The sequence below is a fragment of the Oryzias melastigma genome, linkage group LG5 (assembly GCF_002922805.2).
Source record: "Oryzias melastigma strain HK-1 linkage group LG5, ASM292280v2, whole genome shotgun sequence".
Taxonomy (NCBI): Eukaryota; Metazoa; Chordata; class Actinopteri; order Beloniformes; family Adrianichthyidae; genus Oryzias; species Oryzias melastigma.
Window position 1 is genome coordinate 27229397 of NC_050516.1, and position 54765 is coordinate 27284161.

The window sequence follows — 54765 nt, forward strand, 5'->3', positions numbered from 1 at the left end:
ATCAATGGGAAGCAACTTGGGAAAAAAATGATAGTTTTAAAGTTAGTGGATTTAAACAGTGTTAGCACGGAAAGTTTACAAAAGTAGGAGTTGCATATTTTTTACCAGAATATTGTAAAAATTGAATGCATGAATCCCTATAGCTCAAGCTGACCAAAACAATATGACGTAAAATATGAGAATATTAAAAATCTGAGCATAATTAACAATAAACCTCAGTTGCCCAGAGAATTCAAATTTTCTTTTTGCAGATTAATTTATGATTACATAGATCTATTCAGAGCCTCAAACTGAACAAAAAAATGAAATGGTTGCTATTGAGATAAAACCTTAAGAAATTCTGTAATTTTATAGGAAGTGTTTTTTTTTTTTTCTTTCAATGAATTTGTTAAAAGCAGCTCTGTTTAGGGTTGCAGGATCAGAGGGGGGGTGTGAGGTGTGTAGTTGCCGCTCAACCAGCGAGGGCGGGTCAGATGGAGGTGGGTCAACTGTGGGTCATACGACGCTGCTCGAAGCTTTAATTTAGTTTAAACTTACTCTGCCTACTTACTCTTTTGCTCTTTCAAGGTACCACCTAACCCAGGGGTCTGCGACCTTAAACAGTAAGACAGCCATTTGGGCTCGATTTCTACTGATCAAAATCAAGAAGGAGCTGCATAGTCTTACTTTAGCTTTTAAGGAATTTTGGATTCGAATTCATGACCTTCTTTTTTAATAATAAATAAGAGTTATATCTATTTTTTGGCACAAACTAAAGAAAACATTTGAAAAGAACCTACCATCTTTCAAAATCCGATTTTTTTAATTTTATTTTTCACATTTAACAGAAACTCAAATAACTTATTTTCTAAATAAAAAATTATCTGTGCCAAACAGGATCGTCTCAGTGCAGTTCTGAGCAGCTAGTAACCAATGTTGTGCAGCATAAGATAATATGTGTTTTTAACTCATAAAATTTCAAACTTTTACCAAAGTTTTTTGCATATAAAATGTGTTTATTCTGGAGGTAGTGTTGAGCAAACAAGACGTCTTCAGGTCAATGGGGATGTAAAAACATACATAGTTCATCATCAATGTGCACCTCAGCCATCAATGTATAAATGTAACTAAGCTAAATTGATCAAATGGCAATTCAGTAATCATTATTATCTGTAGGAAACTAAAGGTAAAAAAGGGTCACACTTTGAAACCGTCAAAAATATATATATATACAAAAAAGTAAAAATTCCCACATTATTTCAAAATATATGCGGCCAGTGCTGAACTTTTTACTTGGACACACTTATTTTGAGAGCTGAAAAATTGTTTTCACTTAAGATATTCACTGTGGTAAATATTTATTTTAAAAGTACCCCCTAAAATACAACAGACATGCATTAAAACAACAACTTAATTTAGCCTTGGACTCAATTAAAATGCGTGCCGACATAAAACAATGTGCATCTTGTGGCTAAGATGATTTTTCACCCGTTTTTATGCTTGATCACACTTAAAAATATGTCTGAATAACATCAATAGAAGCAGAATAATATCTGCTTAAATGAAAGGTTGATATTTTCAATAAAATCTCAAATACTGGAGTATATCATAAATTTGTATTTTGATTTGTGAACGAAAAGTGGAAAAAATATTATAAAATAAATATTGAACACATTTCCACTAAAATGTGTAGGTTATCCTTTATTATTTATGTAAAATTGTGTTAAACAGCGTTGAGTTGTCAGCTTTGCCTGTCTGAACCCGTAAACCGGAAGTCACTTCACACAGTAGCGACGATGTCGCCATCATGTCTCTGTGGAAAAAATCCATTCTTAACCAAACAAGTCAACTTGCTTTGAGAGGCATTCGCCACATTTTTCACTTGAAATCCCAATGAATGTTTTTCAGGACTACGTTCACACATACATCTTGCATAAGGTCTATACTTGCAGCATCACAACTCTGTTTTCAACAAAACGTTTTTTTCTCCAGGAAGTCAGAAGCTCATTTCCCGACTCCGCCATCGCCGCCATAGTGACTGAAGTGACACTGAGCGCCACATTTGACACTTCTCACAGAAACGTCTATATGTGTCAGAAGCAGCCTTGTACCTGTGCACAATGTCGCAGTTTCATTCTTAAGAATCCAACGTCTCATAATGTTGTGTTGGGTGACAAGAAAAAGGGACTTGACTTTGCCTGGGAAGTGCAGTGAGTGCTTGCCAGCCGTTTTGGGTGGCCACACTTCTTATGCAGGGCACTTCCTTTAAGCTTCTAATGACGAGTGACCCTTACGTGAAGAGATTCTTAGAGACTAGGTCAGGCTTTTAGAGTCCACGGAGTTCCGAGGACAACCGTCTATCACGCCTAGAAACCAGGCAATCAATTCCTGTATGAACAAACCCCACAACCTCCCTGTTTAAGCTGAAAGGAAAACAACTGTGTTTTAGGTTATTAGGACTTTATGACAGGCCAATCCTTCATCGTACGTTTCTAAAAGCAGTTCTCAGGCAGGTTTAAAGAAAAGTTTGGGTTATATGTTTGGATTTGGAATGACCTATAAAGACAACAAAGAGGTGAGAGTTGGTATGCTAAGAGCAAAACCACAGGAGCCACTGAATTGAGAAAAGAAATCCAAGCTGCTGACATCCATCCATTAATCAAATGGGGTCACTACTTCTTTGAAGTTTAAGAGATGACTTCCCACAGGACCAAAAAAAAAAACGCTAAAGAACAACCCAAGAAATCAGTTATTTTGCTGCATATGAAGGTATTTAAAGATTTCAACTTAAAAAAGCTTTTAGTCCCATTACAATTATTTTTTAAAGGGGCCCTTCTACTTTTTGAGGTTTTAAATGCATTTTACTGTTCATTCCTCACTATAAAGACCCTCAAAATGGAACTTTGATCCATTCATGCATTTAAGAGTAATCCTCTTAAAAAAAACCTGTGCTGTCTGCAGCAGCCCCTCCCATATCCACGAAAACGAGCGGTTGGAAACGTGCTGACGTAAGATCGATGCCAACAGCTCCCTCCAGGAACAGTCTGTGCTGCAAGCTCCGCCCCCAGACTACAAAGAAAACACACCCACCTTCTCCGAGGAGCTGTGACAGGAGATAACTATACCTTCCTGTACTAGGAACCGCTCCCATTTTTTAAATGTATTCTCGCTTCATTTCCAATCGGATCAAACTTCGGCTCACTCTGAGATTCCTCAGTCTGAATATGAAACTAACCAAGAGCGGAACAACTGAACCTAAATGACCACTGTACCCGACAGTCACATGATGTAAACACAGTAGAAATGAGGTGATCGGTGAGCTGCAGACAAATGTAGAGCATTAATTGTCATGTTATCCAAAACGAAATAATTGTTCCAACCGTTTACTTGTTAGAAGGTTTATTTTAACACCACTGAAAAACGTATAACCTGCTTTTCTGTGTCTCCTATGCGCCGGCTGCTGGCGTGAAAGCTCTAGTGTAGTTACAACAGAACTCTCTTAAAAACAATGTCATAAAATCACAATAATGAGACACGGAAACTCATTAAAATGTGGTCGGATGAATTCGTGCTCAATAAAACAACTTTTAACGTGATCCACGTTGATTCTACCGACGTGTTGCTTAGCGTGTGTCTCCAGTAACCGTCATGTAGGATTTCTCAAACCAGCAGTAAAAGTGTTGGACCTGACCTTCATACAGACTCTCAAAATCCATCAGCAAAATAAAAAGTTTAAAAAGAGAAAAATCCACATAAGATTTTGAATCCATCTTTCTTTTATAGTTTAGTTCACAAATTTTGTTCACACTGAGGAGGCTGGCTCAATGATGACATCGTGAAATGGGCGGGACCGAAAAAGGCGGATTCTCAGAAATCGAGTCGTTTTGCTTCCGGGTATTAAAACGGCCCACAAAAATGATTTTTTTTTTACTTTGAAAGGCTGAAGAAAATCATTTATAAAATCTGTTTATAGGTGTTCCTAGAAATCTTTTAATTAGGAAATTAGTTATTTGGAGACAAAATAAAAAAAAACTTGTGCTGTTTTCTGGGACATAATATCTGCAGAGCGGCTTAAAAAATTTGGAGTTTTGCCTCTGAGTTGTAGGCTGGACCATTATTGCCTTTATTTCCCATCATGCTGTTGTTTACACTCTCCTACTAGCTTCCAGACCTTTACGCCCCCAATTTAACATTACTGGTGCAGCAAAAATGGCGAGCAATATTGGAGCTATCCAGCCCAACAGTTTTGACCCAGATGCGAGTTCAGACGAGGAAAACGAAGACGTACATGGATCTAGTTGTCTACAAGTGCATGCTCTGGAATTGAGCTTCTACATTATAACAAACACGTTTTTCTAACAGTAATTTTTTTTGTCTGCTCCTGATTCACAATAATTTGAATAAGGAAATACTCTAAAAAACTATTTTTTTTGTTTTAATATGTCATCCCTCATGAGAGAAATGCATGTTTAAAACATTTTTTTGGACTGTGTCTCTAACAAATGATTGTCCATTTAGTACATCCTCAATAGAATTCACGTCATTAAATCTTGATAACAAGGAAATTTATCTGGAATCTTGTCTTTTTTCCACTTGTACTCCTCTTTAAATGATAGTATAAAAGTAAAAAAAATAATAATCAAAGACTAAAAGCTTTAAATGAAAAAGTTTTGTTAACTTTTGGATTTAAGATGTACTTTTAACAATGCGGACTTGTCCCTTCCTGACACAACCCTTTATTACTAAGAACCAGCACAGGGAGATCATATTCTAATCCAATTGTTTAGAACTACTAAATAGGTTCATTACTATCTCTTGGGCTTCAAAGGGTTTGATTACATATTTTGTTTAACAATTATTTATCTAAATACTATGGAAATGTTTTTTACAGAGCCTCAGCTTTGCTCTCTTCTGAGTTTGAAACCAATTTTGAATGCCCAAATGTTGTAGTACCCCGAATGACCACTGGGGGAGTTATGTTAAAGGGGACCCAAACACTAAACCAACTTTTTTTGGCTCTTGACCTCTATAAATGGGGCTTTAAAAGTGCTGAGTATTGACAAAGTTTTGACAATTGAGAAAAAATAGGGACAATTCTACAAATAATGGTCTGTGTGCTGCCCCTTGAAGGCTAAAACAATGTATTACATTTGAATTCCGTGATGGTCAAACCATATTAGTCCCATGTCATTCCAGAAGTCCCACGTCATGATCTGCAGATCCAGTAATGATAACAGTCCCGTTCCCCAGCAACACCCCTCTGACTGGATTTTCACATTTTGGTGAGTCAGCCTCCAACTTCCCTGTTTGGTTACCCTTTAAATGGCAAGCAGTTTTCCATTATTAAAAAGTCTAGCTTTGTACCAAAAATTAAAAGCATTTAGAGTCTGGTTTAACCCTTTAAAACCGGAGATGTTGCCAGTCAAACCTAAAACCACACTTTTGACATACCGTAACTCTTTGACCTTTTGCGCGATCAGCGTGAATCAGCTAATTCAGACATGGGAAAAAGTAGCTTTGCATATCAGGTTTGCACCACAATGCAACACATTAGTAACGTAAAGTGCTGCATACCTTTGATAAGGACTGCTTTGCTTTATTTATGATGGTGGGGCATAACAAAGCTCTCTCTCTTTTCCCATTTTTAAGTAAACTCCTGTCAAAACACCAGTTCAGGCTTCATTTTAGTCTTCCAAATCCTTTGGGTGATGTCAAAGATGATTTACTCAGTAAATATTTACCTACAGTTTACATTGACCTACTATGGATGGATGGATGGATGGAAGAATGGAAGGATGGATGGATGGATGGACGTATGGACGGGCGGATAGATGGATGGAAGGATGGATGGATGAATGGAATGGATGGATGGAGGGATGGACGGATGGAAGGATGGATGGATGGAAGGATAGGCGTATGGATGGATGGATGGATCGACGGATGGATGGATGGATGGATGGAAGGATAGGCATATGGATGGATGGATGGATGGATGGATGGATGGATGGATGGATGGATGGATGGATTGATGGATGGATCGACAGATGGGCGGATGGATGAATGGAAAGATGGATGGATGGATGGAAGGATGGGCGGATCGACAGATGGATGGGTGGATGGACGGATCGACAGATGGATGGAGGGATGGACGGATGGATAGAAGGATGGGGGGATGGAGAGATGGAGGGATGGAAGGATGGGCGGATGGATGGAAGGATGGTTGGATCGACAGATGGATAGAAGGATGGGTGGATGGACGTATGGAAGCTAAAATAAAAGCAACTAAGGGCAACAATTTCTTCTTTTTCTTCCCAGAATCTGTTTTTCCTTTTTTTAAAGGAGTTTTTATTTACAGAGGAGAGTCTAAAGACAGGGATCCCCAGCTTAGTTTAGTCTTTTCAATTCACTTTAGCAATCAGCTATTGTTTATATCTTCGCGGTGATTTTATGTGTTTTGGACAGTAACCGGTATGAAGCCGTGTTGTGATATTGGGCTATATGAATAAAATTAAATTTAATTGAACTATTTCAATTGAATCTATAAAGATTAAACAGCTTGGATAGATGATCTAGAAAAAAACGAAGGTGCCAAAAGAACAGAAAAAGACACTGCCAAACAGAAACAAACTAATGAACATTAGTAAATACAAGGAAAGTGTGACTGACAAGCACTTGGGACAAATAGTTGACAAGGATCTGGCATAGATTCAAGGAACACAGGGTGCCCGTCCGTGTGCTGTGAGAGGGATGGATTTAGGAAAAAAAAGACTGTTGGAAATGAAGAACAGAACTCAGCTGTTGCACACCAACAGGAAATAAGGCAAACAGGACAGAACTACAAAATAAGATGCAAATTTAAAACATTAAGATTTACAACCACGAGGAACAAAGATGAGAAAGAACCAAAAATAAACTAACAAATCAAAATAATTTGTCTATGTCAGGGGTCTGCAACCTGAGGCTTTTAAATCAATGCTGACATTACCTGCTACAATATCGGCAGCATGAGCTGAATCTATGTGCCTTTTATTTTGAAAGGAAATCATGTTAACCTCTGTCAAAAGTCATAAACTGTTTCCTGTTTTCTCTTTTTATTTTTTATGTTTTATTCATACAAAAAGAAGTCAATTTTTATTCATCATTGTGGTAGCAAGTAAATACAAATTTGTGTCTTATTTTCTAAAGGAGGCCTTTGTGGCTCCAGCTGGGTTTTGGTCCATGAAAAATTGACCTGAATGTCTGTAAGTGTTGAAGGTTGCAGACCTCTGGTCTATGTCAATTAGGGCTGTGTATTGATTATAATTTCTAGAAACGATTTAATTCGATTCACAAGAGCCTGGATTGATTAGACTCCGATTTTTTAAAATTCTTTCAAATATTCATTTTGAGTTTACACATTTATACTAGAGCTGTCAGGCGATTAAAATTGTTAATTGCGATTAATCACATTTTCTCCAGAGTTAACTCACGATTAATCGCAAATTAATATGTGGCCTTTTTTTAAGGAAAACAATCTGTGCATTAGCCACCCTTTGGAAAATTCCATTAAACGTTAGCATCAAGCTAGCTGACTTTAGCTTTATGTGCGAAAACAATTTTAATTTTTATTTAAAAAACTGAGCTTAGAAAATATAAAACAAATTACTTAGAAAACTGAAAAGTCAGTAAAAGAAAAATATACAAGAAAAACTCACCCCGCCCCTCCCCTTCAGAATAAAAGTACATGTTTGGGTTCTACTTTTTTAGTTATCTTTAGCAAATCAACATTAAAAGTTAATACTAAAGTAGAACATATACGGATATAAGTACATTTATATTTACAGCAAAACATATTTTTGTCAAAACTTTATTGCTTAAATTGATGGAGCAAGTTAAAGTTTTCTTGTTTAATAACCTCCTCGATGTAGATTAACATTTAACTATTATTTATTTCCTATTACCGCCTGTTTCGGAGGGCATCAGCTTTCCCCGCGCTGTGACCGCGCCACCCCGCGCTGGCTCTGCGCGCCCTGGTAACGCAGCGCTGCGTGCAGCGTGGCTCTTATCCAAGTCCAGGCGCTTGAGAGCAGCCCGCTCGCAGAGTGGAGGCGCAGTCGCAGGTTATCCCTCGCCTCGCGCACGCTCAGCACCATCCCTCTGCCACCTTTTCCTTAGAAACAGGTCAACAGGAAGAAAGCTGCAGGTGCAGATCACCTTTTCCTTCACTGATTTTTCTCCCCTGCTCTCTGCTGATCAGACTATAACCACTCTGCGTTTGTGTAAATAAAGGTGGTTGTTCAGGCGGATCATCGCTGGAGGCAAGAAGAGCTTTATTGTTCATTAAAAGAAGAGCGGTGAGTTTGCATACTCAACTTTCTTCATATTAAGTCCTGTTATTTTACCACCTTAAGATTCACCACTTATGTTAATGAAAAAAGAGAATTCTTTCTTTTTACATCATTAATTTGTTTAAATTAAGTTTAAAAATGGCTTATTGTTTTAACTAAAGTACAATGTGTGCATGTATAATGTTTTATTTATGTAAAATAAATGTTTGATTTAATTTATAAATGAATTTAGTACATCAGATAAGGATATGTTATTTTAAGCTAAAATTCAAATTACAACCAGTTATTGGCTTCTTTTAGGTGGTTTTATGCATTTATATTTCACTGAAAAGACATTGTTTTGCCATTTTTTGTGTGTTTTGAACAGTCTTTGAGATTTGAATGTGTCAGGCGAGATACACTCCAGAATCCTCTTTAGGATTTCAGCTTCACCTTTTGTCTGCTGGTTTTTCTCTCTCTCAGCAGGCTGCCTGAGCGTCATGACAGCTGAGAAGAGTGGGCCCGTTATAAACGGAAAACCAGAGGATGGCAGAGACCCGGAAGGGTCCAGCTCCAGTCTGGACAACAGGGAGTACAATGAGAGGGGCCAGTGGAACAACAAGATCGAGTTTTTCCTTTCAGTTGCTGGAGAAATCATCGGGCTGGGAAATGTCTGGAGGTTCCCGTACCTCTGCTACAAGAACGGAGGAGGCGAGTTTTCCTTCGTGTCCAAAAATAAGAGAGCACGTCTTTCAGTTGAAGATTTTTTAATCCAAATTTTAGTTGACAGTGTAAAGAATCTGAAAAATCAGTAATAAAATATCATATAAGCAGGTTTTTATTTCATCAGGCCTCTTAAAGTTGCACAGTGTGGTGCTGACAGTGCAATCAGCCATCATTTTTTTTAATATAATGACCTATTGTGTGTACTGGTCTTTACAAAGGTGCCTTCTTTGTCCCTTACGTCATCTTCTTCGTGTGTTGCGGCATCCCCGTGTTTTTCCTGGAGACGGCCCTGGGTCAGTTCACCACCGAGGGAGGCATCACCTGTTGGAGGAAAGTCTGCCCGCTTTTTGAGGGTGAGACAGAACTTCATAAAACTTTTCTCAAACTGAACTTTTTACGACTTACATTCTGGATTTAGGTTGTCAAAATGAAATAAAAAATAAAAAATTAGGAGTTCCCAAAGAGAGCACACACAAAGTACCATTTAAAAGCTTATCTTTGGGTTTTTTTCAGGCATTGGCTATGCAACGCAGGTGATTGAAGCTCATCTGAACGTGTACTATATAGTGATATTAGCCTGGGCCATTTTTTACCTCTTCAACTGCTTCACCACTGAGCTGCCATGGGCTGGCTGTGGCCATTACTGGAACACAGGTAGGACACTCTTCAATTAGGAAGGAAGGCTTTTATTTTGACATCAAACAGGGAAAATCTACATCCTGTAAGTAACAAACTGTTGTGCATTTATAGAAAACTGCATTGATTATTATGGAGAAAATGCCACCAACATCACAAACCCCAACGCAACGTCTCCAGTCATTGAGTTCTGGGAGTAAGTACACTTTTTAAAATGTTTCTTGTTTTCTATGGAGCTAAATTGGGGCCAGTATTATTTGAAACCCAAATAAAACAACTTGAAAAAAATGTTGGTGTTTGGCCCAAAACATTCAAAATGTTCGAAACATGAAGAAACTGTGTGTTTACTGTGGGTCTTAAACTCACATTTCCTACATGAGAAGAAGTTAAAGTGCGAGCATTATAGCCATTAGGCCACGAGAGACAACAGTAGCTCCAACAGTGTTGTAGACATTTTTTGCAAGCATAAGGACGTTTTCTACGCCTGCATGTAGCACAATAAGATGGCACTTTGTACGGGTTAGAACGGGGACGCGCAGTAAACTCTGCCTTTTACGCCCGTCTTGGGACAACTCTAGACTATGATAATACAGACTAAACAGCCATTTTCTGACCATAATTACCCAAGTTCTTAGAGTCAGTGAATGAACCGGGATTGAAGTTACTACCCTCATCGATTTTGATTGGTCCTCCATGTTAGCTCCGCCCCAATGCGGCACAACAGGGCCAAAAGTTTTGGAACTGAAATTTTCAGATTGAAAACCAAAAAAATAAAAAATTAAATTTAAAAAGGGTTGAAAGTAAAAAAAAAAAAGATTTGAAACTGAACAAAAAGTTTTGAAGTTAAAATTTGGACTTTTCTAACATAAAAAACAGAACATTTGATACCGAAAATTATTAAGTTTAATTTAAAATAGCAAAAAGTTTTGAATATTTAAAAATTTGTTTTTGGCCAAACCCCCACATTTTTTTTAAAGTTGTTTTATTTGGGTTTCAAAGAATTTTGGCCTCAATTTAGCTCCATAGTTTTCCTCCTTGTTTTTAAAATGTCAAACCAAATGACAGAATCAGCTGTAACCATGTCCTTTTGCCACAGTTGAGCTTAACACCCCCCTCCCTGACTTTACCCCAATAATTAGTCATCCCCTTTCATATTTGAGTGTCAGCGGGCCATGTTAGGCCGACTCTCCCAGCTAGAGTCGTGAATGTGGCAGCGGATCAGGCCCAGTCAGTGCGAGATGCTGATCACACTTCCTGTCCTGCTGCCAGCAGCCACATTAACATTGCTGGCTCAGATCTAGTTGTAAAACTATCTCCTTAAAAAACTCATTATTAAAGTCTAGAACTCATAATCTTTTAAAGTTTAGCTGTGTAATGGTTATATAAAAATCCAATCGGGGCCAAAAATATACACTTAACCCTTTTGGAAGATAAAGACAAAATGCCAGCTACCATATGTTAGTGGCAGAAATAGACGCTGACCAACGTTTGTGAGGATTGTGCCAGAGAACGAATTTGGGGACGCTGAGCACCTCTACTTATAGCAAACCTCTATTTTGCTGTATTTGTAGGTATTTAATTTATGCAGTGTAATTTATGGTGATCTAAATTTTTTGAAAAAATGTTAAGCTTGTTTTATATTTAAGGGGTGGCATTGTTTACTGTTAGAGTTGTAACGAGTATCTGATCTCTAGGACAACCGCGATCTGCTCCTGAATATTTGCGACGTTCAAGAACGCTGATTTGCTATCTTTCAAAATATAGTAGAGTGTAGTAAAATATTACTCGGGAACAACACATTTATTGCTCTGAAATACAGAATAATGTTGGATTTTCATTTTATGAACTGAAACAAAGTCAAATGTGCAATGTTACTTTCCCCGGAAGTAAGCAAATCTTCAAAATAAAGTGTCAGTGAAGCTTCCTGTTTTCAAAATAAACTAGCGAGTGCTTTTTTTTTTTTTTTTTTTCATTCAAAAATTGAGACTGTAGTTCCACACGCTGTCATAAGTTCTGAAAAAACAAATTAGAAAATGACATTCTTTTGGTTATGGTAACTCTTTAACAGTTAATTAACATAACTCCAGCAGATTCTGATGCAGAGAAAAGCAGCCTAGTACTGATTTGCAGCTCTGCACAGCTTAAGTGTGGATGTAATCAACGTGAACCAGCTGATTCTGTCGTGGAGAAAAACAACTTTTGATATCAACTTTTCACCAAAATGTAACACTTAGAACATAAGTTGTTGCAGTACTTTGAGGATGGAAAAACTGTAGAGAAAATGTACAGGATTTATTCTCAAATGATAAAAAAAGACCGTAATGTTTTTGTTTTTGATGTTATTTATGTTACTGCTGAGGAAGGAGATTGAGAAAAAAATAAAATAAAATGACAAACATAATTTCTTTCTATCTAAATTGTTGTGTTTTTATCAGTTTTGTTTATTCTGATCTGCTGTTCTAAATACAAGTGTAAATTATGGTGATTTAATACAAATAATTTCAATTTTCATACATCCAGTAAAAAGACACACACATAGCAACAAACATTATATTAAAAAGTAAGACTCTAAGCAACAATCCACAGTCGTATTTACTGTTTTTAGTATGTTTGGACATAATGTACAGACACAACCTGGGCAGATCACTAAAAAGTAATTGATTTTCGTAAAAAAATATATATAATATTACAAGAACTGAATATAAAAACTCAAGAAATTAATATTGATTGTATATACTAATGTTTTGTGTATTCTCATTTTGAATATAGTCAACACAGTCAATCCAGTAGATTCTGGAGAAGAAAAGCGTGAAAAGTTACAGTAAATCAAAGACGATAAAAACTGGAGCCCCAGCTTTAAAGGGTTAAAAATATATATTTATTAACCCAGAAAAAGACAAAAAGTGTGTCTTGCACACACATCTTCCCCTGTTAGCTAACCTGGGTGGAGTAAAGGAGCTGTTTGGACTGAGACTGTGGCCATCCACCAAATACATGTCACAATGGTCAATGGCTGGTCAGGAGCCCTGGAGGTGAACTGCATGTCAGAGACTTGGCTGTGCCATGTGGCTCTGTGGCACAGATTTCTGATTCCCTGCCTCCATTAATGCGGTTGCCTGGTTACACTTCAGTAAACAGGAAATGCGCTCTTGATTCACCATCAGTGTAGGGAACGCTCCTTTAAAAAAGTATAAAATTATAGTTACTAAATGCTTAATTCAAAAAATAATGGACTTAGTAATTGAGTTACTCTTTAATAAAAGTAACTAGTTACCAGGAAAAGGAGCAGTTTGTGTTACCATAGGAAAAGTGGCTTTATGTCAACATTTAGATTACTTTTCTATCAGTTTTACAAAATTGATTGAAATGATTGACCTTAAATATCTGTTGCACATCAATAAAAATAAAAAAAATCTTAAAGGAGCCATATCATGATTTTTTTAAGTCTTTCAGAGTAAATTATATCCATATATATGATCATACATTACCTTTGGAACACTAATAAACCAATTATTTATTAAATATTAGTTATTTTTGCTGTTTCTCTTCATACCTGGAAGTAAAACGACTCGATCTCTGAGGCTCCGCCTTTCGCTCATAGAGCCAGCCTCATCAGCGCGAAAAAAATCATCAAATTAAAAAAAATATTGATATACTTACAGTGCAGCTGGGGCACTAATCCCAAAAATTTGGCGGGAAGCTAGCGGATCACCGCTAGCTCGAGCTGCTAGCTTTAGTGTCAGCTTGGAAGTGGAAGAGACTCTTCCTGGGGGGGGCGGTTCTCATCCTGTGACATCAGCACGTGAGAACCTGCTCATTTTCGTAGGTATAGGAAGGGCTACTGGTGAGAGAGCACTTTTTAGAGTATTACTCAGAAATGCGAGAACGGATCAAAATACCATTTTGGAGTTGTTTATAGTGAGGAATGAACAGTATAAAACAAAGCTCAAAATGTAGCATTTTCATGTTATGGTCTTATTAAGTGCATTTAACCCTATAACTAAGTTCATCAAATGGAAAAGTAAACAACATGAACTTCCAAATATTTTGTTCAGATCACAGAAACTTTGATAGAACATGAAGTGTGTTTTTAACTCTGAAGTCCAATTGAAATACTGTAACTCAAACTTGTAATCTCAGACTTTTATTTCCTTCATAACTAAACTGCTAAACATATGGAATATTCTCGCTGTTACTGTGGCTAATTGAATACTTCAAACTCTCTCAACCTCAATCAATTCATAGTGCTGCACCACTCGAAAAAAGTGTGCACGCTGTTCACCCCCCTAACAAGATGCAATGTCATGTTGCAGATTGACATGAACAGAAGAAAATAATGGAAGGAAATATAAGGCAGTTGGACCAGCAGAAGTAATGGCATTACTATTTATACTGAGAAACTGCACGCATGTATTTATTTTTTATCATCCTCCCTGAGTGTTATAACTTATTCAGCAAAGGTAACCGCTTGGAGACTGATCCCAGAGAGTCCCTGGAAGCTCTGAGCCCAGCTCTGATTCTCCATATTAGCTTTTTACGAAATTTTGATCCTTACAGTCATCGTCCCTAAACCAAATAGTGAATCATTAATCATATCCAAATCTGTGCCAAATCAGACGCAGAGTGCTGAAGATATCAGATGGCATCGAGCACATGGGTGGGATGCGTTGGGAGCTGGCGATGTGCCTGGCTCTGGCTTGGTTCATCTGCTACTTCTGCATCTGGAAAGGACCCAAGTCTACTGGCAAGGTAAGACCGAACATGTATGTTGCTGCTGGATGTGCCTCGATGGGATGGTGGGTGGGTGGGGGGGTTAATGATAGTAAACTTATGCTAGCAAAACATTTTTCTCATCGTATTTATTAAAGTTTCATACGTGGGGGTGAAGGTAGTTTGTATCCTGATTGTTCATTGGAGCGGTTTTAAGAGTTGTCTTGTGTACCAAAATGGCTGGATGCCACAACACTTTCCTCTCTAGTGTTGGTAACAGCTCTCTCCCAGAAAGCCTGTGAATTCCCTTGTACAAACACAGAACAAAAGCGGTGTCTGTACCATCTACTTCTTCTTTCCCTTCCCAGTTTGGTCCTTTGCTTTATACTCCACTGGAAGTCCCGTGAAGGACAGTATGGACCCAACACTTCTCTTTGGTTTCTCACAGAAAACGGCTCATCGACTCACTGAACCAGAAAGACTACAAAAATAGAGACAGAATCTGGAAAAACAGTGGAAGTGGAGGGCTGGGCAAGGAAAATTAATGGGTTCACATTCTATGTGATGGGTAAAAAACCACTAGGCAGCAATGCCTATATCTCCATGAAGTGTCTTTTGTTTGGCCGTGAAGAAAAAAGGGGCAGAATGCTTCTTCACGGCTGAGCTTCAGCAGTCGGTCCAAGATTGATTTCTGTATTCACTGGAGGAAAGTGGCGCGTTCATGAGGAGCATGCAGAGTACATCCACAACTTCCTCCTCTGCCGCTTCTCCCCACTTCTCTTCAGTGATGATAAATTTACTACAGCAAGCTTGTTGTAAGAAAGGCGCTTTCTTTCCTGCAGACCCTACAGCTCATTCAGTCCCAGCTTTGCTAGGCTGTTTACTTTTATTGGCTGGCTGTGCCAGCCATTCTCCACTTTTAAGCCCCGCTGTTAAATTTACGACGAGGCAGGGGCAAGTTGCACTAGGAAATTTGTGGTGGCTAAATGTTTACCAAAAGCAGGCGGAAAAGAGCATGGCGAGCATCAAACGTTCACGCAGAGATTGAATACTATCCCTTTTCATCACCGGGAAAATAAAGTGATTGAAGGGAGGGGGGAGTTAGAATGTGTAGCTGATTTATTTCTTAAATTAAAAGGAGGGATGAGCTGGGCAGGAAACAAGTTTTCCCACACTATCCTAGTTGGCCTCTTTCGGATTAAGAGAGCTTACAGTGGATAGCCACATACTAACTGTTCAGACGACGTCCTAATTAGGATTTTATTTATTTCAAAACTTTTAAAACAAGTTTTAAAGATATTCATGTTATTCACTGAAGCGATTTCTTTGGTTTTTGAATGACTGAGTAAAGCACGGCCCCATGGTGCTCAAGTGACCTGATCTTTTGTGAGCATAGATTAGGAAGTTCACTTCCTCCTGCTTAAAGTCCGAATGAAGAAACCATTCAAGAAAAGGCTTCATGCGGTACAGTTATGAAACCGGCATGCACTGATGTGTGCATTTGTGTATGTTTGTAGTAGGTACAGTCCCACTTCGAAGTTGTGAATGGGTCTGTGTGTGTTCGCTTGTGTGTGTGCACTCATGCACTCCTGTGCGTGCTTCAAAGGGAAGCACATTTTCCCACACTGCCAGCATCCCTCCTCTGGGCTTCTCCTGTTAAAAAAGATGAGGGCCAAAGGAGCACTCTTTTCTTTTCAGGCTCCTGGCCTGCCTCTGCGCTGTCCTGCTCTGTCCTCAATTGGACGTTGACTGTGTGCCAGAAGCCAGTGGATGTATGTTACCCACCTCTGCCTTCCAAGAGTCCAGAGTCTTTGTGCGAAGAATCTTGAGATGTAGATCACAGTTCTGCAAAATCTGAATGGTTCCGTAAAAAAGGGGGGCACATTTGATGCCGCAGGACTGCTTCTTAACATGGTGCCACCAGAGGAATACATCCCTGTGGTTCATACTGTTGCAAAGTCAAACTATTCTTAGTTACTGTTTGCGCTACAACAAGATTGGCTGTCACTGATATTGACAAATTTTATTAGTAGATGTTTTTATGGGCCCCATTTTTTAAGCTTAGTCAATATTTGATGGTATCAGAACATGTTTACTAGTAATAAAGAAAAAAAAACTATGGCTTTGAAGGAGGGCTGGATAGATGTATATTGCAATAGAAATTTTTCTGGACAGAGGAATGAGTCTATCGCAATAGACTTTTATTTTGAAGGGTTCAGAATTGACACTCGCCAGTAACAAACATTTTTTTTCTTTGGTGAATAAAAGTTAGAGAGTTTGTTGCAACATGGTGAATAAATGTTTGCATCCAATTTTGTTTATTGGCTCTTAGTTTGGTAATATTTTTCTACCTCTCCACTTCCTTCGTCTGCGGTAAGGTAAACAAATGCTATACCCCTGCGGCCACTTCTGCTAACCTTCTCTGTGTAAACGTTTAGTTTTGGCTGATGAAGCAGCAGAACATCTGGTGATTTTAACGGGAGCCAGTTAGAACTGGAAGACAAACCGGCTGTACTGAAAGCAGCAACAGGAAGTTTAATCAAAAGTGCTGATTTGGTGACCGCGATGTACCATTAGCATGATGCTAATGCTTTTTTTTTTTTTTTTTAAGTTATTTAAAAAAAAACTAGTTGCCTCATCTTCAGTGCATCTGTTATGTTGATAGTCTGACAAGAAATAAATATTTAAATCTAAACCTTCTACAGATGATTACACATTTCTTTATTGATGTTCAAATCTGAAAAATATATTAATTTGGTTTATATCGTGATACAAATAGTCATCGCATGATATGAAAAAAACTACATTGAGATGTAAATAATTCCACATAGCCCAGCCCTACTTTGAAAGAAATATTGAGTACACAAGCAAAATCAAAACAGCTTGAATTATTTATCTTGTAAAATGTTAATATTAGTTATAGCTCAGTAAAAGTCAGATTTTGATGAAGGGTTTTCTATGAAGTTAGTTTTGCTGCTAAAGTATTGTAAATAATTTTCCTTGTATTTACTCATAGAATCAAATAAATGGGAATCCAATTTTACTCTCTAGATGAGGTTTTACTGAAAAGTTAAAAGTGAAAGTTCAGTTTTGTTTTTTTTTACATATTTCTGTGTTTTCATCTACAGGTTGTGTATGTGACAGCTACCTTTCCATATTTCATGCTGTTAATCCTGCTCATCAGAGGAGTAACGTTGCCTGGAGCCTACGATGGCATCAAGTTCTACCTCTACCCAGACATCTCCAGACTCTCTGACCCTCAGGTAGGCTTGATTTTCCTGCTGATTCTTGGAAAAATCCCCAAGAATTTTATTTAGTAACATGTGGCCAACTTCAGCTTCTGTTTCAGTGTTTTGTTTTGTGTATTCAAGGACTCATTTGTTTCTAAAAGAAAAAAGCTAAATCCAGTCAAATGAATAAACCTGACATCAAATTGTCTTTGCGAGCCTTCAGGGGTTACAGGAAGTAGGGGTTTTGGAAGAAATGTTGGAGGAAGTTTAGCTTCTTATGCAGTGATAATACCTACAGTATATATGAGGTGGCACATTGAGTAAACTGCACTTCTGTTTCAAATCTCATGTTTGAAAACAGAACCAGATTCATACACATTTTTGGATCATAGCACTGAAAACAGCTAGTGATGAGCTGTTTTGATGCAGAGCGGCTCTGAGAACCTGCTGGTTCAATAGATCATGAAAAGTGTTGGCACTCTGTCATGTAGGTCATGCAGATACAGAAACACAATCTGAGATCTGTGATTATCAGCATTTTGGGTTGCTTGGCAACAGAGCAAATGTCACTAAGTGTCATGGAATGATTTGAGGGGGATGACAGGTTTGAGAGAGGAGATCAGAACACAGATGTATGTTTATATACATTAAAATCTTCTTATAGGATCTACTTGTGAACACAAATATTATGCAATGGTTTCTGGGTAAATATAAAAAGTTTAAATTTGACACAAATAAAAGGAGAAGTATGGCTTAAAAAACTCCACAAAACATCCCCTTTTTGCTTAAAAATACAGTGTTCACCTTTTGTAATGAACATTTATTTGTCTTGTTAAAGTTATGAGGGACACCACTAAGAGCAGTGGTCCCCAAACCCCAGGCCGCAGACCGGTACTGCTCCATGGGTCACTTGGTACCGGGCTGCAGACAGAAAAAAATAATATTTGCTTTGACGTAAAATATTTCTGTTTAGTTTATTTTCTGATTCTGAAGGAAGTTTTATTTTGAAATACTCCCAGAATCAGTTTATAACTTCCTTGGTCACGTGACTTAAAGAGGATACCTGTTTGGCTACTTGGACTGCTAAGCTAGTAACCCAAAGCTAACAAAAACCAAACAATGACATTTATTTGGAAAGTTTTTTCAGGGAGAAAAGAGTCAGTGAGGAAACCAAATAAAATAAAAGTAAGAAACAAATGTAGCACCTTTGTGGCATCTAACAGGTCAACAAATGTACTGGTGCAATAGATTTTTTTAATGGGAAACACTATATTAACCACAAGACTTTCATATGATTTTCTTTTGAAATTGTGGAAACAGAATAACTCTATGCATGCATAGAGTGCCATTTATTGAGAGTTTATCCATTTTATAAATTATTTTCAAAAATGCACAAAATACAGTAAAAAAAAAAAAAAAAATTCCATTGGAAGGAAAAAAGTTAACCTACCCAAGTATTTTGGGAAACCTTCGACTCCTTTTAATTAACTTCCATCTTTGCAGCTCATGTAAACAGGCATTTTTCACTCTTCATGGTGGGATAAATGTGATAACAAGGAAAGTTTCACTTCTTCAAATCTGTTGGGTGAACACTTGGATGAGCCAGCCTGTTTCACAGAAGGTGTTGACAATAGGGGTGTTGATGATAACATATGGCTGAACTCCTTGTTGCTAACCCAGATATTTTTGTGCAGTACATTTGTTTCAAATGTAAAACAACAAAAAAAAAAATCTTCAGAAATTTGAAAACATCAGCTGTGGTGTGTGGAAAAAAAAAACCAAATTTCACTTTATTATGTAGGTGTTTTTTTATTATTCTTTTCAGAAAGATGATTTTTTAAGCAATAAGCTCTAAAATGCGGATCACTTGCTAATAAAAAAAATAATAATTTAAGCAGCGAAAAATGAATATAAATGTCAAAAGCTATTGCAGACGAGGCAAAACTACATATTTTATTTAATGTATTTCAACTTAGGTTTTGGCATAGAAAAAATTTAACATTTTACTGGCATTTGTCGTCTATGTCAGACTTTTCAAATTTTTAGGTTTGTTGAATAATTTCAATAACTAGAACAAATAAATAAAAGATGTGACTTTTAAAGAGGGCTGCACGGTGGCGCAAGTGGTTAGCGCTCTCGCCTCACAGCGAGAAGGCCCCGGTTCGAATCCCGGCTGGGACCTTTCTGTGTGGAGTTTGCATGTTCTCCCCGTGCATGCGTGGGTTCTCACCGGGGACTCCGGCTTCCTCCCACCGTCCAAAAACATGCTTCATAGGTTAATTGGTGACTCTAAATTGCCCCTAGGTGTGAATGTGAGAGTGAATGGGTGTGTGATTGAGGCCCTGTGATAGACTGGCGACCTGTCCAGGGTGTACCCCGCCTTCGCCCTTCAGTAGCCAGGATAGGCTCCGGCACCCCCGCGACCCCGAGAGGGACAAAGCGGTCAAGAAGATGGATGGATGGATGGACTTTTAAAGAGATAAACATCAGCCCAGTGCAACAGCAGGAGGAATGGTAGAGTAGCTGCTGCTTGGAAGAGTCCATTACTTGTGAAAAGGGTGTAAATGTAATGTCTCTGGGGACAATTAGGGCTCTGTTCACTAAAGTGTGTGAATGGTGTTTCTGCTGGCTGTTGCCCTCTTTTAGCACCCTGAACTTCATGCTTGATCTGTTTTCCTTTTAAAGGCTGCCCCCTTCCTTTTCTCCTCCAGCCCTCACAGTTCTACAAATATTTTAGAGATCTCACTCCTTCACACTGACTGACCTCCCTACTTGTGATTTTAAAATGTCTTTGTTTATTTATCTAAGATTAAAAGCAGAACTACAAAAATGTCCTTTTTCTCATCTATGTGGGAAATCCAAAAACAAACCTGAATAAAATTTGTTTTTTGTAACAAACATAATCAAGAAAATATGAGATGATTTTCCTGGAGCACTTTCACAAGACATGAGTAAACAAACTACCCATAGTCCTCTGTGGATCATGTCTTCAATTGGGCCTGTAGGACCAGCTATTGCAGCAACAAAAGCCACCGTATACTGTAAAGGTCACAGGGGTGACGTATTAAACTCACTTTAACTTATACACTGTTCCCTCATTTATCGTGGGGATATGTTCTTAAAATATTTTGCAACAGGTGAAATCCACAAACTAGGATTATAGAAAGGCTGTAAAACCCCTCAAAGACATAAAAAGTTTTACTTTTCTCTCTTTTTTAAACTCTCAAAGTTCAAACTTTCATAAATTAAGTCAAGTGTTTTGGAATGAAAACAAAGATCGTTAGCAATCAAAGATTTATGTGAGTTTTGCACATTAAATGCATTCTGGAAAGGAGACAGTGTTGATTGAGGGGATTGATTGAAATATTCTACAGACAATTAGGACGCAGAACACAATGTGCTTTAAACAAACAAACAAAAAAATCTCTGAAACACTGAGACTAGGAAAAGTGAACAACAACATAGGGAAGAGACACTCTAATGCCACATTTAACATTTTCATTAAAAATAGCCAGAAAAAAATTAGATTTTCTTAAATGCAGACATCCTCAGTTAGGTTTCTCCACCAGCAACAAATTTGCAAACCTTTTTCATAAAGTAATATTGCCTATTTAGTTACTCCAAAAATGTAGCCTAAACAGTATGTTTGGTTTTAAAATCAAATAGTATAAAAGCTCTTCTACAATTCTTAAAGTTTGTGGTCATGTGGAACAAAAAGGACCACAAATGTCAAGCATCCTATTCCAGATAAGAATCAGCTGTTTTCATTAAGATTTGTAGTTAGCTTCATAAAGTTACTACCCATTTTGGAGATGTAAGAAACATATGTAAACACGTCAAATGTATGCCCTCGGACCTTTTTTTTTTTAACATATTTGTATACTAAGCAAATAGAAGGCAAAGATCAAAATGTTAATTTTTGCATAGAAAAGAAATTGCTCAGTTTTGCATTACTAGACATTTTTGTCTTAAATGTTCTTGTTGGTGCAGCTGTTACAGACCTTCCAAGTCAAATCAGAGATGTTTCCCTCATGAGCAGACTGCTTTATGTTTTGCAACTGTTTTATTGAAATGTAGACCCAAACTTTGTCAAACCACTCCAAAAACTTCAAAAGTAGACCTGATTTTGAACTTTTAACCCTTCTCCTGCTTGAGTGCATGAGACCACAGACTAAATAGTGTCAATGTTAGCTAAAAAACAATAAAAAGTAAGCATTTACAAAGCATTTAATGTTGTTTGAGAGAAGATTGTGGATGGTGAAGGGGAATACTACGGAAGCCCTACATTTTTTGTAATTGTTTTCTCGTCATAATGTGATCCACATTCTTGTTATAACGAGAAAACAAAGTTCATTTTCTCATTATAACAACATAATGAAAAACCCCTCTCCCACACAGAGACCCCAAGATTTTACCTGATTTAATTCTCTTTATTTTGTGGTTAACAACAAAAACAGTAAAAGAAAAAACTCCCCAAACGTTGTTTTCATCATTTTTTTTTTTTATTATTAATGGATCTACACTCTTTAAAGCCTTGATTCCGTCTTAAGCACCACTTCCCTCCCTTTATTTTCGGAAAAAACACCAGCAGCAGGTTGATTGACAGAACCCAGAGCTGCAGAGTGTTTCTGCATGGTGCGTTCACTGAGCTGCGGACATCAACAGCAAAACGAAGAAGTTATCAGAGAAAATGTCAAACGCCAAAACTGATCCATATATGATTTACTGATTTAATATTGTCAAAAAATTTTCTGAAAAACTGCTTTGTTTTGCATAAAAATAACAAAAGCATTGTGTCAGACTGAGTTGGGGTGGGTGGCTGTTTGGGTTCGCTAATGTCTGGAATTCAGTGAACGCATCATGCGCAGACGGCCCTAGGTTCTGTTAATCAACCTGTTCGTTTTAAGGTTTTAGGGATATAAAGGGATGGAGGCTGATGCATGAGATGGAATTAAAGCATTTGAAGAGCGTAGATCCAGTAATAAATAAAAAAATACACAAAAAAAAAACAACTTTTGTGGGATGTTCTTCTGCTGTTTTTGTTGTTAACCACAAAATAAAGAGACTTAAAACAGGTGAAGTCTCAGTATCTCTGTGTGGGTAAGGGAGAGGGGGGCGCTTCATTTTTCGTTCTTGATTATCTCGTTATTTCAAGAAAATAAAGTTTGTTTTTTGGAGAAGACTAACTTAATTTTTTATCTAATTTTCTCAAGAAAACGAGCTTTGTTTCATTATAACGAGAAAACGATCAAACAAAAAAATAAATAAATAAATAGTGCAGGCCGTAAAATACAGCTGTTTTTTGGTTCTTTCTTTTGTCGTAACCAACTTCTGCTAGCTCTGTGCTAACAGGTCCGTTCCGTTTTTCTATGGACCCAAAACCGAAAGGGGTCCAAAAATTGGTATGGGTTAATTAATGAATGGGTCCATTTTATAATGGAAACGCTCAAAATACCAGACAGTACTGCTCTGTGAAAATGAAGCTTTACTGTGTTAAAAAAGTTACTAGCACACTGTAACTGTCAAGCTAGCAAGGTGGATAGGTCGGGACATGACTTTGTTTACTTTGACGCCTATGGCTTTTCAAGACATAATTTGAAATAGGTTTTTTTCTATTACATGAGAGGAAAAATATATCAGCATTAGCTGTCATAGATTAGACAATAGTTAAAATGCAAATAAAAATCCAACGAGTTTATTCATTAGCACATGGGCATGTGAGGACTGATGTGCAGAGTACTGGGAGTGGTACCTTCCAATCACAAGAAAACTAGCATACAGCCATCCAGCAGCAAAAACCAGTTCTGAAGCCACAGTTTCAACATAACCAAAGACAAGCCGGCCAAATTAGGCACAACAGCCTGGGCCTTGAAGGCTTCCCTTCGCTGTGCAGCCATCAGCCGCGGCTGAACTACAGCGAACGTTGATGAACATTAGGAGAGAAAAGCCTGTTCTTCCACAGGAACAGTCCTGTGTTTGTGAGGTCACAGAAGTTTCCGTGGTTACTCCCAAGAGGGAGCAAAGACCTTTCGTTTGTTAATTGTTTTTCAGTGGGGAAATGAGATTAGTGGCTGAATGGTAATGTGAGAGAGTTTTCAAAGAGCCGTGCTGCATTAAGTTGAATTCGCTAGCACCACATGCTGTCCTGTGGGCCCTGGGGTCCACTGTTGTTCAGTAAAATACTTTTCTAAGGCAGATTTAAGACCTCAGGGTAGAATCTCAACATTCAATTAATCCCTGTGATCATCCAAATAACCACAATTAATTGCAGTTTTTATTATAAATATATATATTAATTAAACACTAGCCATGTAAAAATATGTTTAAAAACGAAGCATGACATTTTTGTATTTTTATTGGAAAAGTATAAGAGATACTGATACAGAATGGTCAAATTGCATATTGAATTCTAAATTGAAATTTGAATAATGACACGGCAATTTACATTGCAATTGATTTTTTTATTGAATATTTTATTTTTAAAGTTGTCATATTGAATGATCCCTTTTCCTATTGAATTCTAAATTGCGTAATGCATTTTCAAATTGCATGATGAAATTACAAATTGAATTTTCAATTGGGAATTGCTATGAATTATGGCTGAAAAAAACTTCCACAGATTACTTGCATCAGGTGTGGTCTGTGAATCAGAATGTGGAGACACTTAAATCAGTTGATGAGCAAAAGAGCAGATTTGAGAGATTTGTAAAACAGGTTGGTCTGATCTAGATTGTCATTGTTTATGTATTAATAAGGTAAATATCTTACCTAACTTTGGGCTGGTGAAGCAAACTCGTCACTTGGAATGAGATTTGAGAATACACCCACAATTCCTGATCTTGTTGTAGTTGTTACCATAAATTTTGTCTACTCAAAGTCCAGATCATCTTTTAATGTATTGTAAAAGTGTTCCAAGTGGTTTTTAAATTATGATAATGCTATTTTTTTAGCCAAAAAAAACAACAACAAAACTCGTGTTGTTTTCCAGGACATAGATTTTGTTGAAGTTCATTAAGTTGTGGGTGGGATTGTTGAGAAAAATGCCACAAGAACATGTTAAAAATACCAAAAACACAATTTTCATCACATTAGGTCTTTCAAAAAAGGGAAAGAAATTGTAACTACTGACAGTCCAACCAAGTGCTGATTTCAAACTTTATGGATTTTCAAGCTGAAATGCAAATTTCCTATCACAATATTTGGCCTTTTCAATTAGTTTGACTGATATTGTCATGAGTACGACCCCTGTTCACTCCACTGACTACCAGAGGGAGCCATCTGCAAAGTTTTGACTCTCACCTGGCATCCTCTGCTCACACTACATCTCCCATCAGCCACTGCTCCTTAAACCCTGACCCTCTATCAGCTGTACCCCATTCAGCAATCACCTCCACTGTATTTAACCTGACACTAAACTCTGCCCAGTGCGAAGTCTTGTTTGTGCTACTTGACAATCATTCTGTGCAAAACTTTTCTCTGGACAGCCTTGCATGTGTTTTGACCTTTACCTATTTGACTCTGTCCTGTTTCTGCCCTTGTCGATGAATAAACACTACTGCACATGGATCCAAACGCCTCATCCTCTTTGTAACAGATATTCTAGTTCAGGGCGCAGTCATGCATACTCTGGGTGTCTGGGGTGTTTAATGATGGCTAAGAAATACTCATTTGATTTAGCTTTTAAACTGTGTCTGCTGGCATACGCCGAAGAACATTTTGTTGAGGAATCTGCATGACATTTTTGGGGTGGATTCTAAACGTATCCAAGAATGCCGCAATAGATAGAAACACGTGGAGAAGATGACTTGCAAGAAAATGAGCAACAAGCAAATGATTTCCTGGTGGAGATGCAAAAAACGAAATTAGACGAACTGGTTTGAACATGATTATTGAGCAAAGATTATTGGATTATTGAGCAAAGACAGAAAGGCGTATGTGTCTCCAGGAAAATTAATCACATGAAAGCGAGGAGGACTTCTGATGCAGAGATTGATGATTCTTCAAAGAGAAAAGAAACATTCACACCCAGTGCTAATCAGAACATCATACAATGCTCTCATCATTTCAGTAAATCTGGAAATCTGGTTTCATCTGCATTTTGTGCCTGAATTTCGCTGCAAAAATGAACTCACTGGCCATCACCATTCTTTCTGTAATGAAAGAAATGCTGGTCTCTAATAGATACCTGTCTCTAATAAACGCCGGGCTGGCTGCCACATTTTTGGAAAAAATGCCTGTTTTCACATATTAAGGATTTTACAAAACCTCACGTCACTTACAGGGGCGTACCTTTGATCTTGGAACAAAAGAATAAATTTTTTATTTGAGAGACATTAGGCGTGTAACGATTAATCGATGAAACAATTTCTACTCCTACAATCCAACTAGATTGATCTGTCTTGGGGAGAATCTAATTGACCTAAACCGTTAAAAAATTGGTTAAAAAATGTATAAAATGATAATCAAACCGATCTTGGAAAATACCGTTTGTATTGAGGCACAGTAGGTTTATTTTACTATAACATAAAAACGACCAAGTACCAGTACAGTGAATTGGATTAAATCATCAACTAGAAATACTGAACCAAATCATTGTTAATTTGAATTGTTACACCATCAACTGACATACATTTTTAGAACAGCCTTTTGATTAGAAAAATAAGTTGTGAAATATCTTCCATACTACCCACAATCCTGCTTTAAAAATGAAAATGAATTGAAGCAGATAGATAACACAGGGGGTTTGGTTAATCTGTACTAACCCTGTCCTTTAAAAAACAAGGAGTCTGTAAAGAACCAAAGGCTGTAAAGCTGTTTTTAGAAATGTAATTCATGATTCATGCAGATGCACTGTGTGCATCTAAGAAGCAAAGAGGCAAGAACTGTGACCTTACTTTACTTCATCATTGGGTAGAGCAAAGAGAGACGTTATTAGAGAAGACAAAAAAGTGTATCAACTGGAATCTTTAATTTATTTGTGTTTTAATTACGTATAAAGGTAAATCAAATAGATGAACATCTTTAACCTTTAATCATGTAATTATAATTATTAAACTAGTTCAAAGCATGATAGAATTTAACATTTCTGAATGCTTAAAAGTGTGAGTAGTCTACTGGTACAAACTAATGAAAGCAAAGCTTTGATTAATATGGCCTAAGAGTTGCTAGTTGCAACTAGATATATAGCATCACCTGCGATAATGCTGGTGTGAATCCTGTAAACTGAATGTGGCCACTTAAGATGCGAGAGCTGATAGCTGAAGATGCTGAAATTGATAGATAAAAACGCTGAAGCTGATAGTTGAAAGCTGAAATTGTTAAGGCTAATAGCTGAAGATACTGAAGCTGATAGCAAGCTAAAATATTAGTGAAATGTCAAATTAGCCTAAAAAAAACCTGAAAAAGAAAAGCTGAAAATGTCTAAATTAGCCATAACAGCTACCATCTAGATGAAATATTAGCTAAACTCCAAAATAGTATAAAAAGTAATAAAAAAATTAGTAGATTAGCTAAAATAGCTAGCGTGTTGCTGAAACATTAGCTAAACTCCAAAAAAAAGAAAAAAAGCCTAAATTATCCAAAATAGTTAGGATGTAGCTGAAACATTAGCTGAACTTCAAAATAGCCTAAAAAACTGAAAAAATCCTAAATGATCCAAAACAGCTAGCATGTAGCTGAAGTATTAGCTAAACTCCAATAAAGATTTATGCAGATGCACTGTGTGCATCAAAGACGCAAAGAGCCATGAACTGTGACCTTACTTTACTTTATCATTGGGAGAAAGCAGTAGAACATGGAGATAGGACTTTATTAGAGAAGACAATAAAAGTGCATCAACTGGAATCTTTATTTGAGTTTTAATTAGCTATAAAGATAAATCAAATATATTGATTATCTTGCACCTTTATTGATGTAATTATAAATTAATGAGCTGGATCAAAACATGATAGAATTAAATATTTGTGAATGTTTAAAAGTGTGTTGGTACAAACTAATTAAAGTAAATCTTTTAATTAATTTGGCCTAAGAGATGCTGTAATTAGTATTTAGAGTTTTTCTTTCTAACCACATGTCGGGTATCTAAAAGGGTCAGTGTTACTGTGAACCTGATAACACCTGAATCAATCCAACTGGTTTTGTGTCGTTTGGTTGAGACAAAAAGGTTCTGCACAGTTTTGAAGAAACTCAAAGACTGATTGATTTTTGACATTCTGTTTTCCTTTCTCTTAACTTCTTTACCAGGTGTGGGTGGATGCAGGAACTCAGATCTTCTTCTCCTATGCCATTTGTTTGGGTTGCCTGACAGCTCTTGGAAGTTACAACTCCTATAACAATAACTGCTACAGGTAAGAACAGACAGGAATGCAAAAAGACCCCAAGTCACTTAGAATTTCAAGGTTTTTGTTAAAGAACATAAGAAACAAATGTGGTCTTCTACAAGCTCTAAAATTAGGTAAATGATTTACAGCAAATTTCAGACTAATTCCTAAAAGGTTTTTTGAATTTACCTAATTTTAACATCTGGAAAAGACTACATTTATTTTCCATATATCTCTGTACTTGTGGTAGTTTAATTTCCCAGCCCTAAGAGACTTTACTGGTATATGTATTTTAAAGATAGAGGTGGTCATTTAGCTTTCTTTCAGTACATTAACATGTTTCTTGCAGTCTAGAAAGTGTCTGCTGTGACAGAATGTCTAAGCTCTTTGTCTTCATCCTCAGGGACTGCATCATGCTGTGCTGCTTGAACAGCGGCACCAGCTTTGTGGCAGGTTTTGCCATCTTCTCCGTTCTGGGCTTCATGGCTTACGAACAGAATGTTCCGATCGAAGCTGTTGCAGAATCAGGTGAGAGAACTCTAGATAATATTGTTACTCATACTCAAGATAAATCCACTTTTAAAACTCTTAAAAAGTGGATTTAATTGGGATTTATCCGCATCCATCTGACCGTGGTTAAACAGATGCACAGATGCTTTTAGACCAATGCATTATGATTTATTAAAGTCCGTATGAAAGATTTAGGGAGTTGACAACGCGAGACATTTGAAATGTTTGTCTCTGGGTACGTGAAGGACAGCTTAATGCTTCACACATCATGTGCTTTCATGGAACTACTTCTTATTGTGGGTCTTAAATATTGTAAAAGAAGAATGCTTCAGTGCCTGGAGACTATGCCTTATTATTCAGTATATCAGTATTCAAATCCTAAACTGTTTACTTTGACCAGATTTAATTAAAGAGTTGATCAAATGGTGATAGAAATATACTAATTATGACTATTTTTGCTGTATTAACTGAAGACCCATCAAAAGAGTGTGAATAATGTTGCATACATTTTTTTAAGTTTAGTATTGATAAGCTGCATCTATTTGATTGTGTTTTCTGTTTATTGTGATGTAGGTCCAGGACTAGCATTTATTGCGTACCCCAAAGCTGTAACGATGATGCCCCTGTCTCCACTTTGGGCTTGTCTCTTCTTCATGATGCTGATTTTCTTGGGTCTTGACAGTCAGGTGAGTATGCGTCACACCAAGGCTTTAATAAAGTTCTTTAATAATATATTTACTTAATACAGAGGATTTCTGTTGGTACAAGAAGACTAACTCAATTACATGAGAGAGATCGGGAATATGCATGTCTGGTAAGATTTTGGTCCCTTTAAATGCAGGATTCTGGTGAATGTGGAAATATGCTGCTGAATCTGCTGATCTAAAGTTGCACAGTGGTGTCGCTTTAAATCCTGCCTGGGTTTTCTCCCACTGTCCAGAAGCATGCTTCATGGGTTCATCGTTGACTCTAAATAATCTCTGAGGAGTGTGTGTGGCTCTGTGATAGACTGGCAAACTGTCCGGGTGGGGGCGCGACTTTACCCTGAAGTTGCTGAGATTGGCTCCAACAACCCTTGTGAGCAGCAACAAAATGGCAAAAATGTTTAAAAAGCTTACTTAAACATTTGAATCGAGTCAGTCAGCTGAGATGTTGTTGAAGGTCTACAACAAAGTCTACCTGAACCTTAACCGACATCAGTGCACGCAACTTTTCTGTTCTTGTTGACAGAAAAGACCAATTTACCTTAAAACTGTTATTGGATTAAGCTAACATCTAACGTGCTAAAGAAATAATTCATTTTTCTGTGTGTGTCTGTGTTCAGTTTGTGTGCGTGGAGAGTTTGGTAACAGCTGTGGTGGACATGTACCCGGAGACGTTCAGAAGAGGCTACCGCAGGGAGCTGCTGATCCTCGGCATGTCTATCGTCTCTTTCCTCATAGGACTCATTATGTGTATGGAGGTAAGGCTCAGTGACGTGTGTTGAGTGTTTTGAACAGTTTGTGCAAAAGTGATGCTTTTCAAATTGTGCTAGCACAAAAATCCTACAACTTTTAATTGTTAAATTAACTTTTCAGTTGTAGTCATAATACCATCCTGGCATATTGCAACACATTCTCATCTCCAAGTTGCCACCTATTGATGCATGGTTAAGAACCCCTCCGTATCACTTTTTTGACGTTTTGGGTGTTCCCAACCTGTCATTTTTTTGACATGCTGGCTGTTCCAATTAAATCAGGGGTCCCGGTATTTTGTCGGACGCGGTACCAGACACGGACTGAACCTCGTGACCCGGCCGGTACCCTAACCCGGCACCCTAACCCTAGCCTGGTCCGCATCTACTACAGCGTCCAACAAAATGACCAGCCGACCTCTGATTCGGGACCAAAGGTGAATTGGTACCGAAACCGGGACCAGATGCGACCCAAACCTTGAAACATGGCCGGTACCCTAGCCCTAGCCTTGTCCACATCTGGTACTGTGTCTGACAAAATGACCAGACCCCCTGATTCAGTACCAAACGCGGATTGATACCGGATGCAGTACCAGACACTGACCGAACCTCGGGACATGGCTGGTACCGGTACCTTAACCCAGTACCCTAACCCTAGCCTGGTATGGATCTGGTAGCGTGCCCGACAAAATGATCGAACCCCCCTGATTTGGTACCAAACGGGGATTAGTACCGGATGCAGTACCAGACGCTGGCCGAACCTAGGGACACGGCTGGTACCCTAACCGTAGCCTGGTCCACATCTGTTACGGAATCCAACAAAACGACTGGACCCCCTCTGATTCTGTGCCCAACTCAGATTAGTACCGGTTGTGGTACTAGACGTGGACCAAACCTCGGAACACGGCCGGCACCAGTACCCTAACCTGGAACTCTAACCCTAGCCTGGTCCACGTTCCGGAGGTTGGGGTACCTTGATTTAATTGGAACAGCCAGCAAGTCAAAAATGGAAGAGTTGGAGACACTGTAACCGTTAATTTTTGATGTGGAGGGTCTCTGACTATGTGTCAAAATGTGACGACTTGGGAATGGGAATGTGTTCAATACTGAGATACCAGCACCTTTCTTTGATTTTAATGGCTTTTGGGTCCCATTTAGCTAATCTTGTGTTCATAGGTAAGACCTATACCTGTTGGTTGAAAAAAAATCTCCACTCTTTGAGACAAAAAGACATTTTAGTCATATTTCTTATTACATTTGATGTAATCATAAACTGGCCCCTTTCCCTTTTCTTAAAGTCTTTTCTCAGGATCAACCTTTGTGTGCTCTGCATCCTCGTGATGCTCTTATCAATGGCCTGGTTTTCTCACGCTGAGATTTTCCAGCCACTCAGAGGTTTTCCATGTTTCCATATGCACTGCACTATATTCAACCCCAGTATAGGCAGACTGTATAGTTTCCAGGTGTTCATAATAGCCATGAAGCTCATGAAAAAGGTTCAACACAAAACTGAAGTGCGGCACTTTCAGTCACAGAGTTGAAATATTCAGTAGTCTGCCTTTGGCTTTTACTCCCACAACTGTCTGCACTCTTCATGTTTTATTCCCCTCAGCTTCCAAGAACCCAAGACCAGTAAAGTGCAACAAACAGCTTGAAGAGGAATCAAACATAGTTTAGTTGGTTTTCAGCATTCGTAGTGGTTTAAAACTGTAATGCATTTTCACTGTTGGATCCGTGGTAGATTTATGAGGGGGCGAGAATGATTAAATGGGAATTTCAAGAGAGGTAAACATATGATGAAGCTTTAGCTGAGTTTCATACTTTTTAAAAAAGTTTATTTAAAGTGTTTTTGTATAGTGAGCTTAATATTTTTGTTTGAGGTTTATCCTAAATTGATTTGAATCTTGAATTCATCTATTCCATAACTAAGTGCTTGAGAATGATTTCATTTTATGGTTGAAATTGCATTTTCAAAAAGCGCCATTACTAACCTCACCGCACAGAAGCAAGTATTGATATTCTATTAAAGCATTCATCAGTAATGATATCTTAAAGGGCCTGAATCAATGAACTGCTGCAGCTTGATGAATTCCTCATTTTAAGGGAATGAATGAGCTCTAATATGTGCTGTGTGTTTGTTTACTGAAAGACTTTGTCATCCAGACCCTGATCAGCAAAGTCAGGCATGCCTGATTCACTTCATATTTGCACCCCAGCAGATGTTGGTGACTGTGACTAACAACCGACACCTGTCTTGTTTCATCAGGGAGGGATGTACGTCTTTCAGCTGTTTGACGCGTACGCTGCGAGCGGGATGTGCTTGCTATTCGTGGCCATATTTGAGTCCATATGCATCGGCTGGGTTTATGGTAAGAATTCTATTCTGACAGATCTAGTAAAGGAGGCGGGTGCAGAAAGCTTTGTGCCTCCACTCTAATGGAATGATATTTCTTCTCTGCCCTCTGCTGGAGAATTGTATTAAATGCATTAAAAATGATGAGTGCCAAGCAAATATACAGTTTTAGTATTTTACCAGTACAATTATTATTTTTTTAGATTCGTTCTTCTGTCTCCTAGTCACAGATTTATTATAATAGCAAAATATTACAATCAGTTTAAGTTTAAATGTCGAAACTACATTTAGACTGTCAATTGTAGAGTTAAACGTTAGAAAATACATTGAACTCTCATGACAGTCAGCCTTACTTACACAATAATAGGGCACTGACTATTTATAAATGTTACATGCTTTCTGCTTTCAGGTAGTGACAGATTCTACCTTAACATCGAGGACATGATTGGCTACAAACCCGTCTTCTTCATCAAATGGTGCTGGATGATCCTGACCCCGGGCATCTGTGCTGTGAGTCCAGAGCTGACACAAATACATCAACACAATCTGATGACACAGATGAGCACACCAGGGATGAGGGACAGAGCCGTGCACAGGATCGTGATTTATTTACTTGGATGGATGCATTGACATGGATTTTGGGTTCTGAACTGTGGGCGGTATTTTAGAGGGTAAACGGTTAAAAAGGTTCGGGTTTTTAGGTTATATAGGGATGTGTATTCTCATTTCTCTTGATCTGGCAGAAACACAGATGTTAGTTGATACATTTAGAAAAGGCAGATTGGGTTTTTTTTGGACATTTTCGCAATTTTTGAACACTTTCTTTTCAAGTTAATCTAATAGAATTAGGCAAAATATGTTTTTTTAATTCACCCTAACACAATCATTTTAGCAGTTCAGACTACGGTCACATGTCCTAAAAAGGTCACTGCGAGGCGACCTAAATACAAGTTTTTCAGCAGATTTGGCAGGTTGTTTTATGACAGCATTTGTAATCAGGAGACGGCAGTCACATTTTTACACGCCAACCAACACCGACTAAGAAAAATTTACAATTGTACGGTGACATTTTTTTCTAAAAGTTGACAACAGTCAGTGGCCGCCAAGGGACATTTCGAGGTCGCGCGGTGACAGTCGAAGTGACAGATAGGGATGACGCCATTATGAAATAGGTGGGATAGGTGAGAGGTGGGTGGCCACAGGGCGGTGGTAGCCAGATCGCCAGCCGTTGAAGGACCGGCGGCAGCTCTTACTGGACAATGGGTAAATCTCTCCACATCAAGTGCCACTGGCCGCTTAGCAGCCTGGGGGTGAACACATTCAAGACCAGGTCAACAGTTTTTAACAAAATCTGGCATTGGCATGAAATGTTGAAGATTCTTGCAAAGCCTCCCCATCATACAATAGTCTTTATATTTGTGAGTATTATAATCTGAATTAAAGTGCATTTGTGAGTCATGATGCATTTGTTTGTACATCCAGACCCTTCCTGCTGATATAGCTCAGTTCAAACAGAGATTAGAAAAGAGTTTGAGAAATGGTCACATGCCCATTAACTTTATTTACCACCTTTAAAAAAAATAAACCAAAGAGAAACAGCTTGCTGAGGTAAAATTGCTTTAAAATATACACAGTTAACCAACTTTTACAGGTGTTTTCTTTTTTTATCGTCTTTTTTTTTTTTGCAGGGAATATTTCTCTTCTTCTTGATTAAGTACAAACCTCTGAAGTACAATAACGTCTACACTTACCCCGACTGGGGTTATGGCATCGGCTGGTTCATGGCTATGTCTTCAATGGTTTGCATCCCACTGGGGATTATCTGGATGATCTGGAAGACTCCAGGAACCTTTTCTGAGGTAAAACACACATAAAGAACTATAAAAAGATTGAGATATTATGATAAAATGTGTATTGGTGTTTTCAAACTTCTTTTATTTTTACGACTTCTCCAATAAAGATTAATGATATTTTTATAGTTTGGAATGCTTCATTACACTATGTTGTTATTATGTTGTTCTTTTTAGAAAATACTGAGCTCACCTATTTGCATCACTACAAAATGGGTTCAAGTTGCAGTTTTAGGATCTTTAAAGGAAAAACTACATTTCTTTAAAAAAAGAGTAGCATCTCAAATTAACTTTCTCAATTGACACGAAACTATTCAAATTTTCTAATGAATTACTGCTGTTCTGTAACAACTATGTCCTAGAAACCGACAGGTTTTTGATTTTGGCTAAAAACTGCATAAACATGATTAAAAGATCACTGGGAACACTTTAAAAATAGATGAAAAGATGATTGGAGTGGGACTTAAAACATAGAAAACAATGCTATTGAAGTTGTATCACCCTCTGGGATTTAATCTGCATGATTTATTACAGCCTTCTTTACATCAAGTTAATGAAAAATGTGCAAGACACACTCAAATCAGAGTTCTAGTCACTTTATATGAGATTTATGAAGAAAGTTTAAGACTGCAAATTTGTTCAAAGTGTTTTTTATAGCTTAATGTATAACTTTTTTAGTAGCTGTAACAAACTTTTATGTTTTGTTTGGTTCGCCTTTATAACTAGTGCAATTATAACAAGAAAACACAGAGCAAAATGTTTCATTTCTATTAGATTAGCTAATAACTGATGCTTTCACATTAATAATCCTCTCTGTCCTCCTCGTCTCTCTGCAGAGAATGAAGAAGCTGACCACTCCCAGCCCCGACTTGAAAATGAGAGGGAAGCTCGGCGCTCTGAGTCCTTACGCCGCCAACGATGCAAAAGCCGACGGAAAAATATCCACCATTTCAGAGAAGGAGACGCATTTTTAACAGACTGCCTGACTGATCAGCCAGCCGCCTGTTGTTTGTGTGAGAAGTTCAACAAAGTGAACCCACCGCAGTGTTATCAACCACTACACAGAACATGAATCAAGTGACTCGGAGTGCTTTTTTTCTTTTGTAAAAAAAATGTAAATGTGCCAGAAAAGGAAAGAAAAAAAGGGAAAACCCCCATAATAATGTTTGCCTTTGTTTTGCACAAACTATAAATAACACTGTTTTGATTAACGTTTGACTAGAGCAGCTTTTTCCCTCATTTTTTTATTTTCTTTAACCATCAGAGTGGTGTGTTGGTATGGCTAAAACGTCTCTTTGTACATTGTCCGTAATGGTTCTTCTTAGTGCCTTTAAAACACTGCATTTGATGGCAAAGTGCTCAGCCTCTATATTAACACGACTATGTACGTAAGAAAATACTGTTATTCTTGATATTGCAGTGATTACTGAAGTCCCCTCTGTGTTACGCTGTAAAAACTTTGATTTCCAGAACCCTTTTTAACAATTTAACCTTTTTCCAAACAAGCAAAAAAAAAAAAACAGCATTTATGTTGTTGGTGAAGAAAATAATTTGATTTTGTACCAACCCATAAACACATCCAATTCAAACAGACAGCACAAAAGAGAGGCTGATGGATTAAAAGCTCAAATCTGTTATAGTTTGGTGTTCTTGTGGCTACAAATAGAAGTGTGTGACTCGCAGGCTGAGTCTAAAACCCACTTCTTTCTCCTCTAGCCCTCTCGTATAAGTCATGGATATCTGCCATTCACAGTAATTACGTTGAGCCTAACACAGACTGGCAGAGAGGTGTGCCTGCAACCCTGCATTTTTATGACCCGCCCTGCATATGGAGGCAATTTTCAAACCTCATCTGTCTTCTCATCCTTATTCCTTTCATGCTTTTTCCAATCTTTTTTCTTCACTGCCACTCTCTTTTATCTTCATATTCCTTCTCCGTGTGTCTCTTCTATCTATTCGGCTTCGTTTCAAGGCACGCTTGGCACAACTCCAAAATGAAACTCGTATTTTGCATTTCATCACGTGTTAATGTCTCGCCGACGGATCTGCGTGACTGTGACCTTTTATTCTGAGGCTGAGAAAGCCTCCCGTTTTTAATTTTTGCTGTCTGAGCCACTGCAGGGGTGAAAGCACGGTCTCTGTCAGCAGTGTCACCGTGAGCTGGTCTCATTGTTCGGATCTCAAATGACTGCACGCTCCCTTGCTTTGTCCAACTGTCTCATTTCCTTTTCTTTTTCTTTTTTTCCTCCTGACAGGAAAGCAATCAGGGGGGAGAATATCAGACAGAATTAAAATTATCTTTGTTTTTGAGGGGGTCAGAAAACAGGTGAGGAACTGAAGAATGAAGGGTTTGTGGAAGTGTATGTCCATTAGAAGATAAGGGGAACTGAGAAAACACAACGTTACTGAAGCTCTTATGGGGCATCTATAATACACGTAAAGTCCCTCTGAGCTGGGTACATTACCCCCTCTTGTGGAGGTTTGTTTGGGTTATTAGTCGTATGGATCAGAAATGCTAGAAAACTGTTTTAACACTGATGTATATTTTAAAATCTCTGTAAAAACCTGTGGCCTATTTCCTGGGATGAAAAACAGAATTGCTGTAATAAAAAGAATACATGCTTCGTTTTGACCTTCGATACGCTCAAAAGATCAGGCTGTAGACACACAACGAAAGGATTTTATTGTTCTGGACTGTTTTACACACATTTTGGTAATCACTGGACTCTGGAACTGTCAACTTTCTCATTTTTAAAAATAAATATGAAACAAGGTAAACCAAAGGCTCTGGGTTTTTATCTGGATCTTGAAGGAGTTTGTATTCATATACTCATTTTAGCCTTTTAAACATCTGATTTAAAGGTCCACTGTGATGAAAATAATGTTTTTAAATGTTCGTGTGGCATTTTTCTAATAATTAATACCATAGATTAAGAAAAATAAGCTTAAAATTGCATTTCTAAGGATGGGTTGACATCAATTAATTAGCACATAGAGCTAAAGTCTGCTAGCTTGATGCTAAAGTTTAATGGGATATCCCATAGGACTGCTAATGCTAACGCTCGCTCAACCTAAACATATATTACTCACTAAATGAACAGCTTTATATACTCACAGGCATGAATTTTTCCAACCTCTTTTAAGGAAACATTTTTTAAAGCAACCATTTGTGGTATAAAACACCATATTTGCTTATTATAGACCCTTTTCACGTGACGTCACACATCACAGGAAAGTGCTGAGTCGCTTCTATTGATTAGAACGGCAAAGCTGACATCTGAACCCTGTTTAAAGCAATTTTACATAAATAATAAAAGGTAACCCAACCAATTGTAACCAATATTTGTACAATATTTAAATGATCTACCTGGTCGCATTTGTTTCCTACTCTTAGATTGTTCACAAATCAGAGTACAACTGTCAGCACACCTGCCTGCAGTCAAAAACCATCTGCTGCAGCTGCTTCCCCAAATTCCTTTGGATTATATCAAACGAGTTGTGGATTATTTCTCTCTGACAACCTGGTTAAAGTTATACGAAGGTTACATGTACTTCAGTGAACGTTGCTTGTTTGATTATGAAGGTAATTATGATTTTATTCTTTTAATCTGCGCTAATGCTAATGCTAGCATTAGCTTTGGCTTTGAGAAGTGAACATGAAAAATAAAGGTAAAAAATTATCAAATTAATTGAAAACTGTTGCCAAAAATATGAAAGTGACTATTTCCATGTAATGTTATAAAATAAATACGCCCAGAGAGGATTTTTTTTCTTACTTAGCTGCTCTTTCAAAATAAGAGCGGCCAAGTACGTGGCTCGATAGCTGCTCTTAACATTTTCACTGACCCAAACTATTCCTGTTTTTACAACTATCCCCTAAAATATCCCGTAGGACAACAAGTAAATGTAGCCTGGTGAGATATGAAAATGCATGCAGCGATGTGCGTCTTTGCAGACGGTATGAAATGTGGCCAACATGAATTTCTATCGGCTTTTGTGCTCGACACACTTAAAATGCAAATAACATCAGCCAAAATAGAACTATTAGAATCATATCTGCTCCAATGAAAGGTCAACATTTTTGAATAAAACCTCCAATATTGAAGGATTATTCAAACTTGTTTTAGATTTATAAAATATCCAAGACAGGAAATAAAAATACAGTTCAGCAGGACGTTCATAAAATAAATATTGTACATTTTTCTTTTGAAATTTGTAAGGTTACCTTTTATTATTTATGCAAGATGGTGTTCAACTGATCTCAGTTCTTTGGTTTCCTGGTCTAAACCAGACGTTGCGCATCACTCTCACGGGCCTGTCACTATGTTGTCTGACGTCACTGTGAAAAGGGTCTATTTACTTATTCTTCTTAAAAAAAAGGTGTTCTGCTCTAGCGCGATCGCCACCTAGTGGCCAAACTGAAACAAAGGAAGGCTGATCCTTTTCAAAGATCCCAAATTTCTGATGAACTACTGCCTGGAAAATGACACAAAAAACTCATAATTAAAAGACCTCTAGCTATTACAAAAGTATGTCTTTCCATCTTCATATCACTTAAAGCCATTTATAATAAACCAATCAAAAAAACAATTTTCTGGCAATGAATCCAATTATTATGCAGTAGTTTCCAAATGATCTGCATGTGTCCTCATCAGGACTCAACAGCTGATCAGTGCTGCGTTTGTCAAGTGTGTAGAACATGACTTTGCAAAGTCCTGTCAATGTTTCTGGAAAAACGCCAGTGAAAATCTCTTTGGGGGGGCAATGCTCCCATCATATAAGAGTCCTTGCCAGTGGGAGCGATTCAGGCCCCGCCTCCTGTGACAGACCCCAGCTTCTGGGCTTGTTACTCATAACAGTCAGGAACATCATCTTCACTCAAAGATGTCCCATAAACTGCATTAAAATAGGCTTAAAATGTAATAAAGTAGTGAATCTACTCCATTTATTCAATATTATGCTCAACTAAATGAATAAAATAGATGTTTTTTGTGATTTGAGTCCATTTTTTTCCACTCCTGAGAATATAACTGTTTAAAATGATCTGAACTTGTTTACACACAATTTAATCAAGTCCAGGACGATCTTCAACAAACTGAGTTTTCAAAACGATCTAACTTAAGTCCTTTAACAGTACCAGGTGAAAAAATGGGTGAGAGGAGGCGGGGTTAGAGCTGATCCTCAAAGTTTAAAGTTTTGTTAGAGTTGAGGCTTCAGATGCACTGGATCCAACATGGGATATGAATGCTGCTATTTCTCACTTTCAGTGCATGAAAACTTCCCAGACAGCTTAAAGAGCTAAAAGTTTCTGGACTGTGCAGCAAAGCAAATCTATTAAAATAGCAAAGTACATTTGGAACAGCTTCACATTCCTCTCTTGGCTAAAAAAAAAAACTGTCTGAAGTGATGCAAATTTGCTCTTTGAGTTTTTCAACCCCTCTCTTTGGAGATAAGCTTTTATCAAATCCAAAACGTTTTCACCATCTGAGAAGAACACACTTTGGATAAAAAAAAACTACTTTCTTTTTGAGTGGAAATGTTTTTTGGGGATTTTTTTCCTGTGGTCTTTTCTGTGATGATCAAGAAAATGATAAGTAATCCAAGGCTGTCATTTCAGAAGGATTACAGAGCATCAACAGCCACACATGAAGTCATGTGAGCTGATGGAAAATCTGAATGTAATCAAAGAGTTTAAGTCAAACTTTTGCTCTTTGGTCATTTTGAATGCATGGCTAATGTACAAAAATGCTTAGACAAGAACTGCAGGACAGAGCCGAGCTGAATATGTTAGAAACAGAAGTAGAGTTTCATGGTTATGATGACAACTTAGGTTAAAATAATAGTTTGTTGTATAGCCGTGTGGCATATCGGTATATATAAAGGCAGGAATTTCAAGGATATTTTAACTTTTGCTTCAAAAACAAAGCATCCAATAAGTTGCTGCAGATGTTCTGAGCTTTACTGCAGTTTACTGATTACCAACCAGTGTATGATAATTCATTTACCTGTTTAGCATTAGTAAGAAATTACAAGTTTTTTATTTTTTTTTTTTACTTAGGCTCCACTTGCAGTAAAAGCTAAAAAAAAAGAGCTTCTTTGTGACAGTAACTTTAAAAAGACTTAAAATGCTAAGAATGAAGAGCAGTATTTGGTTGAGGTGAAAAAAAAAACAAGTTTTGCATATTTTTTGTTTTTATTTTTTAAGATGTTTAACCTCTCTCTTAGAAACTTAATATAAGCCCTAAAGTGCAGTGATGCTTCATCAGAAATCAGTTTGAAAAACCTAGTATTTTTTTAAGTTTGTTAGACTTTTCTTTAAAACTGGTCTTCCAAAAGGTTTTATATTGGTAGTAAAAAAAATATGCATGAAAGTACCGAATACATTGCTTGAAAAAGTGTGAATCTGAATCATTTGAATCATAAATTGGCAATTGAGAGATTTAATTTGATCAACATGGATTGATTTTAAACTTTCTTTCTGGTTTCGCCTTTACAAAAAAAAAAAATATGACTGTCCTAATGACTAGTCTATTTATTTAAATGTTAGATTAGTAAATTGTGCTGTTGTCATCCAATATTTGATCATAAAACAACCAAAAAAATTGCAAAATAAGACTAGATAAGACTGCAAATGACAAAAAAAGTTTTGGAGGCAGAACTACATTTGAAGTTTCATAAAATAAACTTTCTAAACAACTTTTTTTTTTAATTTCCATTATAGTCTCACCTTTTATGTAGCATTCAATAAGATTTAGGCTGTTTGTGGCTCAGTTAAAAACAGGAATTCTTTCTGCATATAATAATCCGTGACTGTATTTGAGAACTGGATCGAGTGAGTGTGATGTCACCAGTGTTGAAGGCAAGCTGACACAAAGGAACATATTACTGTCATTTAATTAATTTTGTCAGTAACGGAGTAACGTGATGAACAAAAGTTCAAATTTCTGCAATGAAATTGCAAATACTAGATTATAGAAACCCTCATTTCTTCGTTACTTCCGTTTAGAACAAGTGAAACCGTTATAGGTGACTAATAAAACAAATTTATTTGTGTAAACAGTAAGTTTTGACATTTTCTCTCAGGTGAATGAAACAAAATTAAGCACTTAGAGGCTGCTCAGAGTAAGATGAAGGAAGAAAGAGGAAATATGAACCTGGAAGAATTCTTCTGACCATTCAGCAACTAGAGAAATTCACACTAATTCCATTTTGTTGAAACAAAGGCAAAAACTTTTCAGTGCATGTGATTTTCATGAGATAAATTGCTCTCTCCTGTGTCAATGAGCAACCCGTCCAAGCACATGGCAAGATTTAACCGGCACATTAAGCTTACAGCGGAAGATGTCCATGGCTATGTTTTGCACAAGACAAATGCTTTAAAAATAACGTTCAAAGAAAGAGTAACTAGTTTGTGTAAGCTGTTTTTCCCTTGAGAATTTATATGAGTGGAAAAAAAGTAAAGGAAAGTAATGATTAGTGAATTACGTTTTCAAATATTTACTGAGCAAAGTAATTTCCTTAAAATTCCATCCAGTAACTGAAGTAAAGTAATCAATTACTCATTAAAAGTAATTTACCCAAGACTGGACGTCCCCCATAGAAAATGACTTATTTACAGTTTAAAAGAATTGAAGTCAATTCAGTCGCGACAAAGACTTTACATTGTTTTAACCAGAAAGCATCAGTAAGCAGTGATTGGTTCGGGTCGATCTAAGTCAACATTTCTATGGTAACCATTCTAGCCAATCAGAAGTGAGCTCGTTGAAAGACCACACCCCTAAAACTTGAAAGCGGACTTGAGAGAATCTGTCAATTAAACAAACATCTGACGTGATTAGTCAGTATAACTTGAATAATTTGCAAAACAAAAAATATATATGATTAAAAAAGTTATTCTGACAAATATAATGAATGATAGAAGTCTATGGGATCTGAGCTTGTTGCGACCAGTGGATGGGGGGGGGTGTCCCTTAGTCCAGTTCTCATATACAGTCATTATTAAGAACCTATAAAAGGTAAACTTTCATAAAGGTAACTTTAAGGTTTAACAGAAGCTGAATAGAGATTTAAACACTAAAGAGCAAACTAACAGTAATCCGCTTTAACTTTGTTGAATGTTTTCACATCTTCTGTTAGTAGAAGCGATATAGACTGTGATGCAAATTTACCCATGACCTTTCAGAGTACACAGACAAACTCTGGCAGGCTGACACATGAACAGTTACTCAGTCTGTGACGTCTGAAAGCACAGTGGCTGTGGAAGCTGGAGTCTTGATCCAATACAGGGAGAGACGAGCGAAACAGATGCCATCAATACAGCAATGATGGAGAAACAGAAAAAACTGGCTTATGGCATTTTAATTGAGCCAAAATACTAGAGGGATGATTACAAGAGAACTATACTGATGGACTTTCTTGTCTTGAAACAGCCAGAAAGTGACGTGAAGTAGACTCCAGGTCAAAAGTCAGATAATAGAACATTGTGTCCAAACGTTGTTTGTTATGAGCATTGATGTTTATCTTCATCTCATGATGGAGAAGTCAGAAGAAAAATCAAAAATGGAAAATTCTTTGGACAAATCATTTTTATTCTGCAGCCATGATTGATTTTGTTTGCCTTGTTAAAAACAAACTGATCGAATGAATAATAATGAATGAATAAAGTTACTATTTAGCAGTGATTACCCAAAGTTAGCTCTTCTTTGGTGTTCTTGTGACTTAAACATTAGTTTGTCATCATCTAATTTTGGTTTTCATGCCTCCAAAATTATCAAAATAACATCAAGCAGTGGATGAGCCCCAAAGATTCCAAAATTAAGCAAAAAGTTTGAGACAGGAGACAGGGATAGACATGATAGAGTATTAAATGAAGATTATTAAAGAGGAATACCAAAATCATAGTTTTGTCTTTGAAGCTGTGAGAATATACTGAGAATCACATTTCAATTGTAGATCCAACTAAATCACATATATATGAATGAACAATGTGTTTAATTTAATCTTATCTCAATATTAAGTCACTGAACAATTGAGAGCAATTTCAGTTTTTATGTTAACTACAAAAATGCATCACTAAAGGCTTAAAATGTAATAAAAGGAGTGAATTTATTCCGACTTATCAGATTTTTTTTCCTCTTTTATCGGCTAAAGGTCAGCCAGAGACTTTGAGATGTTATTTCTTTGCTGTCAGAGGGTTTCATTCCAGAACAAAAAGACTATTCTTTTTTTTATCCTGTGCCTCTGTGTGACGTTAGAACAAAGTTATCCTCATTGTTTCAATAGGGGGCAGCAAATTCTAAACAACCGTGACTGAAGAAGCTCAAGCATCAGGTTAGTCAGGAAAAAAAAGGAATACATTTTGTTCTCTTCTCAAAGCATGTGTTCATGCAGCTCATGAGACGGCATGTCTCATCTCACAGCATCGAGTGTTACATGTATTACAAGTGTTGGATGGTAGGATTAAGCAAAGCATCTCATAGTACTTGTTGTCTTTCATTTTAAGGTGAGACTTTCTGCTTTGTTTTAAATAAAAAATGAATACACATTTACATGTTGCAAGGGAGGGTTAACCTCATGAACTATTGGTCTTGATTTTTTTTTTAATTTTGTGATTTTATTTTCATTTTATTTTTATTCAGACTGAATTAATTGTGTCAGTTTGTTATAAGGGAGACCTCTATTGATTGACTGATTGATTTTATTATTTGAAGCATAGATTGTGAAAAATACGGGACAAAACACAAAAATATTTCTAACTAATTACAGAAATAATTAAATGCATTGATTAGAAAATAGAAAAAAAAACACATTTATGTCTTATTTGATTTATTAAATATTGTAATTATTAACTAAAATCATGTAGAGTCTAATTGATTGCCTGAAAAGAAGTGGGAATAAGCGAATTTATATAATCCCACCTCTACTTAGGCAGGTCTATGATAGTGGTGACATTAGTTTGGGTCGTGCCTCAGCTCAAAGATCTTATAAGCCTTCACAGGGACTGATATTTGGGTCACGTGAGTTCTGTACTCCACGTTTTAATGTAAAAATGATTCATATGTACTAAAATATTATGCAACTTTTTAAAAATCTGTCAGAAACTCATTCTAAATGATCCCTAGTTGGTCTCTTGATGCCATTTGGTCATAAAATGTGATCACTTCAAGACTTATTGGAGACATAAAGGAAAACTGTGATTCTGTGAGTTTGACTCCTGTTGTCCAGGTGTCATGCATCAATCAAGGAGCTAATCTTTGTGATGTTTGGTTTTTCAAACTCGTTCTGAGGTGTCACAGTTCAGAAGATGTAAGCAAATCTTTTGCTTTATGCATTGCAAGGTGGTATTTTAATGAACAAAATCAAAGCACTCAATAAAACGGTGAGGGTATATAAAGTACGAATGGATCAAAAACAACAGGCAAGAAATACTTTTGCCTTTTGACAATGGTTTGTTTTTTATAATCACCCTCGAGTCAATCCTCCAAAAGATGGAAGGTAATTTTCTGTATTCCTGTGATTTTACAGTCAATGATTAAAAATATACTGATAACTTCCAAACAAGATTTAAAAGAAGCTAAAAAGTTATGGAAGTGATCACAAAAAGCTGACTCAGGAGCATGTTTGAGCTCTAACTTTACATTTAATGTTTTTTTTTAATTAAAAAAATCATGTCAAATGTAAATTTCCAAAAGGTCAAACCAAATCTTAAATCTTTATAGGTTTCTAGCTACTATTTTGCTAATTAAATATTTGCTTTGAGATGAGTCAAGAGGACACCGAAATACAATGTGTCTTTTGTCACTGATTATTATATTTAGATAGTTTTTAATTTGTTGTATTTAAATTATATTGTACCATGTGTGTTTTGTGGAGTAGATCCACCCATAAATGTGGATGTGTGAGCCCTACTTCATGTTTGTTTGCTTGATTCAATGACTCAGTGAATGCTCTTTGCCCACTGGGCAGCCCTGTGCTGTGTGACTTTGCTGTAATAGGTTCTGGCAGCTGTGTAATTTCTGTTTATTTCACACCGACCTTGGGAAAGTGTCCTTCTGTGCAATGCAGGTGTCATTTTTTTCTGTTTTTAACGCACACAATCATGCACGAGAACAGAATCAGGAACACGGAAACAAAATGTTCCTCAAAGATCAGAAGTATTTATGGATGCACACAAACACGCACACACATACACCAGCTCACATTCGCACATCTTCCACACACATGCGCGTGCACACTTCGTTTGTAGGTCAATTTACTGTTCAAGAACCATCCAACATTGCCCTGTAAAGTAATGTGGATACAAATATAGATAGAAGTAGAAATAGAGTAGTACTACTAACTTAGAAATGTCATTTTTAACTTAATATTTTATTTTGTAACTACAGAGATCCATCCATTTATTTTTCAGTAAATTAAAGTACTAACATTTAAACATGTAGTTAACCGGTATTTTAAAATTAATGTATAAAGCACAAATAAGGTATATAAAAGGTATTTAAGTAAGTTCAGAACAAAAATGAAGGAAAGCTGTTTCAATTCAAGGAGTCAAGATATGGAACAATGTAACTCTCAATTTGAGAAACAAAAAACCCTCATAAAACTTATTTTAAAAATTACTTCAAAATACGACAATGAACCCTGTAGCTTAATTCCAAGTATGACTTAGAAAAAGAGTAAAAATGGCCAGTCAGGGTCATTCTGAACAAAATACTTTGATGTTATAAACAAGGCTTTACTGTATGTTACTTTCCAGTCTCTCGTAGTTTGGTGTCTCAAAACTTCCCTGATCCAACTCACATTTAGCTGTTTGACTATTACAAGACATAACCAATAGCAGAGAAGGTCTTTGAAACATGCAGACATTGATGGAAGGCAGCAGGACACTTTCACAGAACTTGAGCAAATTTACCGAAAACCTACGGTGGCAGACACGGCTCGCATAAATGCAAAAGCCACAACACAACGACAAAAGCCAAAGCACGGCGGCAAAAGCAGAAGCGCAACAAAAGCCGAAGCACAGCAACAAAATCCACAACACAACAAAAGCTGAAGCACAACGACAAAACCACAACGCAATGACAAAAGTGGAAGCACAACGACAGAAGCAGAAGCATGACGACAAAAGCCACAATATAGCAACAAAAGCCACAACACAATGACAAAAGCTGAAACACAACGACAAAAGCAAAAGAACGACAACAAAAGCCAGAACACAACAACAAAAGCCACAAGACGATAACAAAAGCTGAAACACAATGACAAAAGTCAAACCAAAATGACAAAAGCCACAATATAGCGACAAAAGCCACAACACAGCGACAAAAGCCACAATATAGCGAGAAAAGCCACAACACAATGACAAAAGGGCAAGCACAACGATAAAAGCCAAAGAACGACAACAAAAGCCAGAACAAAACAACAAAAGCCACAAGACGATGACAAAAGCTGAAACACAACGACAAAAGCCAAACCAAGACGACAAAAGCCACAACACAATGACAAAAGCGGAAGCACAAAGACAAAAGCCAAAGCCCAACGACAAAAGTCACAACAGGATGACAAAAGCCACAACACAACAACATAAGCGGGACCACAATGACAAAAGCCAAAGCACAACGACAAAAGCCACAACGAAAATGATTCACGATGGTAATTAATAATTAATTTTTTAAGTTGCAGTGTTGTGTGTATCGTGGTGGCTTTTGTCGTTGTTCTCCGGCTTTTGTCGTCGTGCTTTGACTTTTGTTGTTGTGCTTCCACTTTTGTTGTCGTGTTGTGGCCTTTTTAATCATGCTTTAGCTTTTGTTGTGATGCGTCTTTTGTATTCATGGGAGCCTTGTCTGCCCCGTAAAAGCAGAGACAGAACCAATCAAAAAGCGTTGCCCACTCCCAATTTGTGAGTCATCATAAGTATTTTTATTGACAAAAATTAAGAACAATTCATTTAAACAAACATTAATTAAGCATTACGTATAGCACCTCAGCTCATCCTGTTTTAGTATTAAAAACAATAACAATAATAAAACAGTTTGAAACACGTGTTTTTTATATTTTCATTTGTAGTAGTCTTTTACACTTGTTCTCATTTGCCCCCCTTCCAGACTTCTGCCCCGCCAAATGATGACTTAAAACATAGGTAAACGTATTAATAGAATGATGTTCCCACATACAAGAGATTTCATTCTTATTGTCAGTCATTTCCATAATCAAATGCACAACGTAACATAAAACTAAAAGCTGAACCTGTAAATGAGAAACCTTAAACATGACAAGAACTGCAGCAGAGACAAAGAAAAGACTGAGATTTAACATCTGAAACCCATGAACTCCAAACACACAGAGAGATAAATAACTCCAACAGAAGCAGCAGAGATGATTGCAAACTGAAGCGTGCTGCGATCCCCCACAAAGAGAGAAGCACAACCTAAATAACCAAACAAGACATTTTCAACTCAAACATGCACACAATAACACAATAACAAATATAATAAAAACAAAACAAAATAATAAAAAAAGAAATGTTTCTTTGATTTGCAATTCTATTATTTGGGCGTAATGCTTGAAATTCATTTTAAGCAAATGTGAAGATAATAGATGTTTTTTCAAGGATATTAAAACAAAAGATGATTTTCATATTTGCCTAAGTCCTTTATTATTCAGTGTACCTACATGCTTTATTTTATCAAATCTTTCCAGCATTCAGTCTCTACCTGACATGTCAGTTTGGAGCTTTGCACCACGCCAGCATGTTTTTTTTTTCATGCTTAGAACCTGTCAGTCAATAATTTGCACTTGCAACAGCTTCCAATCTCACTACCCTTTGCTGCTGTAATGCTGTTTTTATGATCACGTCAAAGCTTTTAACCCCATGAGGAGCTCGGATGGTCTCAAACTGTGTGCACGAAGACTTCAACCCTGTGAGCTAATGATGCTTCCCACCAACACTCATTATAAAGCGTTTTTCTACAGCTAAAGCAAATCCCACTTTCACAACATGCTCTAGTGTGCCGTGCATTCCTTCTACCCTAAGGCCACTTTCTTTTGAACAAAATCTCCAACATACACATATTGGTTGATATGTACAGGTTGATTTTATTGATCTTGATGTCGGACTGTAAATGATCTTGTTTAAAATTAAATGATTCTTCATTTTGATTTTTTTTTCAAGTTTCCCTTAAGATTAAAACACTTTTAACTGGATCTTGCAAACACAAAGTGCAGAAAAACACCAAGGTTTCAGGTGGACCATAAGACCGTAAATACAACTTAATCAATGTGCTGTCAGCTTTATTCCTATTGCTGACTGGTTAAGATGGATAAGCCCTGTTGAGAAGTCATAATGCTCCAGCACCTCTTAAACATACACTTCCAAGCATTTGCTCACACATTCTCTTTATTTTCTGATGAAGCAGGAAAACATTTCAATTATATGTATTTGCTGAAGCCAGCTTCTTCAAGTTTGTTGCCTTTCCTTGTGGGTTTTACTTTTCGTTCATTTTCAACCAAAAGGCCACAATCAGCAAAGCTGAGAAAGCCATACATGCATATACCATACAAAAAGTCAATTTTCAAATGTCAGGACAGCAAGCTGAAAAGTGGAGCCATGACATTTGTTTGTTCTGTACAAATCCATGTCTCAGTGTTTAACCCAGCAGTCCCTATAGTCACTATAGTAATATATACTATATTAAACTATATTAAAAGACTAAAGAAGAGACTATTATCATGTATTCGCTTTAATGTTAAGATCTCTATCGCCTACATATGTGCTTCTTCTGCTTCCATTCACACTTGAATCCCTCCCTCCCTGTGCCTCCTTCTCAGGAGGAAAAAATAAACCACTCTCAGAGGACACTAGAACTGGAGCCTGAAGCTCCTGAGTGTAACAGCAACACTACACAGAGGTGTTAGGGCACACAGAAGCACTGTTCCCTCCTCCAGGAAATGACCAAAGTTATATACACAAAAGAATCCGAACACGCTGTGTGCCACAACCTACAAATTTCCAAACTACATACTATATGTTAACACCTTTGGAGTCGGGAGACCAGAAAACCTGCATGTCAATACGTGTAGCTGCAAGCAGAGACACCTCTTGTGAACCACTCAAGCAAAGTGCTCCACACTGACTATTCTAAAGGTCACCAAGTAAAATAGGAGGTAAAAAAGAAAATCTTCATCTAGAAAAATCCATGTATGTTTGGTATATCTAGAAAACGATTCATTTATACACATAAGAGTAGAGTTTCAAAATACATTACAATAGTGTTCTTCTCTTAACGACATATCTTTTTATTTTCCAATAAACACATTCTTTTTGAACCATTTCCTATTTTGTCTGAAATTATTGGTGAAGTTTATTCTTGGAAGAGCAACATGGAGACATTTTTCCTAGAAAACTCACTTTTTTCATCCAATATACCATTTATTTTCAAGTGCATCTTTAGAACTCTGACTCATTTCATCCTCAATGATATTTTTTTATGGCTACCAAATTGCCTTTATGCTGAACCGATTCAAATTTTCAGCAAGTCTGACAATCTTTTCTACAAAAAAAGTCTGCAGAATATTTGGATTGGCTGAGCATATCTGCCATGTAAGCTAGTGAACACCAGCTCAGTGACCTTGTGGAAGAGTGTCTACTCTGAGACTGGAAGGTCGTGAGTTCAAATCCGGGCCGTCATACCAAAGACTCTAAAAATGGGACCCAGTACCTCCCTGCTTGACACACTGCAATAGGGGGTTGAATTGGGGGGTTAAACCACCAAATGGTTCCTGAGCACAGCTGTGTCTTCATCTCACCACTCCCCCTAGCAGATGGTTCAAATATGGAGAACAATCGGTGGTTATCTGAGTTACTATTGTCTTTCTTTCAGTTTTGTCATTCTTCAGTGACCTCTGTCATCAACAAGGCTTTTCCACCCACAGAACGGCCGCTCACTGGATATTTTCTCTTTTCCTGACCATTCTCTGTACATGGTTGTGGGTGAAAATCCCAGTAGATCAGCAGTTTCTGAAATGCCATGTTCAAAGTCGCTTCAGTCACCTTTCTCCCCCATTCCTATGCCTCATCCAGACAATCTAAGAATTAATTTATTGTTTGTTTTAGGGGGTTTTTTTTGGCAAAAATTTGAATGAGTTGAGGTATACAGTCTAACAAAGGAAACCTCATCACAGATGAAAACAGAAACTTTAATTTCTGTAACACATACTCTGAAATACTTTTTTAAAAGGCCAAGCACTTGTTAAAAGATGAGCTTCGCTGGGTACAATTTTGGGATTTGCATGCTAACACATGTCTGCTAAATTAACTTATGTTAATTATGCTAGGGAAATTGAAGTCTTCTTGGTGTGTATAAAAAAATCAAAGTGATTTTGAAGGGGCATTAAGCCTGTCTTTTGGGGGATTAAACGTTAAATGAAATGAGTCAGTCTGAGATAAAGGCTTTCTGTCCAACCATTATCTGCACAGGAGAAGTAGATGGAGGTAGAAGTGGAGTGCCTCCCACTCTTGAGTTCAGCAGACAGGTGACTGTGATGTATGCATTAACGCTATAGTGGAGGGTTACTTTGTTTCTATGGTAATTTCTATAAATTCCCATGACCCTTTTTGAACAAATCTCCCATTACATATCTGGTTTTAACATCAGTAAGCAAAAAGGTTTTTACAGTTTTTGACTTTTCAAAAAAATATTTTGTTGTTGATAATGATAAAAGAAATAAAGATATATCTAAAAATATATTTTTTATTATTTATTACCTCACATTTCTTCAATAGACAGCATCTCTACAGGTTAATTGTGGACTCATTCCTTCCCTTTTCTACCTCTTTCTGACATGGGTGTTGTTTTTGTTCACTTTTTTTCTTCATTGGTTTTGGCTCCTTATTTTTTTTTTTTTTTTTACCTGGTCGGAAGCTTCCAGCTATTTCTTTCTTTTTTTATTTTTTCCTCTTGTTTTTTTATTTTTTTGGTTAGTGAATCACTTTGTGCTTCTGCGCCTCATTAGTGAACCCCTGTCATGTCAGGACTCAACCTTTGCCATCAAGCTACAATGATGAAGGATATTAGTCATTTTAGGAATGCCTCAACAACAAGCTTTCATTAAAAAGAACATCATGTGTACAGTTCATCTGTTCAGACCACATTTTCTCCAGGTCTCTGCATTTTCTCTTGTATGTACAGCCCATCCTATGAGATAGGAAAAATGGGTTTTGTTTCCACAGAATATGTTCTAGTACATTACCCATATTACCTAAGCCTAATGGCATGTTGGCAAGCGTGGGCTATTATTATTATTATTATACAATGATGTGTTTTTAGAAAAAAGCTTAAAATATTTTTTTATTGTGTCACAGGTGACTGCACTGACATGAAAAAGGTGAAGACAGGTGCAAAAATGTTTTTTTTTAATGCTATTTTACCATTTTTATTCTTGCACCATTTTCATTAAGTTCCTCATATTATTTGTGAGGTTGCCATGGTGAAAGCAGAAGTTTTTACAATTTTCAATTAAATGGATTGAAAGTAGAATACATTTTCCTTTATTTTACAGCATCAGTGGTCAAAAGACGTTTTATTTTTGCTTAATTGTTTAACCAATTAAACTTAAAGTGAGGATCATGTTTGGATTTTGTTATATTTGGTCATGTTCTAAGTTGCCCTCATCAGTCACACGAGTTTCAGGTTTGACATGATCCACAGCTGTCTTAAGTTCAGTTAATTGCCCAAAAGGCTTTTTAAGTGTCGGGTTTTCAGTTATTTATTTACAGGTCATCTGCACTGTTCTGCCACTGGTTTGGTTCTTGTGGGGTTGGTTTTGTTTTGAATTTTCATTCATTCATTCATTCATTCATTCATTCATTCATTCTATTTTATTTTATTTTATTTTATTTTATTTTATTTTGGGGGGGGGGTCATGTTTCAGTTAATTCAATATTTTTAGTTTCTGCTACCAAGCCCGGTCTCAAGCTGCCATTCCTGACACTTGTCTTTCAGTGTGAAGTTTTCCTTTACAGGAACAATAAGTATTGGGGAAGCAAGTCATGAACTTCTGCTTTAGTTCATCCTATTAAATCCTTCACCAGCAAAGTTCCTAAAACCTACGATCTACATGAGCTTTAATTCTTCTCACTGTTTTTATTGCTCTTAGACATTGACTGCTGTTTCTGTTACTTTTCAAAGACAGAAAAAAAATTCTATTTTCTTAGGGAATATCCCCCCCCCCCCGGAAAGGAAAATAATATAATAAGATTCTAGGCTATTTTTCAGGGGATATGAATGATTTAAAAAAAAAAAGTCCCTCTTATGTTTAGTGAATGGATTAAGCCGCTTATTCTTAAACAGTGTTAACACTTTTTAAATCATAACGATAACAAACGTTCACATTTCCATGGTCAAATCAGCCGTCACTGGAGTTTTTTTTTTTTTTTTTTTGTGAGTTTCATATAATACTTATTATATAATAATAATACTTCATGGAGCTTCTTGATGTGACCACGGAAATGTGAACGGCGGCTCATTTGACCGCAGTTGTAAGGGATTGTAAATCAATGAAAGAGCATTTTGATTGTTAACTTTAATTATTTTCCCAAGAACTCTGAGAAACCAATGGATTGAATGTATTGGTCACAGCAACGTCAATAAACATTGGAGAATTAGCTAAAAGAGTCTTTGGTGAACTGGAAGGAGAAAGAATCAGGATTTTGGAGGAAGTTTGGTCCATGAAGATCTTCACTTCCTTATCTGAGCTGACATCCGGATAAGAACCATACGGCTGGACATTACTGATACTGTTTGAGGTTTTTATGTAGCAGCGTTGAAGATTTAAGCTAGCGAGACACAGAGCTATCATAATCATATGGGGGGATTAGGGGTAGGGCTGCTCAGCTCAGCTCCAAAAGCCACGCCCCCTTAGAGGAGATTTTGGAAACTGAGGCTTCAGATTAACATAAAAAATGGCTTTTTATCACATTTAGGTTTTGGAATTTTGGTCAAAAACTTCATAATTATAATTAAAGCACTTCTGGGAACGTTTTTTTTTTCTTAAAAAAAAAAAATAGTCACAGTGGGACTTTAAAGTCTTTTGTTGTTGATGAGGTTCTTTTTTGCCTCTAATGGTAAAGCATCCCATTTGGAGACTTATCTCTGTGCTGTTTGGCGTATCATAAACTATTTTGTGGCATTTGCAAAAAAAGGCTTTCTTCAAGAAACTCGACCATGCAGCCCATTTTTCTTCAGGTGTCTCCTTAAGCTAATTCTTCTTTAAAAGTTCTGGTACATCGCCTGTCCGTCCTGAGACTGGATCCCTCCTTCATGTGGACATCCCTAAGATTTCTTCTTCTTTCTGTTTTTTAGGAGTTTTTCCTTACTGTAAAGGAGGACTTAAGGGCAGGAATAATCAGCTTTGCCTAGTCAGTTTAGTTTAGCACACAGCTATTGTTTATATTTTATGACCGACTTTCTACTTTTGTATAATTAGCGATATGAAGTTAACTGTTTCGTGTGGCTATATAAATAAAATTGAATTGAATTGTGTGAAAGATAACCAAGAAATCCTAATTTCTTGCAGAGGATGTAAACTTTTGAACATGACTATATAAGATTTTGCTACATTTGCCTAATGTAAAACAATAGATTTTTGACTTTACATTCATAATAAATAAAAAAGGAAGTATTTTTATTATTTTCACTTCTATCTCATAAACATAATTGCATGAATACATCTTCTTGTTTTCCCTGGAATATCACGCAGTAAAAACACACAATTGTCATGAAGCTTGTTTATTTTAGATTCAAGGACTTGTGGCAAACAAGCAGGAAAAAAATGTATTCATTTGTACGTTTTGGGCTTTTTTTTTTTTGCATTACAATACAATGGAAAAACTGAAACACTATTTTTGGTTTTGTGCTCCTTAACAATAGTAACCCTAAATGGTACATTTAACAAAATGCTTTCGGTCTAAAAAAAAAATAAAAATCCTCAACATCCATCTGTACGTTGGAATAGTCGTCCTTGTGGCACTTCGATGAGACTCTAACCCTAGAAGAAATGACTCAACCACATTTGGTCATTTACTCATGTTGACCTTCAGTCTTCTTTTTTTTTTCTCTTTTCATTTTTAACATTTTGATTTCTATCCAAATATGTTGCTTCATTATTTCGTTTCTGCCTCGTCTTGATTTATTTCTCTTGTTCTAAATTCCCACTTCCTCTTTCTTCCTCCTCACTGTGCTGTGAGTAAAGCATGCCATTTGGAGCCTGCCAGGCAGATCTGTCAGGATTGTTCATGGTAACCTTTCAGTGATGAAGACATGCGATAGTTAAGCCCTCAGCGGTGCCTGCAGCGTGATTATTTTCAATCGCCTTTCTCCCTGAAACACCTCCTTCTTGCCTTTGTTTTATTCTGTTCATTTTTCCTTTGCTTTCTCCTGAAACAAATGTTTGATTTCTTTGCTTGCATTCTCTTTTTTTCCCCTTCTACTTTGCTGAAGAGCTACTTATGTAATTTTTTTTCCTTGAAACCCTCCACTCTTATGTAAATACTCTCCACATCTATTACCAAACAAGGTCAAAGCTTAAGAATATGACAGAGATCACACTATATATATATATCACATACAAACATAAAAAAATACAACTATTTCATCTCATTTGATAATTATTAAAATGAAAAACAAGACAGGAAAGGACCA

At 37.0% G+C, this 54765-nt stretch overlaps 1 protein-coding gene across 2 annotated transcripts; it reads left to right on the top strand.

The window, feature by feature from the left end:
- The first annotated feature begins 8007 nt into the window (after positions 1 to 8007).
- On the top strand, positions 8008 to 36850 carry slc6a11b (solute carrier family 6 member 11b). Of its 2 annotated transcripts, none has more exons than XM_024269300.1 (16): positions 8008 to 8161; positions 8248 to 8312; positions 8769 to 8996; positions 9230 to 9364; positions 9525 to 9665; positions 9762 to 9843; positions 14264 to 14396; positions 17486 to 17620; positions 27830 to 27933; positions 28310 to 28434; positions 28990 to 29102; positions 29741 to 29878; positions 32136 to 32238; positions 32632 to 32732; positions 33911 to 34081; positions 34909 to 36850. In XM_024269300.1, exons 3-16 carry the CDS (start codon positions 8786 to 8788, stop codon positions 35044 to 35046), a joined length of 1830 nt encoding a protein of 609 aa, XP_024125068.1. In that variant the 5' UTR covers positions 8008 to 8161; positions 8248 to 8312; positions 8769 to 8785; the 3' UTR covers positions 35047 to 36850. The 2 variants fall into 2 exon arrangements, with proteins under 2 accessions (XP_024125068.1, XP_024125069.1); XM_024269301.1 differs by having other exon boundaries at positions 8772 to 8996; positions 34909 to 35046.
- Positions 36851 to 54765: the final 17915 nt, after the last annotated feature.

Excerpts from the sequence above, each read along its gene's own strand:
- slc6a11b (XM_024269300.1), top strand. The coding sequence starts at position 8,786 with ATGACAGCTGAGAAGAGTGGGCCCGTTATAAACGGAAAACCAGAGGAT. Across the intron at positions 9,365-9,524 it reads AGTCTGCCCGCTTTTTGAGG|GCATTGGCTATGCAACGCAG; the intron begins GTGAGACAGAAC and ends GGTTTTTTTCAG. Across the intron at positions 17,621-27,829 it reads CCAGACTCTCTGACCCTCAG|GTGTGGGTGGATGCAGGAAC; the intron begins GTAGGCTTGATT and ends CTTCTTTACCAG.